The sequence below is a fragment of the Chiloscyllium punctatum genome, chromosome 3 (genome assembly GCF_047496795.1).
Source record: "Chiloscyllium punctatum isolate Juve2018m chromosome 3, sChiPun1.3, whole genome shotgun sequence".
NCBI lineage: Eukaryota > Metazoa > Chordata > Chondrichthyes > Orectolobiformes > Hemiscylliidae > Chiloscyllium > Chiloscyllium punctatum.
Window position 1 is genome coordinate 79,771,425 of NC_092741.1, and position 72,089 is coordinate 79,843,513.

A 72,089-nucleotide genomic window follows, 5' to 3' on the forward strand; every position below is an offset into this window, starting at 1 on the left:
CTCAAGTTGTTCCAAAAAAATTATTTTGGTTGATGGATATACAACTTGGAGTCAAGGGTGAAGGAAAGGTGGCAACTTCCAAAAAAAAACTGCACAGAATCAGAGACTGATAGTGGCTGAACTTTCCTGCTGTTGCATCCATTGGGAATTTAGTTTCCTTTAATGGATCTCCTGAAAAAACAAGCAAAATGATGAAGAATATTTCTATTTTCGGGAGAGTCAGCAATAACAATCTTATGTAAGTGTCTTTGAGGCATCTATACTGTACCACCTGGTACATAGTTGTGCTGTTGTTTTGGCCAGGCAGAGGGTGAGGTGATCAGGCCTCTGCCCTCACGTCATCTGAGTGGAAATCATTCTGATGGTTCTGACCTAAAACATATTTCAGTGATAACGCTCTTAATGAGAGAGTATGATTTCTGGCAGAAATAAATCTCCTTTAGAGAAAGGGGAAAAACTCTACAGAACCCGCAGATGCCAGGTGTAGTCACTAAAGCAGATCTGTTCTGTACAGTAACATAAGATGAAACAAATATTAGAGTTTGACTCTATCCAGCAAATAAACCCAAGGAATTTGTTACTTGCACAAAACTATATTTACATACATTTCAGGCTCTGGAAGGACTCAATAACTTAACTGACTGCCATTTAATTTTGGCAGAAAGATCTTACATGTTGGTCTTTCCCCACTGCACCTTGGCGGCAGCTGTCCCAGGCTTTAATACGCCCATCACTCATGGTCCTGGACCTTGGAATGTGCCAGTCTACAGCACTCGGTCAAGATCAGCTCCTTGCTCTGGAAGGCTAATCTTATCTACTTAGCCATGGCAGAACAAGACTTTACCGTCACCTTCTACCATATGATCTGACAGAACTCGCGATGCACATGTTCAGTAACTACAGGTAAAATATTGATGTAGTTAACCTTTCACTCCACATTAACCAAAATGTTTTCAAATGGAATGCTCCACAGGAAACCATAAGACCATCAGACCATAAGACATAGGAGCAAAAGTAAGGCCATTTGGCCCATCGAGTCCACTCCGCCATTCATGGCTGATGGGCATATCAACTCCACTTACCCGCATTCTCCCGTAGCCCTTAAGTCCTTGTGACATCAAGAATTTATCAATCTCTGCCTTGAAGACATTTAGCGTCCCAGTCTCCACTGCACTCTGAGGCAATAAATTCCACAGGCCCACCTTTCATCACCAACTATGTACAGTTTCATGCAAGGGTGAGTAAAACAAGAGATGCAAATTTCTTGCCAACTTTTCAGAGTTTCAGAGCTTGTTGTTTAAAATTAACATTTTAATGCAGTCAGTTTTGCATATTTCATATGGGTTCTCTGATGTTGTGAGTTGATCATAGCAGCCATTTTAGATCAATGTTGTCCTTTTAAAATTACCTCATTCGATGTAAGTCTCAGGTATTTGTCAAATGATGACATTTAAATATTGGTAGTCTACCTTTACTTTGATCATAACAGTAGGTAATGATGGGAGGTACAATGGCTCAGTGGTTAGCACTGCTGCCTCACAGTGCCTGGGAGCAAGGTTCAATTCCAGCCTTGGGCGACTGTCTGTGTGGAATTTGCATGTTCTCCCCGTGTCTGCATGGGACTCCTCCAGGTGCTCTGGTTTCCTCCCACAGTCCAAAGATGTGCAGGTTAGGTAGATTGACTATGCTAAATTGCCCATAGCATCCATGGATGTGTAGGCTAGTTAGATTAGCCATGGGAAATACAAGATTATAGGGATAGAGTAGGGAGGTGTGTCTGGTGAGATGCTCTTCAGAGGGTCGGTGTGAACTCAATAGGCCAAATGGTTTGTTTCCCACTGTCGGGATTCTAAGATTTTACTAGATTGTCATGAATACCCATCTGGATTATCAACATTCTTAAGGAAAGAAAATTTATGTTGTCCTTTTTGGGTTGATCACACCATGAATCTAGACTCACAGAAATTACCTCTGGCAAACTATTCAGTTGTATCAAACTACTGCAGAAACGTTAAAGAAAAATAAGTGTACAATATAACTATTTTGCTAATTCCCCATTATTGTTGGATCCAAAAATCCTGAACTTCCTTTTCCTAATAGCATGGTGAGCATACCTCCACTACATGAACATCAGTGGCTCAAGAAGATGACTTCAGATCATAGATTCACTACAATGCGGAAGAAGGCCATTCAGCCCATCCCATCCTCAAATGACCTTCCGAAGAGCATCCCACCCACACCTACCCCATCCCCATAACTCCATATTTCCCATTGCCGATCCACCTAGCCTGCACATCTTTGGACTGTGGGAGGAAACCAGAGCACCTGGAGATAACTTGCGCAGACACGGGGAGAATGAGCAAACTCCACACAGTCAGTCATCCGAGACTGGAATCGAACCTGGATCCATGGCACTGTGAGGCAGCAGTACTGAGCCACCATGCTGCCCTTTTGTTGCTACCTTCAACAGATTGACTATAAAAAAAACATGCTTGCGAATGATACATATGGGGTATCCCCCACCCCCATATCTGTGGGTGATATGTTCCAAGATCTATTGCTGATAGTAGCGAACCGTATCATTTAAGTGGGAAATTTACCTACCTAGCAGCCTCCTGGAATTATTTCTGGAATATTCCATGTAACATTTTCAGGTCATGGTAAGCTGCAGATAACTGAAACTGTGGAAACCGAGTCCGCGAATCCGAGGGTAATATAGGAAAAGAAACAGGAAACATGTAAAACATGTAATGAATGGCAGTGAAAGTGGAGAAGAAAATGTAAGAAAGTAAAAGCTGTAAATGAAAAATGTAAAATTGCCACCAACGGCTGACTTCGAAAACATATCAAAAACAAGAAGTAGAAGTTGTGATCTTAAATTGTGGAACGGAATGTTGAGACAGGAGGCTGCAGAACACGAGTTAAAAAGATGCCTAGCTGTTCCTAAAGATCATTAAAACACCTTCGTTAGAGGTGGAGAAAGAGAGCCCAGGGCAGAATAAGGTCACAAATTAAAGTGAAAGCTGTTGCGAACTGAACAGAAGTGCTCCATATAGCTGCCATCCATCCTACCTTTAATCTCCTTTAAGTAAAGGAGCATGTATTGGACAGCAGCAAAATCATTCAACTAATTTGGAAGAAATATAAGTCAGTTTCACTTGAAAGGAAAGGAGTATTTGTGGTCTTGAATCATGAAAATGAGAGGAAAAGGGACATGTGATGGTGCATCTGCCCCAGTTCTCCATTGTCACAAGTTTAACATTTCCATCCTCTTATTTGAACATTTTTATGCCCTCGCTGCTTCCTGTACTCCTCTGAAACTGGCCTTCTATTAATTGCTGCCTTCGCTCTCTTCACCATACTTGTTCAAAGTCCTTCCTAAAAGCCATTTGTCTGACAAAACTGCATGTTCATATCAGCTTGGTGGCTTCTTCTCAGACCAAACTTTGATTACCTCACTGTGAAGCACTTTAGAATGCATTTCAAAAAAAAAGGAGCACATTGTTGCAAGTTCTTGACGCTCAATCCCAAACTTCTTTTGTAAGTTTTGACAAGTACGTTTTTGTCATAGAGTCATAGAGATGTATAGCATGGAACCAAACCCTTCAATCCAATCTGCCATGCTGACCAGATATCCCAACACAATCAAATCCTACCTGCCAGTGCCCGGCCCATATTCCTCCAAACCCTTCCTATTAATATACCCATCCAAATGCCTCTTAAATGTTGCAATTGTACCAGTCTCCACCACTTCCTCTGGCAACTCATTCCATACACATATCACTCTCTGTGAAAAAGTTGTCCCTTAGGTCTCTTTTATATCTTTCTCCTCTCACCCTAAACCTATGCCCTCTAGTTCTGGACTCCCCAACCCCAGGGAAAACACTTTGCCTATTTATGCAATCCATGCACCTCATGATTTTATAAACCTCTAGAAGGTCATCCCTTAGCCTCCCACACTCCAGGGAAAACAGCCCCAGCCTGTTCAGCCTCTCCCTATAGCTCAGATCCTCCAACCCTGGCAACATCCTTGTAAATCTTTTCTGAACCCTTTCAAGTTTCACAACATCTTTCCGATAGGAAGGAGACCAGAATTGCATGAAATATTCCAACAGTGGCTCAACCAATGTCCTGTACACCACAACATGACCTCCCAACTCCTGTACTCAATACTCTGACCAATTAAGGAAAGCATACCAAACGCCTTCTTCACTATCCTATCTACCTGCAACTCCACTTTCAAGGAGCTATGAACCTGCACTCCAAGGTCTCTTTGTTCAGCAACACTCCCTAGGATCTTACCATTAAGTGTATAAGTCCTGCTAAGATTTGCTTTCCCAAAATGCAGCACCTCACATTTATCTGAATTAAACTCCATCTGCTACTTCTCAGTCCATTGGCCCATCTGGTCAAGATCCTGTTATTATCTGAGGTAACCATCATTCCTGTCCACCATACCTCCAATTTTGTTGTCATCTGCAAACTTACTAACTGTACCTCTTATGCTCGCATCCAAAACATTTATGTAAATGACAAAAAGTAGAGGACCCAGCACCGATCCTTGTGGCACTCCACTGGTCACAGGTCTCCAGTCTGAAAAACAACCCTCCACCACCACCCTCTGTCTTCTTCCTTTGAGCCAGTTCTGTAACCAAATGGTTAGTTCTCCCTGTATTTCGTGAGATCTAACCTTGTTAATCAGTCTCCCATGGGGAACCTTATTGAACGCCTTACTGAAATCCATATAAATCACATCTACCGCTCTGCCCTCATCAATCCTCTTTGTTATTTCCTCAAAAAACGCAACCAAGTTTGTGAGACATGATTTCCCACGCACAAAGCCTTGGTGACTATCCCTAATCAGTCCTTGCTTTTCCAAATACATGTGCATCCTGCCCCTCAGGATTCCCTCCAACAACTTACCCACCACCAACGTTTGGCTCACTGGCCTATAGTTCCTTGGCTTATCATTACCACCTTTCTTAAACAGTGGCACCACGTTTGCCAACCTCCAGTCTTCTAGCGCCTCATCTGTGACTATCGATGATACAAATATCTCAGCAAGAGGCCCAGCAATCACTTCTCTAACTTCGCACAGAGTTCGAGGGTACACCTGATCAGGTCCTGGGAATTTATCTACCTTTACCCATTTCAAGACATCCTCCTCTGTAATATGGACATTTTGCAAGGTGTCACCATCGATTTCCCTATAGTCTATATCTTCCATATCCTTTTCCACAGTAAATACTGATGCAAAATACTCATTTAGTATCTCCCCCATTTTCTGTGGCTCCACACAAAGGCCGCCTTGCTGATCTTTGAGAGGCCCTATTCTCTCCCTAGTTACCCTTTTGTCCTATATGGATTTGTAAAAACTCTTTGGTTCCTCCTTCATTCTATTTGTCAAAGCTATCTCATGTCCCCGTTTTGCCCTCCTCATTTCCCTCTTAAGTATACTCCTATTTCCTTTACACTCTTCTAAGGGTTCTCTCGATCTATCCTGTCTATACCTTACATATGTTTCCTTCTTTTTCTGAACCAAACCCTCAATTTCTTTACTCATCCAGCATTCTCTATACCTACCAGCCTTTCCTTTCACCTGAACAGGAATCTACTTTCTCTGGATTCTCGTTATCTCATTTCTGAAGGCTTCCTATTTTCCAACCGTCCTTTTACCTGTGAACATCTGTCCCCAATCAGCTTTCGAAAGTTCTTGCCTAATACCGTCAAAATTGGCCTTTTTCTAATTTAGAATTTCAACTTTTAGATCTGGTCTATCCTTTTCCATCATTATTTTAAAACAAATAGAATTATTGTCGCTGGCCCCGAAGTGCTCCCCCTCTGACACCTCAGTCACCTGCCCTGCCTTATTTCCCAAGAGTAGGTCAAGTTTTGCACCTTCTCTACTAGGTACATCCACATACTGAATCAGAAAATTGTCTTGTACACACTTAAGAAATTCCTCTCCATCTAAACCCTTAACACTATTGCAGTCCCAGTCTATGTTTGGAAAGTTAAAATCCCTGACCATAACTACCCTATTATTCTTACAGATAGCTGAGATCTCCTTACAAGTTTGTTTCTCAATTTCCCTCTGACTATTAGGGGGTCTATAATACAATCCCAGTGAGCTGATCATCCTTTTCTTTTTTCTCAGCTCCACCCAAATAACTTCCCTGGATGTATTTCCGGGAATATCCTCCCTCAGCACAGCTGTAATGCTATCCCTTAACAAAAATGCACCTCCGTCTCCTCTCTTGCCTCCTTTTCTATCATTCCTGTAGCATTTGTAACCTGGAACATTAAGCTGCCAGTCCTGCCCATCCCTGAGCCATGTTTCTATGATTTCCCAGTCCCATGCTCCTAACTATGTCCTGAGTTCATCTATCTTCCCTGTTCGGCCCCTTGCATTGAAATAAATGCAGTTTAATTTATTAGTCCTACCTTGTCCCTGCCTGCCCTGACTGTTTGACTAACTTCTGTTCTCAGCTGTACCAGTCTCAGATTGATCTCTTTCCTCACTATCTCCCTGGGTCCCACCCCCCCATCTTGAATCCTCCCCAGCATCTCTCGCAAATTTTCCTGCCAGTATATTATTCCCCTTCCAATTTAGGTGCAATCCATTCCTCTTGTGCAGGTCACTTCTACCCCAAAAGAGATTCTAATTATCCAAAAATGAGGATACTTCTCCCATACACCAGCTCCTCAGCCATGCATTCATCTGCTCTATCCTCCTATTCCTGCCTTCACTAGCTCGTAGCACTGGGAGTAATCCAGATATTACTACTCTCAAGGACCTCCTTTTTAAATTTCTGCCTAACTCTCTGTAAACTCCCTTCAGAATCTCAACCTTTTCCCTTCCTATGTCATTGGTTCCAATGTGGACAATGACCTCTTGCTGGCCCGTCTCCCCCGTGAGAACATTCTGCACCCTCTCTGAGACAACAAATGAATGACTCAGTCTGAAGTCTTGAAAAGAACAATTCAAATTAAGTCGTTTCTGAAGATGGTGATGGAAAGAAATTCCCAAATCTTCTATCATAGTTCATCACAGTAGTTGGAAACTATTTATTCTTTTCTGCTACTCAAAAATATTTACGACAACTGCAAGAATATATGCCAGATCAATGCTACTTTTGTTTTGCAAAGCAGTTCTTGTTGGAAATTAAATATTCAATGCAATGTTATGTTGCTCCACTTTCATAGCCCAAAAGAAAATGCTCAAATAGACAAAGGCTTTTCCAGCCTGTCCATGCCGACCAGATATCCCAACCCCATCTAGTCCCACTTGCCAGCACCTAGCCCATATCCCTCCAAACCCTTCCTATCCATATACCCATCCAGATGCCTTTTAAATGTTGCAATTGTACCAGCCTCCACCACATCCTCTGACAGCTCATTCCATACACATACCACCCTCTGCATGAAAAAGGTGCCCCTCAGGTCTCTTTTGTATCTTTCCCCTTTCACCCTAAACGTATGCCCTCTCGTTCTGGACTCCCCCACCCCAGGAAAAATACTTTTTCTATTTACTCTATCCATGCCCCTCATGATTTTATAAACCACTAGAAGGTCACCCTTCAGCCTCCAATGCTCCAGGGAAAACAACCCCAGCCTGTTCAGCCTCTCCCTGTAGCTCAAATCCTCCAATCCTGGCAGCATCCTTGTAAATCTTTTCTGAATCCTTTCAAGTTTCACAGCATCTTTCCGATAGGAAGGAGACCAGAACTGGACGCAATATTCCAACAGTAGTCTAACCAATGTCCTGTACAGCCACAACATGACCTACTCAATCTTCTGACCAATAAAGGAAACCATACCAAACGCCTTCTTTACTATCCTATCTACCTGTGACTCCAATTTCAAGAAGCTATGAACCTGCACTCCAAGGTCTTTTTGTTCAGCAACACTCCCTCGGATCTTACCATTAAGTGTATAAGTCCTGCTAAGATTTGGTTTCCTAAAATGCAGCACCTGGCATTTATCTGAATTAAACTCCATCTGCCACTTCTTAGCCCATTGGCCCATCTGATCAAGATCCTGTTGTAATCTGAGGTAACCTTCTTCGCTGTCCACCACACCTCCTATTTTGGTGTCATCTGCAAATTTACTAACTTACCTCTTATTTGTGGCTGAGGCAGAAGCTAAAGAGTTTTATACTAGATAGATTTGAGTCACATTGAAAATCCATTACAATTACTTCAGGACAATGACCGTGGCCCTTTTCTTCAATAAACTTCAGGTCTATAAACATTTCCATTTCAGTACGATAGTTCTCAACATGTAAAAGATTCCCATTAGAGACTGCTGCATGGGTTGGGATATTAATGGCCTCAGTTCGGAATTAGCTAACAGCCTGTAGTTCATTACATAAGCTTTATTTCTGCCAGAAAATGTTTCTTTACAGTCAACTTTGTTGAATAAGGAAATAACTGTAGCTGAATATGCTAATTAGACACAGGATATTTCATCACAGGATGTGATGGAATGTCACATGATCTTTACCTATTGCAGCCTCATGTCCAGATGAAACCACAGCAAGATATTTCTTAAATAAAATTAATATCATCCTTACCTCAGTAAGTAAATACTTTGTAGCAGCACAGGTGAAGCCTGTTATAATTATTATTGTACAAATAGTACAGCATTCAATGCCCTGACAGTAATGCACACTTGACACAGCTGTCCTTTGCCAACAAATATGTGTACCTCTGAGTATTTTTTTGTTTATGTGTGTGCTATTCTGCATTTCATTTACTGGAAAGGATACAAGGATGCAAAATAAGTGGAGCTGCAGCCCACTGTAATCTTGGTGCAGAAATAATGGGGAATAGCTATTCCATTCATGGTTCACTGTCAGAGATAGTCTGAAACATTAAAATTACAAAAGACAAGAAGCAGATGAAGGCTGTAATTGTTTCAGTCACAGATGTTTCCTTTTGAACATCATCAACAAATCACAGTAAATAAATCAGTTCATTGATACACAGGGCTTACCAGCTAGAATGCAAAGTAAGTGTCTCCTCTGATGATATAAAATTAATGAGAAACATAACTCTGAAATTCACAGGGCTTATTTATTTTTGGAAAGTAATGAAAAAAAGTGAACATGTTATTTTATCAAAAGATCAAAGATTATGGCTCTGAAAAACATGCATTGTGATGCCAGCCAGCAAGCAAATCTTGAACATAGTTATCCAAGTTTGGTTTTTCCAATATATTTGTAGCAGCAATAACATTCATTTCATCCAACAGTAACTTAATAGCATATTTTCATGAACATGCTGATTTGCTGTTAATCAAAATAATGCATATATTTTAATTTCTTTTTTCACTTAATACAGAGCAATAATACAAGGATGTCTTTATAGTCCAATGCAGTGCATGTGAGATGAGCCAAACTGGGTTAATCTGAAACTCTGGGTATGATAATGTTCTTAGCCATTCTGCCAGCAGAATCGGAAGTCCATTAGAAGGATGCCATGAATAACCAAAGTTTTGGACTGACAACTGCAGATTTGCAGAACTCATGCATTATTATTATCTGACAATGTCAACAAATTGAAGTGGAGTTAGGACATGCTTGAGTGTGACCTCATGGACAAATCTGCAGAGATGAATTGTCTTGCCCACTTCGTGAAAGTGATTGCAACAAGAGACATTTTTACTGTGATGTAACTGGACTGTTTTATCATCTTCTACCAGAACACTCTTTAATGTTTACATATGAAACATATAATGGTGGAAAGCATAGCAAAGAAAATATTACTTCTTTGGCCACCAAGAGGTCTAGCAAGATTTCTCATCATAACTTACTAAACCCATCTCAACAAACAGCAACTCTGCCCTTATGATATCTGTTACCTGGTTCAAGCTCTATTCGCCATGCTTCATTTCTGGAGCAACACACCACTCAGTGGATATGCTGGAATTCACCAGTGTCTTTAAAAGGCGGTTATGCATGTGAACATACTGTCAGTCCGATGCTGTCCTGCATGGTTTTTGACATTTGCCTCAGACATGGCAGACAAATTAAATTTGGTGCCCCATTTTCCAGCAAGAACCTGGAAACCCTGTTGGAATGATTCCTCTTCCCCTAGGAGCAGCAATGGTGGGCAGGATACCAAAAGATGCCAGTCTGGTCTGATTGTCACCCAGATCAGTGTAGTCTCAGCCATCTGGAGGAATGCACAATAATGTAAGCAGAAGTCATTGACATTCTCCACTCTGCCAGTGTAAGAGTTATTCTCTTCTCTCGGATACCACACTCTCACTCTATCTCTGCGACCTCACATATCGCATATCAAGGCTTGTGCTCTACAGCTCTCATTATTGCCTGCATCATCTTCTCTCATTTACTGTCACCCATCACAATCCCTAACAGCACTAGCCAGGCATGCCCTCTACGCTGCCAACTCATTCATTCAGAATACCTTCCCACCTGCACCAAAAGTAACAACCGTGCCACTTTAGTTTCACTTAATACCTTTCTCTCTCTTATTCCAGGAGGAAAACAGCTCACAAAAGCATAGCAGAACTCAAGATGGGTGGAGAGTGTGGTTGCCCAACGTTTGGGACCTCAATCCCAAAGTGTCTTGATTCCGAGCTGCACAAGCGGCTGATTGACTATGTTGAAGCTGCAGGTAGGCTTAGAGTGAGTGAGCACTATGACAGTGAGCAAACAGGCCAGAGAAGCAGCCAGGAGCAGTCCATGAGCTGTATGTGTGTGCAGCATTAAAATGATAGCTGAGCCTGAGGTGCAGCTTTGATGTGCATCAGCATCCTACAATTGGATCAGAGATGTGTCACAAGAGCTTTTTAAAGATAGATCCCTTAAAATGGCCACCCAAGTGGACAGGGTTGTTAAGAAAGCATTTGGTGTTTTGGCTTTCATTAACAGGGGGATTGAGTTTAAGAGTCGTGAGATCTTGTTGCAGCTCTATAAAACTTTGGTTAGACCGCACTTGGAATACTGCGTCCAGTTCTGGTCGCCCTATTACAGGAAAGATATGGATGCTTTGGAGAGGGTTCAGAGGAGGTTTACCAGGATGCTGCCTGGACTGGAGGGCTTATCTTATGAAGAGAGGTTGACTGAGCTCGGACTTTTTTCATTGGAGAAAAGGAGGAGGAGAAGGGACTTAATTGAGGTATATAAGATAATGAGAGGCATAGATAGAGTCGATAGCCAGAGACTATTTCCCAGGGCAGAAATGGCTAACACGAGGGGTCATAGTTTTAAGCTGGTTGGAGGAATGTAGAGAGGGGATGTCAGAGGCGGGTTCTTTACACAGAGAGTTGTGAGAGCATGGAATGCGTTGCTAGCAGCAGTTGTGGAAGCGAGGTCATTGGGGACATTTAAGAGACTGCTGGACATGCATATGGTCACAGAAATTTGAGGGTGCATACATGAGGATCAATGGTCGGCACAACATCGTGGGCTGAAGGGCCTGTTCTGTGCTGTACTGTTTTATGTTCTATGTTCTATGTTCTAAAGGTGGCAAATGATTGATGCCAATGTCTGTGGATGTGGCAAGTGTGTTGCCAGTGCCCATGGAGCATGTCCTGAGAGGTTAATACCTGACATTCAGCTTCAATGCCTTTTGGAGCGATTGGTGAGCTGAATTTGCCAGGTATCTGATGAGAGTTCCATATTGAGAGTTCTCAGCATCTAGATCGTTTGACACATTTGGTGGGATAGGAGCTGAATATTAATGAAGTGCTTTGTGCCATCAACAAGACATTTAACAAGCAACAGTCGCCAGTGCCTAGTGAGAAACTTTCCTCACTGATCTGTAAATACATAAAAACCACAGTAAGTTAGTCCTGATGTCCAGATAGACTTTGCTGAACTTCTTGTGTGATTCTGCCACTTTTGCCTACATCTCTCAGCCCCCTATAAGTTTTAATCCAAAGAGTTTTTTTTTTGCTTATTTACTGCATAATTGTGTTTCCATTTATATTTTACATAAAACATGTTTGTAGATAAACCAAATTGTTTCGGGGCTGTCTTAGTTCTCTTGAAGCTCCACTTAACAAAGTATTATAGGTGGGACCATGCAATTTAACCAATCATAATTTCAGTGTAATTCTATCTTCAACATTCCATTCTTGTCAACTGCATTTACTGTAAGTCTAAGCAATTTATCAGGCTTTTATCAGGGGGAATCACATCCTCATTTTCTCATTTCTCCCTGGCAGAAGCATATGTGACATTTCCCGGACTAATCATCTTCTCTATTAATAGTTAAATTGGAAACCTTTTAGCATGTTCTGAGTCAGCAAAATATCACTGCAGCCCGTCAGAAAGAAGGGAGTTTTGGTTGCCCTTAAGCAGCAACAACTTGCTTCCTGCCAGGATGCCTCAGCTCATAAAATATGCCAGTTTGGAGGCAAGATATCTTATTACAATTCCCTTTCCCTCCCCCTCAAGTCTCTTCATTTTTATTTCACTTTTTTGTCTATCTCCTGGTTAATGTCCATCTTTGGCTTCCCTCCCGCATCGATCTATCCATTCTGTTTCCCTACTCTCTCAGACCGTAAGACCATAAGACAAAGGAGCAGAAATTAGGCCATTTGGCCCATCAAGTCTACTCCGCCATTCAATCATGGCTGATAAGTTTCTCAACCCCATTCTCCTGCATTCTCGTCATAATCCTTAATCCTCTTGACAATCAAGAACCTATCAAATTCTCTCTTAAATGTACTCAACAACCTGGCCTCCACACCCCTGTGTGGCAATGAATTCCATAGATTCACCACTCTCTGGCTGAAGAACCTTCTCCTCATCGCTGTTCTAAAGGGCCTTCCCTTTACGTTAAGGCTGTGCTTAGCCAGAATGCCCTCAGTTCCTCCATCTTGATCATTAATGTATAAAGCGAAAAATTTGTGGTCCCATCAGTGACCCTAGTGGAATCACTAGTCACCAGCTGCCCCAAGGACCCTTTTATCTCCATTCTCTGCTTTCTGCCAGACAGCCAATCTTCTATCCATGTTAGTACCTTGCCTGTAACACCATGGTCCCTTATCTTGCTCAGCAGCCTCCTGTGCGGCACCTTGTCAAAGGCCTTCTGGAGGTCCAGGTAGATAACATCCATTGTCTCTTCTTGGTCTAACCTGCTCATTACCTCATCAAAGAATTCTAGCAGATTTGCCAGGTGACCTCCCCTTGATGAAACCATGCTGACTTCACCCTATTTTACTATGCACTTCCAAGTATTCAAAAATCTCATCCTTCACAATGGACTCCAAAATCTTACAAACAACTGGGGTCAGGCAAATCAGCCTGTAATTTCCTGTCTTTTGTCTTACTCCCTTCTTAAACGGGGGAGTTACTTTAGCAATTTTCCAGGCCTCTGGGATCCTCCCTGACTCCAGTGATTCCTATAAGATCACCACTAACATCTCCACTATCTCATTCGCTCTTCTTCTCCTACTTTACCCTCAGACTTTCTTTATCTTCAAGTCCAGTGTTAGAGGACATTGATTAAAAATACATTAAACATTTTCCTATCTTTATTTGAAGTTTATACATCCATACTTACAATGAACATTAGCTATGCAAACTTGTGATTTGACCATTGCTTGGCATATTAGTGTTGAAGTTGCAGTGTCATCACTGCTGGGGTGTGTGTGATCACAGAGTGATAAGCTTAACTTGTCATTTTCCATTATAAACGTGAATGTAATGGAGTATAAAAAGAAAAACAGAATAATATTTTTGAAATGGAAAGTCAATTACACCCTTGCCATACTTCAGCTAACCCTGGCCACTGACCCATCATTATCTGAACTCTACCTTTGCCAGAAATTTCCTTGGAGTTGCTCTTGGTGCACCAATGTAATTTTGCAAGAAGCATGCCAGAAGTCAGATTTGCAGATAAATAGACCTCCTGCAGCAATTTGGTGAAATTCCAGTGGCAGATGTTTCAGGTCATTTGTCTTGTCTTCCAAAGAGTGGCATTTTGGGAGATTCACAACTAAAATCTAAAAATGACTGAAGCACCAAAGATTCATGAAGGTCTTTGTAATAAGCTTGACTTTCAACAATAGTGTGAAATGTATAATATCAGTTCAGACAATTGTGAGACTTTGTCTTGACTTTCATTTCTGTAGACACCAACATTCTGAGTGGAACCTTACACAGGTGTCTGAGCGACATGGTAGGATTTGCAGCAGAATCAGCTAAAAACTCTGACAAAGCCTACCTTGACATCAGGAGCATCTTGCTCCATCTTTTATGCATTTCACAAGCAGTATGGCAGGTTTCTTGATAAGCAGTGATGAATGGCCAATTAAGGGGGGTTGTTGGTTGTTAAAAAGCTTGTTGATGGCCCAATTTACAGAATTACAGAACTATTATTGTGCAGAAGAAGGCCATTTGGACTTGTCCTGCCTGCACTGGTTCCATGACTTAGTGCCCATATCACAATATTTCAAACTAATCATCCAATGCTCTCTTGAATACCTCAATTAAATCTGCCTATACCACATTTCCAGGCAGTGCTTTGTATACCCTAATTACACGTTGTGTGAGAAAAGATTTTTTTCTCCTATGATCCTTGCCTCTTGTGCACCTCACTTTAAATCCATGTCTTTGTGTACATTTTTTTTTAAGAACAGGAACAGCTTCTCCTAATCTACTCTCTCCAGGCCTCTCATGATTTTGTAAACTTCTGTCAAATCAAAAGTGCACCTCATTAATATTTGGCTTTCTATCTTACTAAATCTGCCAAAACAAGTTAAATATTGAGAAAACTCAGCTTGGAAATCAGACTTGGGACCTAGTAAATTCAGCTCACAGCTGGATCTGAATGACTCCTATGTTGGAAACTGGAAAACGGCATCCCAGGGTACACCCACATACACCCCATATCCATGGAAATTAACATTAGTTATGTGCCAGCCTCTGAGCCCACATTGCACATTTCTGACTCTTTCATAGGATGCTTTTGCACTTCAATGCTACACCTCAGGCTGCACCAGTAGCTGTCATTATGATGCTGCACTCGGGGACACACACACACACAGCTCTAGGACGAGACGAGGCGACTTCTCTGAATTGTACATTCACTGTCATTGTACTCAGCCACTCTGAGCCCACTTTACCTGCCTCATATTATTCCTGCTTTGCGATGTTATTTAGAGCAGACAGAAAGCCAGGAAGCTTGTCATGGTTATCAATAGGTCTCAGTCAGCTCAAAGGGATAGCCTTCGCTCAAGGGCCACCTGCAACACCAGTCCAGGGCTGGACAGTCGGTCAGCCTCTCAGGACAGTCAGAGTCAGGATGCTCTCCATAAAAGGTGTGAGGAGCCAATGTTCAGGCAGCATCCCTCTTTGCAGACTTTCATTCTTTCTACCCTATTGTGTATTGTTTTCCTCTTGGAATGAGGGAGAGGCAGGAGGTATTAAAGGGAGATAAAGTGTATGGTAGAGCTGTTACTTTTGCTGCAGTTGTGAAGGTGTCCTGAATGAGTGAGTAGGCAGCGCAGACTGCATTCAGGGTCAGTGATGTTGGGATTGGGGTAAGATGACAGGTGACAGAAGGAAAATGTTTCAGGCAATGAGAGTGGTATTGGTGAGAGGTGAGCACAGTTCACAGAGGTCGAGTAAGTGTGAGGTAGCAGAGACTGTTGGAGTGGAGAAGGACATTGACCTTCTTCCTGCAGTGATGTGCATTCCTCCAGAGAGCTGAGAGTGTTTTAAGGTTTGAACCAGGTTTGTGTGGTCTATTGTACTGGCATCCACTGCTGGTCGAGGAACCTCTGCCCATTCACGACCCCATCTAGCAGCATGTCCAGGTTCCTGCCCACTGAGTAGGACACTGGTCACCCCTGTCTGCCATACCCTGGGCAAATAACAGCATCTATGCAAGGTAGCATCAGACTGAGAGTGCTTGTCTGGATGCGTGACGAGCTTTTAAACATGGCTTGGACTCAAGGGCTACCAATAAATTCTGGGCTATCTGTTGAGTGGCAATTTGTTCTGGGTCCAGTACATGTTAAGATTGGTCTGGACTTCAATTTGAATGCCATCATAGGTGCAGGATGGGTAATTAATGAAGCATGTTTACTAAATTATGGCATGAAAATGTGTTAGGTCTTCTGGAAGAAGTTCCTCCAAAAAACTCAATGCAACTTGATTTTGATCCTTATGTTTTAGAGCATAACCAAGTTAAAATTACACCCTTGCTTTTTTTTACGCAATAAACAGGGAAAGAGAGATGAGTCTTCATTCCTTTCTTTAGTGGGCCTCCTGTCCATAAAAGCGGCAATGTTATCAGGATATAGAGAGATCCTATAAAGTGGCCAAGAGCAGTGGGGAATCAGAAGATTGGGAAGGCTACAAAAACAAACAGAGGATAACAAAGAGAGTAATAAGAAAGGAGAGGATCAAATATGAAGGTAGGCTAGCCAGTAATATTAGAAATGATAGTAAAAGTTTCTTTCAATACATAAGAAACAAACGACAGGCAAAAGTAGACATTGGGCCACTTCAAACTGATGCTGGAAGCCTAGTGATGGGAGATAAGGAAATAGCAGGAGAACTTAACAAGTACTTTGCGTCAGTTTTCACAGTGGAAGACAAGAGTAATATCCCAACAATTAAAGGGAGTCAGGGGGCTGAGTTGAGTATGGTTGCCATCACAAAAGAATTAGTGCTAGAAAAGCTAAAAAGTCTTAAAATTGATAAATCTCCTGGCCCCGATGGGATACATCCTAGAGTTCTGAGAGAGGTGGCTGTGGAAATAGCGGATGCATTGGTTGAGATCTTTCAAGAGTCACTGGAGTCAGGGAAAGTCCTGGATGATTGGAAGATCACTGTTGTAACCCCCTTGTTCAAGAAAGGATCAAGACAAAAGATGGAAAATTATAGGCCAATTAGCCTAACCTCAGTTGTTGGTAAAATTCTAGAATCCATCATTAAGGATGAGGTTTCTAAATTCTTAGAAGAGCAGAGTCTGATTAGAACAAGTCAACATGGATTTAGTAAGGGGAGGTCATGCCTGACAAACCTGTTGGAATTCTTTGAAGAGGTGACAAGTAGGTTAGACCAGGGAAACCCAGTGGATGTGGTCTATCTAGACTTCCAAAAGGCCTTTGATAAGGTGCCACACGGGAGGCTGCTGAGCAAGGTGAGGGCCCATGGTGTTCGAGGTGAGCTACTGGGATGGATTGAGGATTGGCTGTCTGACAGAAGGCAGAGAGTTGGGATAAAAGGTTCTTTTTCGGAATGGCAGCTGGTGACGAGCGGTGTCCCGCAGGGTTCAGTGTTGGGGCCACAGCTGTTCGCATTATATATTAATGATCTGGATGAATGGACTGGGGGCATTCTAGCGAAGTTTGCCGATGATACAAAGTTAGGTGGACAGGCAGGTAGTATTGAGGAAGTGGGGAGGCTGCAGAAGGATCTAGACAGTTTGGGAGAGTGGTCCAGGAAATGGCTGATGGAATTCAACGTGAACAAATGCGAGGTCTTGCACTTTGGTAAAAAGAATAACAGCACTGACTACTTTCTAAACGGTGAGAAAATCCGTAAAGCCAAAGTACAAAGGGATCTGGGAGTGCTAGTCGAGGATTCTCTAAAGGTCAACATGCAGGTTGAGTCTGTGATTAAGGAAGCGAATGCAATGTTGTCCCTTATCTCAAGAGGGTTGGAATATAAAAGCACCGTTGTGCTACTGAGACTTTATAAAGCTCTGGTTAGGCCCCATTTGGAGTACTGTGTCCAGTTTTAGTCCCCACACCTCAGGAAGGACATACTGGCACTGGAACGTGTCCAGCGGAGATTCACATGGATGATCCCTGGAATGGTTGGTCTAACATATGAGGAACAGCTGAGGATCCTGGGATTGTATTCATTGAAGTTTAGAAGATTAAGGGGAGACTTAATAGAGACGTACAAGGTCATACATGGCTTGGAAAGGGTGGACGCTAGGAAATTGTTTCCGTTAGGTGAGAAGACTAGGACCCGTGGACACAGCCTTAGAATTAGAGGGGGTAAATTCAGAACAGAAATGCGGAGACATTTTTTCAGCCAGAGAGCGGTGGGCCTGTGGAATTCATTGCCGCAGAGTGCAGTGGAGGCCGGGACGCTAAATTGATAGATTCTTGTTGTCTCGAGGAATTAAGGGCTACGGGGAGAATGCGGGTAAGTGGAGTTGAAATGCCCATCAGCCAAGATCGAATGGCGGAGTGGACTCGATGGGCCGAATGGCCTTACTTCCACTCCTATGTCTTATGGTCTTATGGTCTTATGATTGTCTTTTCAGAGGTTTGTCCATGAGGGAGGGAGCAATTAATTTCTGGCTACAGCACAACTCAGTCCAGTTTTCCCATTGAGGCAGTTTAACAATATTGATTTTGCTTATGCATCTCATCTGTATGCTGATTTGGAGTTGCTGTAGCCTCTGTGCTTCAATGGAACAATAGAGATGTAATCCAAACAGCATTTGACCAATGATATCTGAATTGACTATACTCTGACTCATACATTAGAGGTGCTACATTCTTCCTGATCTTATTGGAAATCTTTTTGTTTTCTTTTTTTCAGGTTTTCTTTGGCTTTCTTTCTTTATATTTCGCATCTTACAGTTTATAACTACACAGGACTATTGCTTGTGGTACGTAATGTGCACAATGTCTGACAGCACTCACTCAAGGACATTCATATGTCAGCCAAGATCATGAATAGCAATGAGAAGACAACAATGGGGTCTTCAAAGCTGAGCCAAATCATATCATGATCCGATATCCATGCAAAGATATGTGGACAAAGGTCCATCTGCACAAATGACCTGGCAAATTAGCTCATAATGCCTTTTGCATTATACTGATTGTGAGGAAATGAAAGTTTGCTTATTTGCAGGCATTTTGTAGTCCATGCCATAATTTTTGTATAATTATTGGATAACTGATGTGTTTTTGACAACAACTCCCCTAAACCATCAACATAGTTTCATTTTTTTAACTTACATACTGAGAACAGAATTCACCTTGGGTGGCACAATGGTTAGCACTACTGCCTCACAGTGCCAGCAACCAGGGTTTGATTCCAGCTCTGGGTGACTGTCTATGCGGGGTTTGCGCATTCTTCCTGTGTCTGTGTGGGTTTCATCCAGGTGTTCTGTTTTCCTCCCAATAATAAGCAGGCTACATGGGAAATTGTCCATGGATGTGCATACTAGGTGGGTTAGCCTTAGGAAATGAAGGGACAGGTTAGGTTGGTGGGTCTGGGTGGGATGGACTTCAGAGGGTTGGTGTGGATTTGATGTGTCAAATCTGCTTCCATACTGTAGGGATTCTATGATCCATCATATTTAACTTTCTGGAAGTTGACAGTAAGGTGATTTTCAGTTAAACAATCCTAAGTCTTGTCCAATTTGTTTTTACAGTTGTTTGAATTGGCTACGCAGTTGTCTCAAACTAATAAATTCAGCTGTCCAGAAACCTACTGCAAGTTAGCATTCAGTAATTTTCTTTTTATGAGGCTTTTGATAGATATGAATAAAAAAAACTAGCCACTTAGTCTGAATTGCATTCAATAATGCCAAAAGATTATTTGAAAGTTAGAGCAACTATACGAGAGCCAGCCTAGAATCCAGAATAATAGCATCCAGAACAAATTGCAAGTCAAGTTCAAAAGTTTATAATGGGCTGGATTTAGCAGTCAGCAGCAAAGTAACAGCACATCATTAATCAGTAAGAACGCTGTCCACAAGATCTAAAGTTCCCTGAGGTATATATTTCCCCAAAGTTAGTTTGAGTCTAACACCCGGATAAGCAGATCTCTGTGCATCCAGCAACAGTACTATCAGCAGCACAATCACAGCCAATCAGATTGAATAAAATTTTGATTGGCAACAAGCTAAGAACAAAGAGGAGGTGATGGCTTAGTGGTATTATCGCTGGATTGTTAATTTAGAGAGACCCAAATAACACCCTTTGGACTTCAGGGTGCTCCGGTTTCCTTCTACAATCCAAAGATAAGCAGGTTAGGTGAATTGGCCATGCTAAATTGCTCAAAGCATTCAGGGATGTGTAGCTTAGGTGCATTAGCCTGGAGTAAATGTAGAGTAATAGGATAGGGGAATGGGTTTGGGTGGGCTACTCTTTGGAGGGTCGGTGCGGACTTGTTGGGCCAAAGGGCCTGTTTCCACACTGTTGGGATTCTATGAAATTCTATGACCTGGATTCAATCCTGCCACAGGAGATGGTGGAATTTAAAATAAACTGGAATTAAGAATCTGTTATCAACTGTTAGAAAAACCCATCTGGTCCACTAATGTCATTTAGGGAAATAAACTGTCACCCCCACTGCTCTGGCCCACATGTGACCCACAGCAATGTGGTTGACTTTTAACTGCTCTCTTGGCAATTAAGGTTGGACAATAAATGCTGGCCTAGCTAGTGTTGCCTTCATCTTGTGAATGAATGAAATGTGTAGGATTCTCCAATACATTTAATGAAATTTTACAGAAAACAAACTAAATGACTGGGACATAATTATGGGCGTAAGGTAGAAGTTGAAATATCATAAACAAACTCTATAGAAAATGGATCTTTTTAACATATTAGAGCAATTTACCATTCCACAAATATAAAATGAATTTTTCAAGGTAGTTATGGATTTCATTATAAAATCAATTACACCTCATTCAAAAATAATCCAATGAGGTGTCACCTTTCAAAATATTTTTTCACCAAGGCTATAGCATGAAGGGCCAGATTGTTAGCAGTTGAGTGAATTCCATTTGCAGTCCGTGGAAAGTATGACTCTAGGGCAGATTGAAAGTCAACAACTTCTGGATTTCTAGTTTTGCTATGGTGATGTCGACACCAGGGGCAGCATTTCCAATCAGTGGTCAAGAAATGCAAATGGCAGGAAATTTCAAGTGCTAAATGCTGCATGGGTAATTTAGGTACGTACTCTGAATTTTCAAAGCTGTCGCCAATTAAAGGCCAGAGATGTACAATCATGGACAGAAGGCAATGTCATGGTGTGGAGGGCCAATGGAAGTCAGGGAAGTACTCAGTGATCAGCTGGCCCACCAATTCAAGTAGCACCCGTGGATCTGAGGCTGGCTCTGTGGTCGTAATAATATGAACAGAAGGTGTGCTACTATCATATGACCCATCAGCATCATCACCTTTCCTCCCATGCTTCATTTCCCTGTTCTGAACCCATTATGTCAGTTTGATGTGGTTTAAGCCATGGGCTAACCACCCTTGCTAACAAGAAACTTGGCACAGAACAGTGCCTTAACAAGCTTCATAGTTAACAATAATTGACTTGGTTGGCGGCCTGTTGAGAAATGGTAGTGACTGGCTCAGAAGCCGGCAATGTCAAATGCGTGGCTTCCCAAATCAAACTTGAACTCTGCACTAAGTTAAAAATCCAGCTCCAGAGGCTGCTAAGTGTTTTACCATTGATTTGAGGCTGAATTTGATTGTACTAGCATTATTATGCAAAACAACAAGGGCATTAGTGAGCACTGCGTGAGAAAGCTTTCTTGTGTTGATCTCTCGTAATATTTGCATTTTTGAAAGATGCAATTTAAAACTATGACATTTATTGTGTACCTACTGCTGTGAGCAATTGCAAAATTACTGAGGAAAACCATTCATTATGGTAATACAACAACATTGCAGTGGTCTACTTCTTGCAGATTCCTAATGCATTACACTAATGTCTAAGACTTCCATAATATGCTTATGAGTCTTGTGTGCATCTGTTTTGTACTCATTATAAATCTGGTCTTCAATGATTCCCCATGAGATAATGAAAGTATATTTCTATGCAGTGTCTTCTTCTGAACTGCAAGGCATTGCCTAAAACCTTAGTGGAGGCAGTTTCAATTGTAACTTTTAAAACAGGGTTTGAAATATAGCTACAAAAAAAAAGCTAAGCTTTCAGGAGCTGTTGGGAAAGAGCGAGAGAGTGAAATTAATTGGATAGTTCTTTCAAAACGTCAGCACACCTATGATGGACTGACTGGCATCCTTCTGTGTTGTATGAATCATGCTTAATATTTATCAAACATGATTATCTACTCTAGTGTAGTGTATCTATCCATGTACGGAACAAAACATCTTTACATGTGAGTGCATAAATTTAAATGCAGAAATATTCTAGTTCATTGAAAGGTTAATTTCTATCTATATTATGAGAAAGTATTGCACTGCTGCAGCAAAAACCTATGGGCAGCAATTGTAAAGCAGGACAACTGAGGAATAGATTCGACCAAATCTCATCATCTTAAATGAATAAACAGACCCTTGCAGCAATTCTGCAAATCAATTCGGTCTTGTAATTTTCTGCTAACAAAAATCCTTTGAAACTCACTAGCCTTACAGTCATTCATTGTCAATAATTAGGTTGACGTGCTTGGTGCTTGTCACAGTGCACATACTAAACAAGGTGATTTTCCAACCCTTAGGAATCATCTGCTGTTATATAATCTAGTGTGCAGCAACCATTTTTCTCAAGAAGGAGCTGTCAGTCAGCTGAGTTTTGTTGCTGCGACAACTGAAGCAGACTGCATGTCGGATGTGACTGCAAGAGACACTGGTCTTGATCATAATAAATTCTCAAAGCCTGAAAGCAAAAGGTAAAATCAACAAAATATAGTTCTTTTTGAGAATGGCTAATAATTAGTAATTAATTCTGAAACAAATGATTAATTTTCACAATGAGGAATGAGCCAGGTATTTGGTAGTGGACCTGTCCTGATTGCCTTTCATCATGTTATACTGTACTAGCGCTCATTATGCTGCTAAGGGTAGGATTTGTTGCAGTAATGGAAGTATTAATTTTAATTTTCTTCAAAAAATCACACTTTAGCTTCATCTTGTCGCTAGGATATAAGAGAGAGCAAAGTCATGTAACATTGCATCACTTCCTGTGATGATGTATGTTGAACCTTATTAACATATCATATAGTCAGATGTAACCCTGAACACTACACATATTACCATGGTAATCACATATATACACCATAAAATCCATTCATGCCAATCCACAGAGCAGTGCTGTTACTAAAACATAATGAAGTATTGGTTAAACATCACATGGCTTGATGTGGATCTGTTATGACGACATTGTTTGCCTCAATATTTCACACATTGTCAAAATTCCAAATTTAATTTAAACCATGATCCAACCTGATATGGTTATGTGAAAGTTCAGTAAAATTGTTAACCTCAAAATGAGAACGATGTTGAACACATTCCAGGATCTACGCTTTCGCCAACCAGTCACACAGAAAATTCTTCTCCATCCCCTGAGCATTATCAATAGGCAGACAGACTGAAATTCTCCTGTGTTCTGTCATATGCACAGCAAAATCTGCACTGGTGGTTAATCATTTTGACTAGGAATGAGCGGGTTGTTCATTACTTAATAACATAAATTAATTTATCGCAAAATGTTTAAAATCCAGTATTAACACAGGGCACTTTGATGAGGAACAATGCTGGTAAGGCTTCATATTGCTTCTGAATTATTTAAATTATATATTTCTGACTTTCTATCCCAGCAACGTCACTCTATCCGTTCTTCCTTGTACATCAATCTTTATTAAGTAATTGCCGCAACACAGAACAGATAAGTTGTGACAAGTCTTTCTTTCGGTAAATATTCTGTATGTTGAAAGCCATCCCTTTTTACTGTGAAAAAAGCCAGCATTGTAACATTCAGAGTGCACACAGTTCCAAGAGTATCTGGTGGCAACATTTAATTCTGTCCTACAATAGGTGCGGAGCTTATTTTGGGGGTTTGTTTAGTTCACTCAGGATAGATTGGGGGGGTCACTGAAAAGCAATTCCAGGGTCTAAGTTGAAACTGGAGGAAGAGATAGAGCTGGGGCCGACTCCATGCCAATGGTAGCTGTCCTGCAATGAAGAAATCGATCATATGAACCGCTCTGAGCTGCACGAACAAACTTACACGAAGTTCTAGAAATTAGTAGGCAGCTTGGAATTGGAGTCACAGCTCAGATAATAGACCTGGAAAGCTTTGAAAGTGGGAAGGCTTTGTGTTGGGGAATGTCTCAAGTGGCTCAGAATAAGCCTGTGTGCCTTTAAAAAAACTTCAGTATGGCTGTGGCGGTGGCAGTTGAAAAGCCACAAGCAGTATTTGTTTCATACAATAGAGCAAGATGAGAGATCAGTGAAAGCCCAGGGGCAGTTTACAACTTTGTGAAGCTAGACATTGTCAAACTGCTGGAATATTGCCAGCGAATCAGAATTGGAGGCAGTTTTGGAGTCAAGGGGAGTATAAATACAAGACAAACGGGTCATCAACTGGAACATAGCTCCTCTTGAGAGGGGTTTTCAAAACCAGATCAACAAAATTGAAAAATCATAATCTCCCCTGGTGAAGTTAGATGACCTGTTCCTCATTAATATCTATGGGAGCTGCTGAGACATTTATGGGAACTGTGCTAAGTACATTTGCTGTGGGGTGCTCAATCCTTGCATATTGCCCATTAGCAGAGGGGAGTTGATGGCCATGTTATATTATTGCTCGACTGTTAATCCAGGAACACGACTAATATTCTGGGGACCCAGGTTTGAATCCTGCCACAGAATTTGAATTCAAATAAAAATATCCAGAATTAAGAATTATGACCATGAAACCATTGATGACTGTCAGAAAAACCCATCCTCTCCCTGAAGGACATTACCTCACCTGGTCTGGCCTACATGTGACTCCAAACCCGCAGCAATGTGGTTGACTCTCAACTGTCCTCTGAAATGGCCTAGCAAGCCATTCAGTTGTGTCAATCGCTACAAAGTCTTAAGAAAGAGAAATGAAACCAGATTGACCCCCATCTGATACAACGGTGTCAACCCTACAAAGTCAACCTTACTAGCACTCTTGGAACTAGCTTCCAGACACCATCATCACCGTTCCTGGATCTATCCTGTCCCACTGGTAAGACATACCCGGCAGAAGTGGCTGCATGATGGTATACAGCCAGGAGGGAATTTCCCAGGGAGTCCTCAACATTGACTCTGGACTCCAGGAACTCTTGTGGCTTCAGGTGAAACATGGACAAGGAAACCTCCTGCTGATTATCATTAACCATCCTTGGCTGATGAATCAGCACTCTACCATGTTGAAAAAGATTTGGAGGAAAAGCTGAGGGTGGCAAGGATGCAAAATTTTCTCTAGGTAGAGGATTTCAATGCCCACCACCAAAAGTGGCATGGCAGCAACACTGATTGAGCTGGCCAGTTCCTGAAGGATGTAGCTGCTAGACTGGGTCTGAGGCAGGTGGTAAGGGAACCAACAAGAGGGAAAAGCATTCTTGGCATCATCCTTACCAATCTGCCAGCTGCAGATGTGTCAGTCCACGACAGTGTTAAAAAAAGTGACCACCACACAGTCCTTGTGAAGACTATGTCCCACTGTCACATTGAGAATACCCTCCTTTCTGTTGTGTGGCACTATCACCATGCTAAATGAGACACACTTCAAACAGACTGGGCATCCATGAGGCACTATGGGCCAGCAGCAGCAGCATAATTGTATTCCAAGACAATCTGCAACCTCATGACTCAGCATATCCCACATTCAATCATTACCATCAAGGTTGGCGATCAAACTTGGTTCAATAGAGAGTAGGGAGGGCATGACGGGAGTAGCACCCGGCATGCCTAACAATGAGGCATTATCCTGGCGAACAGGACTACTTGTATGCCAAACAGCATCAGTAGCAAGTGATAGACAGAGCTAAGCAATCCCACAACCAAAAAATCAGATTTAAGCTTCACAATCCTGCCATATACAGTCTTGAAAGGTGACAGACACTTATTGTGAGGAAGCTCCATAAATATCCCTATCATCAATGATGGAAGAGCCCCATGCATCAGTGCAAAAGATAAGGATGGAGCATTCGCAGCAATCTTCAGCCAGAAGTACTGAGTGGATGATCCAGCTTGGCCTCCTCCAGTGGTCCACAGTATCGCAGACACCACTTCATGTGATAGCAAGAAACGGGTGGAGGCACTGGACACTGCAAAGACTATGGGCTCTAACAACATTCTGGCAATAGTACCGAAAACCTGTGCTCCACAACTTGCCACTCCCTGAGCCAAGCTGTTCTAGTACAGTTACATCACTATCATCTATCCAACAATGTAGAAAGTTCCTAGGTATGTCACGTACACAAAATGCGGGACAAATCCAATCAACTAATTACTGCCCCATCAGTCTACTCTCGATCATCAGTAAAGTGCTTGAAGGTGTCAGCAATAGTGCTTTCAAGCAGCATGTGCTAAGGAATACCCTGCTCTCTGATGCCCAGTTCAGGTTCCACCAGGGCTATTCCACTCCTGACATCATTGCAGCTTGGTTTCAAACTAAATAGCTCCACAGAGCCAATATCCCGTCATTAGGTCACCCTTTATTCACGCATGAACAGACCTTGACTTTAGCACTACTTCATTCAGACTCAGCTACCAGAAGTGTCAGCATCTCTGACACTACCCTTTGTTTTTGTACAGAGGCTGGTATCCCAACTCCAACTCACTCTTTATTTACATATGGAGAATCCCTGACACTATAGTTTCCTCGGAGCCTGCTGTCAGGGTGAACAAAACCTCTTAGACTCCTGTTCTTTTTTTTCCTTATAAGTCCACACAGGCCAGTATCCCATCACCAAGTCACCCTCTCTTTACATGTATAAAGTATTTGACACTGATCAGCTCCCTCAGAGCCAGCTCTCAGAATGAACAGAACCTCTGAAGACTCCTGTTCTTTTTGTGTTTTTTTTTTTTTCCTTTATTATTTTTTCCCCAGCACCCATGTTGTGTGTGTGCAGGTGTGAGACACAGTGAGAGACACAAGATGTACGAGTCTTTATTCAATTTCCACCACCAGGAAGAAAGGAAACACTCGAGTGGCCAGTGACAAGCAGTGCCCTTCACAAAGGGCAATGCTGTGTGATCAAACAGTGAAGGAGAGGGCAGGGACTAAATCAAAATAGAGTTGGAGGGGGAAATAATGTACTCCACTCACTGTGGCACCCAGGTCTCCCTGAACATCTCCAAGATGTTGGTGGAAACCGCGTGCTCCTTCTCCAAGGGCACCCGAGCTGTAACGTAACTACCCGTTTTATATGTCAGCCAGGGCCTCCTAATTGGACTGGGTTAACAGCACCAGGGAACGCATGTTCTGGCTGACCTCATTATGATCACTACATAAACATGGACAAAAGAGCTGAATTCCAGAGGTGAGGTGAGAGTGATAGCCCTTAATATAAAATCTGCATTCGACCGAGTGTGGTATCAGGGAGCCCTAGCAAAACTGGAATCAATGGCTGTCGCAGGCAAACTCTGTACTGGTTGGAGGCATACCTGGCACACAGGAAAATGGTTGTGATTGTTGGACATCTGTGAACTCAGCACTAGGGCAACTCTGCTGGAGTTCTTCAAGATCGTGTCTTAGGCCCAACCATCTACAGCTATTTTAGTGTTGACCTTCTTATCGCTGAAGTGGGAATATTCGCCAATTATTTTCCAATGTTCATCACCATTTGCGACTCCTTAGCTACTAAAGCAGTCCATGTTCAAATGCAACAAGACCTGGAAAATATCCAGGCTTGGGCTAACAAATAGCATTCGCACACGCTGCTGTCAGGCTATGACCATCTCCAAACAGAGAGAATCCAATTCAATTGCCAAAATTCAATGGCATTGTTATCACTGGACCCCCACAGTTAGCTACCTGGTTGTTTCAATTGACAAGAAATTGAACTGGATTTGGCATATAAACACCAGTGGCTGCAAGAACAGGTCAGAGGCTAGGAATGCTGCAGCAAGTCACCTCACCTTCTGCCACCAAATGCTTGTCTATCATCTACAAGCCATAAGTCTGGAATGTGATGGAATATGTCTCACCTCAATGCATGCAACTCCAGCAACAATCAAAAACTTATGCCTTCTTGGCCAAAGCAGCCTGGTTGATTAGCATTCGGTCCACAAACACCACTCCCTTCACCACTGACGTTCAGTAGCAGCAATGTATACTACCTACAAGACAAACTGCAGCAATTCACCATGTCTCCTTAGACAGCATCTTTCAAACCCACAAGCACTACCATGGAAAGGGATGATTCCAGGTGATACACACAACACCTCCATCTGCAAGTTCCCCGACAAGCCTCTCACTATCCTGACTTGGAGATGTATCTCCATTCCTTCACTGTCACTGGGTTAGTATCCTTGAATTCTCTCCCTAATGGCTTTGTGGGTCTACATACATCAGATGGACAGCTCACTGCCACCTTCTCAAGGGCAATTGGTCGAGTAATGCCCACATCCTCTGACCAACTTAAAAAACCAAGAGGAAGTGAGGACTGCAGACGCTGGAGATCAGAGTTGAGAGTGGTGTGCTGGAAAAGCACAGCTGGTCAGAGCAGGAGAAGAGCAGGAGAATCAAGGTCATTCCTTTATGCCCAATAAGTCGTTTCTCCTGCTCCTCAGACGCTGCCTGACCTGCTGTGGTTTTCCAGCACCACACTCTCAACATCAAATAAAACAAAAGTACACCACATGTTGGGCTGAACCTGAAGATTTTTTTTGGCAAATTCTGATTCATATCATGTTTCTTGGAGGTATTTTTCCATGAGACAAAGTCAGGTCTCTATCTTTTTTTCCACAACTCCCATCATTAATCACTAGCCACCACCCTATGGCATGTTCATGTCTGATCTTTACGCCATCAACCAAACATGTTCCCACAACAACTTGTTACACAGTGGATTTGTGCAGAAACACCAGCATCCCTTGCATTCATGTCTTACTTAAAAGGCCACTGTGTCCCCAGGCTAGCACTTTCCCCTGCTCACTCAAGGATAGAGTGTCAGGGAAGAGGAATCAAAATGCAATGTTATCAGGTTCTGGTTGTCTTGGGTGGTCAGGGGAGAGGTGTCCTCTTCGCAGTGGACTGGCAGAGAAGGCTGCACCACCAGACCCTCCCAGCCTGGGCCAGGACACAGAAGTACAGCCACTAATGCAGAAAATAGATCAATGACCTTCTCCACTCTGCCAGGGCACGTACTACACTCTTCTCCCTGCCATTTTACACACACTCCCTTTCATCTGCTGCACCCATCTTCCACCAAGTTTCAGGCTTTGCCATTCTGTCACTCTCACTATTGCACGCAACATCTTCCCTCACTCGTTCTTATTTCCCCCAAACCTCCCACACCACTATGCCTGCATTGTACCTTTACTGCGCCCACAGACCTTCAATACATTTTTCTACCTTTCCCCCACACAGACCAGCAATAACTGTTGTGTTACATCCGGTTCTCTCACTCATTCCAAAAGAAGATAGTCAGGAACAGAGCAGAGAAAGCCTGGATGTGTGGATGAGTGCCTCACCCCTTATGATGGAAGCCAACAATGAGAGCTCTCCTGCCAGTGGCTCTCAGCCACACCCTGAATGTACCATCATGCCCCCAAACATCCACATCCCATTCCAAGAATCCCATCCCATTAACCCCACAGACTTTACACTTCCCCAAGTCCTTCATAAAATGACAGAATTCCTACAATATGGAAGCAGGCCCTTTGGCTCATCGATCCACAGCAACTCTCTGAAGAGCATCCCATATCCATACCCTATCCCTGTAACCTGGCATTTCCCATGGCTAATCCACCTAGCCTGCACATCCCTGGACACTGGGCAATTTAGCATGATCAATCCACCTAACCTGCACACCTTCAGACTGAGGGAGGAAACTGGAACACCGACGGAAATCCATGCAGACATGGGGAAAATGTGCAAGCTCCACACACTCAGACTCCCAAGACTGGAATGGAACCTGGGTCCCTAATGCTGTAAGGCAGCAGTACTAACCACTGAGCCACCATGCTGCTCCTTACTGAACCTATTAACATGTTCTGATACTTTTCCCACCCAGTCTCTGACATATGTGGTGACAATGCCAGCTATGGTCAGTCACTGTTCTCCTCCCTTGAAACCAGGTGGCTACTAACCACTTCCTTCTCACATTCCACACTGCTTAGCCATACTTAACCAGAAGCTCCTCCGTCCCTGCAAATTCTACTGCTCCTTCAAAGGTGCACTACACCTTCATCCAGAATACATTTCGCCTCTCTCTACCTGCGTCACTCATAGTCACTCCCATGTCCCTGACAACTGATCAAATTTGAGGCAGGTCATCGAAGGGGTGTGAGAGCATCCCAGTAACTCTCCCCCTCCCTGATGTGTCACAGTGTTTGAAGCTCAGATTCCAGCTTATCAGCTCTGAGCTGGAGTTCCTCAAACAACTAACACATGCTCACTATGAACCACAGTGGGGTGCAACAGCTCCCACATCTCACAGGTGCAACACGTTGCCTGGCCCTGCTTTTTTCTTTGATTTACTTAGCTCTTAATTTGATTTTTATTAGCTTCATGCTGGTCTTTTAGTTTGTAACTTGTAAATGTTCCCTCTATTTGCCTTCAAACTGAAAGTAACCCACAATAGATAGTCAAATTAGCCATCACCACCAAGCAATGAACTTATGGTTTACTTGTGATGTCACTCCTTTGTGCTGAGCCCCAGTCCTGGATTTTATTTTGTCCTTTTACAACAACCTTACAAACTATGAGCCAATAAAAGCAAGCAAGAAGTACCTCTTCCCCATTGCATCAATTTCCCATGTTGCTTCTAAATTCCTCACTTGGACTGTGCCTCACTCCAGATGGGATCTCTCTTTCCTGCCTGTGCAAAGTTTGCTATTCAGCAATCTGCTACTATATTTTCCACTTCCATCTCCTGATGGTTGTTTGGGTAGTCAGTAATATCGATATTTTCCGAATTGGCCTGTTTAAAGATGATATTATTTGTCTTTGGGGTAGGTGGGATTTGAACCGAGGCCTCTTGGTGTAGGAGTAAGGACACTCCCACTGCATCTCAAGAACCCATTCTATTGCATATTCACAACTGTGTGATTGCCCTTCTTTGTTTCTCAGTTCAATCTATTTGATGATCCTTCCTGCATATCATCCCTATTCACTGCTGCAATTATTTATTCAAATAATATGACAAGCCCCTGTTAAGGGGCCTTCATAGCATAGTGGTCATATTCCTACCTTTGGGTCTGGAGGCCTGGGTTCAAGTCTCACCTGTTCCAGAGGTGTATCATGAACAGGCTTGTTAAAAATACCTGCTCCTTTTCTCATCCTCCACTCGCCCTGACTGCAAACACTGAAGTGAGGACTGATGAGTAGCAGTCCCTGTTCTTCTCTAAGTCATATATCAATAATAGTTATTATATCATGCTCCCAGTGCCTATCTGCATCCTCTAATCATTAGGTTTATTTTGCATGTGTCATTGTCTGCTCTCGCTGGTGGTGAGCTTGAAGGCTTTGAGGGCATTCAATTAGGTGGAATGGCACCATACCGAAACCCCTCTGCTATCCCAATTCCACCAGAGTTATGTCTGAGCAGGAAGGCCCAAGTTTTACCCATCCACCATGAAGCATCTAAGCAGCTATCTCATTACCAGTTAAGAGCCTTATCCACTGGTATTAATTATATGACAGCCATTCATCTTTGGCAGCAGCACAACTGGTATGGCCAACTGGTCACCTTGTGGCCTTTGTTCAAGGAACCGGACATTGGGAAGGAAAAGGGCCTGCAGTGAAACACCGCCAGCTCTTGCTTCCTATTACCCTTTCCCTGTGCTGCCCAACCTCAAAGCTTTGCCCATTGCATACCATATTTCTTCCCAATGGCTCAGGTAACTCCTGCACCTTGCGATTTTTGACGGGTGTTTTGAAGTAGCTTTAGCGCTGGTGAGCACAAGAGCTGCTGGCTGATAGGTCTCAGTAGGTGAGGCGTCCATCCCCAGGGTTGTTACAGGGATAGGCCAATTAGTGGCTTCATTGTTTGATGGTTTAGCGTTTTGTCAGGTCTTCCTAAAAAGGGACAGCATCTGTTACTCAGCTGCCCATCAGCACAATCACAGCTGCCCTGACAAGGTACATTTATAATTCCTTTGTTGTTTATTATTTAGACCTTATTTTCTTCACCTTCCACACTCACTTACTAATAATCAAACAAACATGTTTGTTTGCCAAATCGGTGCTGTGGTTTCCTTTCTGTTGCCAAACACATTCAAACTTTTATCCATGGCATTCGTAAACCTGACCACCGCAATATCTGTGATGGATGAATCTCTAAATAATAGGATTTGTTCGCGGAGTCTTATAATGCACAAAAGGTTATCTGCTGGAATTTCTGCACAGGCTCTCCAATCTTCTTTAATCTTAGATGTGCAGCAATAATTCCAGAGAAATTGTGAGGATGTCCTTTTATTGCCATTTCTCTGGTGTTTTTTCTGATCTTCCATCAGAGTTATGGCAGGCAATCTAAAAAAGAAACTGTTGAAATTGCAGACATACTCCTTCAGTGTCAGATAATAATAAGCAAAAATACCTGCTTTAATACATTGCACGATCAATCAAAAAAATTAATCATCAAGGCCATGAAGGCTACTGACTATAAGGGAAAATTGTTGCCGAGAAAGAATATAAAACATGCAATGGCAAAAGTGGAAGAGGAAAGTTCATTCATGACAGACCCTTCATTTTGTTAAGATGCAAGCATAACTGGGAGTCAAACATGTAATGTATTTCATATTATCTCTTAAACAATGTTGCAGTCTAGTAAAACATTTTAAAGCATGACCTAAATGTGAAAGAAATACATTGAAAGCTTAAAGCCATCCAAGAGAAATGCAGAAATAATTATACTATCCAAGAGCAACTGCAGGTCAAGTCTTAGCTAAAACAGAGATTTCATTGCACTCAAAAGAATAGTTGCTTTGTATCCAGTCTTAAACAACTGAAGTAGAACAATGGTTCTGTGTTCATTGCAGAATGACTAAAATTAGAAATAAACTGAAATGGAGGTATAAATTCACTTGCACCACGGTTTCTTGGTTAGCTTATGAATTTACAAGCAAATATCACTGTTAAAAAACATTAACTGTTCAGAAGCATGGATGACCTTGTGAACTGCACAGAAGCATGATCAGATAAGAAGACATATGAAAGCATCCAGCTGGGGATCTTTCTCTGTACACTGAGAGTCCTCAGGGGAGAAATTCTGTTCATTGGAAACAGTCTTATCAGCGGTAACTAAAAATCAGAAGTTCCTGAGCTCTCCACTCACAATTTATATTGTTGATGAACACTAAATAAGGAACACCTTCACAAACTGTTGACTATGTTAGCTGCCGGTTTGCACAATTTTTCAGTTATTCATTTTACATTATTTGCTCATTAGTCTTAAAATGTGGCCATTGTGAAAGTTTAAAGCTTAAAATTATTGTGTAAAGGACAGCAAGAAAAGTTTGCAGTGTCTTTCATAGTCTCAGATGTACCATATGCTCTACTATGAATGAAGTACTTTTAAAATTTAATCAAAATTATAATGTAATGTGTATGGTAAGCAGTGCAATTTAAAACAGGTAATGTATTTTTAATTATGTTATTTGAACATAAACATTGGAAAGGACTTTGGGGAGATATTCCCCTTCTGTTGCTTGACATAGTGCCTTGGGATTGTAAGCTGAAAGGACAAACGAAGCCTTAGTGTAATGTCCAATCCAAAAGATGGCATTTCCAACCTTGCATCTCCTCAGTACTGTAGATGTCATGCTCAACTCGCTGGAGTAAAACTTGAAATCACAACTTTCTGATTCTGAGGTAAGAGTATGGCAGTGCTAACCAACCAGCTTCAGCATAGAGCTGTCAGGAAGATAACTATTATAGCTGAAGTTACATTTATCTCAGAGTAATGAAGAGATGGCATTGTTTCGAAATGGTTTATTTTAGATTAGACTCCCTACAGTATGGAAACAGGCCCTTTGGCCCAACAAGTCCACACCAACCCTCCAAAGAGTAACCCCTGGTTCATTTGCAAGCTTCTTAAGATATTGAACAAAAGGTTTTCACTCATGTACATAGCTCAGCTTCTAAGACTTTTGTGGTGTCTGATCACTTTGCTTTGAATCCACAGCCAGACTTAACCAATAAAGAGCTTGGAGAATGAACCCAATTATCAAAAACAGAACAATTGTACATAGCAACTGACTCTTGTAGTGCAGTGATAGTTGCCAATCTTTGAGTTTAGTGGCCTGTGTTCAAGTCCCACCTATCTCTGAGAGGTATCAAGAATATCTTCAGACAAATTGATTTTTTTTTGCTGCGGTAAGTACACTGGCATTTTCTTTTTTTTAACTATCCCTTTTATTTTGCATATTTACTTTGTGGTGCTTGCTTTTAAATCTTCTGGCTGTGAAAGCCGTTGCAAGAGTGCATTATCTGACAATGTGCTGTGCATAGATGTAAGAAATTCCTCATCTAATTTTGACACGCAATAGATTGAACCAGTTTGGCCATTGCTGAATTTCACCAAGGTCAGGCAATTATTAATGAAACCATTCTATGATAGGCCCGCTCTTTGATAGTGTTCTCTCAACAACAACCTTGTCTCAAACATTCTATATTGCTGCTTCCAAATTGTGTTGCCTTCCATGCATCGGTGTCAAGCTGCAGTCGTTCTAATACATTTTAAATAAAACTGTGGAAGAGGTTCTGCTTGAGTGCCATAGAATTCTGCGATTTTCTTAATTGGGTCCAAAGTTATTTTCTCAGGTACAGCCCTTTTTCCTTTCGATTCACTGTCAAAATGTTTGGAAATTCCAATCATATATGCATTAGCTCCAAGAGGCAGTCATCCACCTGAACAAAAAATAAGTAGCTCTTCTTGCCTACGTTATTGATGACCTGCCAAAGCAAAAGTTTATTCAGGAACAATTACTTTCAAGAAATCAGCGAGTGTGCCCTGCTCCACACCATGCCCACCTCAAGGTAACATGAATTGGACATATTGCCTGTTTACCTTTCAAATCACTTTAATGCATATGTACACTGGGTTTATTTAGAGAGATCGTCACTCGCAATTTCAAACTGGCTATTGCATTTTCTTTATGAAAAGTTTTACATGATGAAGTGATTTGTAAGGAAATACAATGTTTTTGTTTTATTCACTCATAATTAGTTGGTGTGGACTTTAGAAGGAATAATAGCTAATTATGTTTTCATTTTCTCCCTTCCAAAAATTAGGTTAAGTAAAACATGTGCAGGTTTGTGGAAAAGATTTTAATTTCACCCTATAACCTGACTATGAATTATCTTTAATTGTAGTGTAACAAATAGTTACTGTTTTCTTCAGTATATTGATAAAATTACTATATACATAATGCACATTAGTTTAACATGTACTTGCAGTCAACAAACACTGATATTCAATATATTTTTCCTCAATGTCACTTTTTAATCAGCACTACTGCTCTAGCTTTTTTATTCTCAAAGCATGAAAATTGATTGACATTTTCAATGTGAACCACTGATGTTAGATATTGCTATAGGGCAGCCTGCGAACAGTTAACTAAGAACGAATATGGGAAGATCATTTTAACTTAGCGCAAGAGCAAGCCATTCAGAAACTTGAGGCAATGCATCCTACAGTTAGATTATGGTTAACATACATGTCAACTCCATTTGGTGTATATTCTTCACACTCTTAGCTAACAAAAAACAATCAATTTTTGAACATTACAGATTCAGACCCAGAATCCCCAGCCTTTTGTGGAGATGTTTTCAGGTTTCCAACATTATCTATGTGAATAACATGCTCTTGACTATTTAATTCTAATAATATCTGTGACCCCTTCACCACTAAGAAAATATGTTGATTTGTTTTGTTTGCATCAAAAGTGAAAGATCTCACATTTCCGCTTATTGAACTTCATGTGCTACAATTGTACATACTCACTTCATGGACAGAATTTAATATAAGTGCATCACGTCCCTGTGGCAGACTGAGAAGAGGAAGGCATTGCCATTTGGGGAAGAGAAGGATAATCACAAGTACCAAGCTGGAGATGTGACATGTAGTCCGAGGTACAGACAGATATTTCTGTGGCCAGCAGAGAAAAAGCAGAATGGTGTGTTGTTTCCCTGCTGCCAGGATCAAGGATGTCTCAGAGAGGGTGCAGTATGTTCTCACAGGGGAGAGGGGCCAGCAGGAGGTCATTGTCCACATTGGAACCAACGACATTGGAAGGGAAAAGGTTGAGATTTTGAAGGGAGATTACAGAGAGTTAGGCAGAAATTTAAAAAGGAGGTCCTCAAGTGTAGTAATATCTGGATTACTCCCAGTGCTACGAGCTAGTGAGGGCAGGAATAAGAGGATAGATCAAATGAATGCATGGCTGAGGAGTTGGTGTGTGGGAGAAGGATTCACATTTTTGGATCATTGGATCTACCCACTTTTGGGGTAGAAGTGACCTGTACAAGAAGGACGGATTGCACCTAAATTGGAAGGGGACTAATATACTGGCAGGGAAATTTGCTAGAACTGCTTGGGAGGATTGAAACTAGTAAGGTGGGGGGGTGGGACCCAGGGAGATAGTGAGGAAAGAGATTGATCTGAGACGGGTACAGCTGAGAACAGAAGTGAGTCAAACAGTCAGGGCAGGCAGGGACAAGGTAGGACTAATAAATTAAACTGCATTTATTTCAATGCAAGGGGCCGAACAGGGAAGGCAGATGAAATCAGGGCATGGTTAGGAACATGGGACTGGGATATCAGAGCAGTTACGGAAACATGGCTCAGGGATGGGCAGCACTGGCAACTTAATGTTCCAGGATACAAATGCTATAGGAAGGATAGAAAGGGAGGCAAGAGAGAAGGGGGAGTGGCATTTTTGAAAAGGGATAGCATTACAGCTGTGCTGAGGGGGGATATTCCCGGAAATACATCCAGAGAAGTTATTTGGGTGGAACTGAGAAATAAGAAAGGGATGATCACCTTATTGGGATTGTATTATAGACCCCCTAATAGTCAGAGGGAAATTGAGAAACAAACTTGTAAGGAGATCTCAGCTATCTGTAAGAATAATAGGGTAGTTATGGTAGGGGATTTTAACTTTCCAAACATCGACTGGGAATGTCATAGTGTTAAAGATTTAGATGAAGAGGAATTTCTTAAGTGTGTACAAGACAATTTTCTGATTCAGAATGTGGATGTACCTACTAGAGAAGGTGCAAAACTTGACCTACTCTTGGGAAATAAGGCAGGGCAGGTGACTGAGATGTCAGTGGGGGAGCACTTTGGGGCCAGCGACCATAATTCTATTAGATTTAAAATAATGATGGAAAAGGATAGACCAGGCAAGAACTTTCGAAAGTTGATTGGAGGCAGATGTTCGCAGGTAACGGGACGGCTGGAAAATGGGAAGCCTTCAGAAATGAGATAACAAGAATCCAGAGAAAGTATATTCCTGTCAGGGTGAAAGGGAAGGCTGGTAGGTATAGGGAATGCTGGATGTCTAAAGAAATTGAGGGTTTGGTTAAGAAAAAGAAGGAAGCATATGTCAGGTATAGACAGGATAGATTGAGTGAATCCTTAGAAGAGTATAAAGGAATTAGGAGTATACTTAATAGGGAAATCAGGAGGGCAAAACGGGAACATGAGATAGCTTTGGCAAATAGAATTAAGGAGAATCCAAAGGGTTTTTAGAAATATATTAAGGACAAAAGAGTAACCAGGAAGAGAATAGGGCCTCTCAAAGATCAGCAAGGCGGCCTTTGTGTGGAGCCACAGAAAAGGGGGAGATACTAAATGAATATTTTGCATCAGTATTTACTGTGGAAAAGGATATGGATGGGTTAGACCGAAGGATCTGTTTCCATGCTGTACATCTCTATGACTATGACTCTAATCTGGAAATGAAGAGTCAGGGTAGGCAGTAAGGCACTGATCATGGCATTGGGGTGACATCAGACCAGGTGCTAGTACTATTTATGAATGTTGGTCAGACCTCACTGCAGAGTGACTGAGAGTCCAGCTCATTATCCAAATATGGGCAGCACAGTGGCACAATGGGCAGCACAGTGGCACAGTGGTTAGCACTGCTGCCTCACAGCACCAGAGACCCGGGTTTAATTCCTGCCTCAGATGACTGACTGTGTGGAGTTTGCACATTCTCCCCGTGTCTGCATGGGATTCCTCCAGGTGCTCCAGTTTCCTCCCACAGTCCAAAAATGTGCAGGTTAGGTGAATTGGCCATGCTAAATTGCCCGTAGTGTTAGGTGAAGGGGTAAATGTAGGCAAATGGGTCTGGGTGGGTCGCACTTTTGTGGGTCGGTGTGGACTTGTTGGGCCGAAGGGCCTGTTTCCACACTGTAAGTAACCTAAACTAATCTAATCTAATAACTGCATCTAACTTAATCTACCTATAACTTGAAACATATCCAGTTAGCAATTAAAAGACTAGAAACTATAAATGTAGCAAATGAGGCCCACGATAAAGTATGGATCTGAGTGCATGCTGCAACAAGCATTTGATAAATCCAAAGACAAAAAGGAAACAAGCAGTGGCACATAAGGTGCAGTTAGTAACAGGTTAGTGAGAGTTGGCATATTTTTCTCTTTAAAGTCGTGTGCTGAATTAAACTGAGGTAAGTTAGTGCCGAATTAATAGAGGCATGAATAAAATCATTGAATCATACAACACAGAAGAGGCCCTTCGGCCCTTTGAGTCTGTGCTGACTATTTTCACAAATCTCATCTTCCAGCATTTGGCCCATAGCCTTAAATATTATGACATTCCAAGTGCTCAATCATGTACTCTTCAAAGGTTGCGAGCTTTTCCGTATCTACTACCTTACCAGACAGTGTATTCCAGATTCCCACCATCCTCAGGGTAGAATGTTTTCTCCTCAAATCCCCTCTGAACCTCTTGCCCTTTATCTTTTTGATTATGCCCCTCTTGTTATTGGCCTTTCAATTAAGGGGTATAGCTATTTTGTACCCACCCTCTTGATGCCTCTTATACACCTCAATCAGGTCACCCCTCAGCCTTGTCTGCTGTAAACAAAACAACCTGACTTTATCCAGCCTGTCTTCAGAGCTAAAATGCTCAATCCCAGGTAACTTCCTGGTCAATCTCCACTGCACCCCCTCCACTACAGTCACGTCCTTCCTATTGTGGGGACCAGAACTGCATATTGTATTCCAGTCACAGCCTCACCAAAGTTTCATACTGATCCAAAATAACATTCCCAACCCAGTGACAAAGATGAATCCCATATGGCTCTTTATTACATTACTAACTTTTTCTACAACCTTAAGCACTCCAAGATCCCTCTGTTCATTTGAGCTTCTTAGTGTCCTGTTATTCTTTGAGTATTCACTTCTCTTGTTCCTTCTTCAAAAATGCATCAACTCTGGAATTCTCATCAGTTAATTCCACCTGCCACTGATTTGTCCATCTGAACAACCCATCTATATCTTCCTGTAAGCTAAAACCGATAACTTTTTTCTCACTATTGGCCAATCTTTGTGTCATTTGCAAACTTACTTATCATCCTCCACCAAGATTTTCACCAATATCATTGATTTATATCATGAATAATAAGAGACACAGCATTGATTCCTCCAGTTACAGTTACACAAACAGCCTCCAGTTACACAAACAGTATTTTTCCACTATCCTCTGTTTCCTGTTACTGAACCAACTTTGGATCCATCTTGCCAGTTACCCTGAACCCACTTGCTTTTATTTTCTTCATCAATCTCCAAAGTGGGACTTTGTTAAAGGCTTTGCTGAAATCCATATGATCTATATCAACTGTACTACCCTCATCTATACACCTCCTTGATAAATTCTATCAAATTTGTTAAACATAACCTTGCTCTGATAAAAACCATGCTGATAATCCCACTAAAAGATTGTCTTTCCAAATGGCGATTAATTTTCATCTTCAGAATTATTTCTAAAAGTTTCTACTGATGTGAGAGTCACTTGTCTATATTTCCTTGGTTTATGTCTACCACCATTCTTGAAGAGTAGAACCACATTAGCTATCCTCCAATCCTTTGGCACTTCCCTGTGGCCAGAGAAGAAAAACGCTTGGGTCAGAACCCTTGTAATTTCCACCCTTACTTGTACAGCAACCTGGTATAAAACCTGGGTCATCCAGACCTGGGGATTTGTCCATTTTTAAGCCAAAATCTCTAATACCTCCTCACCCCCCACGTCAATCTGCTCAAGAACCTCATAGACCCCTCTCCAAATTCTGTACCTATATCCTTGATAGACATTTTGCTCCCTATTCATTCCCTGGTTATCCTCTTCCCTTAATATACTTATGGAATATCTTAGTATTCCTCCTGATTTTACCCACTAGTGTTTTCTCATGCTCCCTCTTTGCTGTCCTAATTGCTTTCTTAAGACCTTCCTTGCACTTTCTATATTCTATGAAAGCTCCGTTGATTTGCTCCTTTGCCCCTGCTGAAAGCTTCTTTTTTCCTTTTTATCTAGCCCTGAATATTCTTGACATCCAGAATTCTCTGGGTTTGTTGATTTTACATTTCACCCTAAAGCAACATGTTGGACCTGCATTCTCCCCAGTTCCTTTTCAAACGCTCACTGTTCTGATGTAGATTTTCCCACAAGTAGTTCTTCCAGTCATCTTTGGCTAGATACCACCTTATTTTAATAAAACCTGTCTTCCCCAATCCAAAGTTCTTTCTCACAGACTACGTTTTTCTTTTCCATGACAAACTTAAATTGCATGATGTTGTGGTCGCTCTCATTAAAATGCTCTCCCATTTCCACCTCAAACATCTGTCTAGCTTTATTCCCCAGAATTAGATCCACTCAACATTGTCCTTTCCTGGGCCTTCTATGTGTTGACATGAAAAACTTTCCTGAAAACATTTCAAGAAATCTACTCCCTCTCTAAATTGCTTACATTCTGACCATCCCAATAAATTATCAGTAAAGCTCTGAGATATAGCCTAGTCCAAACCCTCAACTAGCTGCCTGTCCATGCTGCAGTACAGGTCCGTGCTTCCAAAGTGGATTGGAGATGTGCCATGGTGTCTGTGAGAGGTTGGCAAATGTTGGATGCCAATATGTGGATGAAGGGTGTGGGTGGCTGATACTCTAACATTCTGCCCTGAGATGTTGCTTGGTATTGAGTACATGGAGGGTGTTTACAGGCAGCAGTGAGCTGAAGTCACCAGGTACCCATTTTGGTTCATGTTGAGATGCCTTGATGCCTAGCTTGTTTGGCACATTTGGTAAGAGAGAATGCTGAATATTAATAAGGCAAGTAGAGTCTTTAACAAAGAGTTTAATAGCCACTGCCTAACAAAAACTTGCTTGGCAAAAGTATAAAAGATGGAACAAGGTGTTCTGCACATTGAGATGAGTCTTACCAGACACCTTGTCTGATTCTGGCACAAATCTCACTATAACTCATGTCACTGAGAACCCAGTGAGAGTCTGCCAAGGCTTTTAGGTCAGTATGTCTGATGCAGAAAAGCAACCCAAAAACATTTGTTCAGCAATTTGGCATGATGGTCTCTGCAGACTTAACACATGAGGATTAACAGCCAGTGAGCTAAAAGATCCCTAATAGAAATAAACCATATTCAAAGATCAATTCAGAGTCAGATTAAACTTCAATATTCACCAACTTGAATTCATGTCTTTTAGTCAGAAGCCGATAGTATCCACAGACCACTTTGTGAGCAGATGTAGTGTAAAGGCCTCACAATGTGATTTCTCAGATAGGGAACCAACAAATTGAACTGTTGAGTTAATGGTCACATACATCCCCATGGGAGCTTTCCAGAAAGATTTACTAAACAAAGCAAAGACTTACAATGTCAAAGATTTACATAATTACAAAGTGATAAACATAATTACAAAGTGATCCTCATAGATCAATGAAGGCTTTACAGATCCTGAGTACAAACTTGGCAGTTGACACAATCACTAGAACATCCAAAACATGTAGAAGGTTTAGCCTTTTGTATGCATAAAGGCCAGCTTTCAACCACATTTTGCAAGGCATGTGGCAGGAAAGGCTACATTTCTAACATTTATTATGAAAGGAATTGAACATAAATGTTCTAATTTAGTTATAAAGAGCAATAGTGAGACCACACCTTGAATACTGTGAGCACTTTTGGTGTCTTTCTTTAAGGAAGCGTATGAGTTCGTTGGAGGCAATTCAGAAAAACCTCGATAGAGTTGAAATCTGGAATAAGCAGCTTGTCTAATGCGGAAGGATTGGACAGGCTGGGCTCATTTTCTATACTGTTTTTGAATATGTGAGGTTTAAGGGTGACTTGATTGAATTTTACAAGTTTGTGAACAGCCTTAACAAAGTAGAGATGATTGTATGTTCCCTCTTGAAGGTGCAACCAGAGCAAGAGGCACAGCTTTAAAATTAGTGGTCACTCTTTTAGAGCTTAGTTGACAGGAATTATTTTCTCTTCAGTGGTTGTGTGACTTTAGAATTATCTGCATCAGAAGTCAGTGAAAGTAAAGTAAATGCCATGGTCCTGCTCTCTCATTAGAGAGAGCTGACAGGTGGTGATTTAACCTGAGGGTCACCACACGTTAAGCAAGGTTAGAGGTTGAGAAGATGGGACTTTCTGGTAACTTCAGCCAGTGCAGAAATTGAACCCGTACTGTTAACATCTCTCAGCAGTGCAAATGAGTTCTCCAGTCATCTAAGCTTACAGAAGGCAATCAAGGCAGAATGATTGAATATTTTTAAAGTGGAAACAAATTAAGGTTTCTTAATGGTTATAAGGGAGAGGTAGGAACGTGAATTTCAGGACACAAACAGATCAGCCATATTGGCAAGAATGTGGACATGATTTGTGTCAAATCCTACTGAACAGTAGAGCAGGAATGAGGGGCTGAATGACTTACTCCTATTTCCATTTCATATGTTTTTTGATTTTCTATTCTTATTGAATATCAGAGCAGGGTTGTAGGGCCAAACGGCCAATGTCTACTCTTAATTCATATGTTAATAATAGCAGAGACCTTGCAGTCGAGCAAAGGCTAGTACAGTTCAAGAGTGTGGAGCACTGACCCAAATAGACAATGCAGAAGGAGCATCTTTAAGCTACAATAAAGCCCATCTAGTGTTTCCCAGTTTATGTAAATAAACTAATTGATCACTCCAGGAAATGTAACTTCACTGGTGGGCTAACTTCTAGAAAGAATTACTTGACTTAGAATTAGTAGTCACATGGGAAAAAGCCAGCATGTTTAGAAACATCAGCATGTTTGACTAACTTATTGAAGTTTTTCTGAAGAGGAAACAAATAGGATTGATGAGGGTAATGTTGGACATTCAAAAGGCATTGCAAACAGTGCCACACAACAGGCTTACAGAAAAGTAATACCTTATGGAACTAAAAAGTGCAATAACAACTTGGATACAAAATAAAATCTGAAAGAACTACTGATGCTGTAAATCAGAAACAAAAACAGAAATTGCTGACCTGGCAGCATCTTTGAAGAGAAATCAGAGTTAACATTTCGGGTCAAGCGATGCTTCCTCAGAACTGCGAAGCAGCTCAAAGTGGATACAAAATTGGTTGAGTAATGGGAAACAGAAAGGTAGTGGTCAATGGATATTTTTCAAGTTGGAGCTAAGTTGAGAATGGAGTTCCCCAGGGGGTCTGTATTGGGATCCTTGCTTTTACTGACATCTATTAGTGCTTTAGATATTGGTATATAGGGTTCAATTTCAATTTTTGATTATGATAGAAAAATTTAAATCATTTTAAACTGTGAGGAGGATTGCGTAGAACTCAAGGGATATCATTACGATCCCAGTTGAAATTATTACTGGATAAACAGATCCCAGACTGAAATCTGGCTTAATAGTTAATTTCTGTTTTCTTTTTGATTTCAAGACATGGTCTTTCACTGAAACACACAATACTGCAAATTTGGTTTTAAAACAATGCAGTTTATTATGCAGAATAAATGAAGATAAAATAGAATAACTCAACTTATTTATGTATAACACAAGCTTAAAGACTTAGAAACTTCCATTAAAATGGAATATCATTAATCACAGCAACATTTCTTTGCATTCCTCTCACCAGAGAGAATTCTAAAATGCAATCACCATGGCTACACAAAACGTACAAATTAATAATTGAAACCTTTCAGACACACAAACCAAAGCTCACTCACCACTAGCTCAAATCTAATCTCTAAAACTATACTAAATTATATACATAAATCATAGACCTTACATCACATCTCACCCTAAAAGAATAAGTATGTATCCTTAGCAGGTATTTTCATTACTCATCAAAAACTGTGTAACCACTACAATGTCACTGTAACAGTAACAACGTGCTGACATAAAATATTCAATAAGTTATGCAGTAGCCATATTTTGCGTAAACCATGGGCATCACATTATTAAGTGTCCTTCATATGTGCTCTCAATAGAATGCCCTCTATAATATATTCTTTTCCAGGCACACAAATGATTTTCAAGTGATACAGTTGAAGAAGTAAGCTCCACTGAAACAATAATAAATTCTTGTTCCAAAATGTTTCTAAGAAAAATCAAAGGGTTGTGAGCCAGATAAGTAACAGTTCCTTCCACTTTTCTGCTGATGCATATTTCAAAATGTTGCAAAGCCATCATAAGAATCAATGTCTCCTTTTTCACTGCAGAATATATCTCCTGACGTTCGGTCAGTTTCTCTGAAAAATAATTGACAGATTGTATAATCCCCATGATCAAAGGCCAACTTGAATGACTTCTCATAATCCAGTGTGACTAAATCTGGTGAAGTTGTCAGCACAGCTTTCAAGTTTTCAAAGGCACCTTGATGCTTTTGTGGCTTTTATAATTTTAGGCCTTTTTTCAACAGATTTGTTAAGGGTGCATTGACAGCTCAGATTAAATTTGGGATAGAATCTATTAAAGCCACAAAGTTTCATGTTTTGTCCTGGTTCTGGGAAAATCCAAAATGGCTCATACTTTCACGTTTTTACGTGCTATATGGCCTTGACCCACAATTTTGCATCAATTCACTATTAACTAGTTATATAAGCAAAGTGGCTCTTTATTGCCAATCAAGTCGTTAAAGTGATATGGTATAAATATCCTTCACAAGTTGAATGAAAAATAACAAAATTGTCAATATAGACAACAAGCTACATGATCCTTCAATGATTTTATTGGTTAGTCGTTAAAACATTAGGGGTGTATTTTTTATTTCACTGACATGACTTTGCATTGATAAGGCCCATCTAATGTTAAAAAAAACTTTTTTTTAGGCTTTATCAAACAAGAAAACTTGCCAATATCATTTTAACAGGTCTAGTTTTTGTGACAAATTCATATCCAATTCATCCAATATGGTTCTCCAAGTTTGGAATACAATATAAATCTGATTTTGATACCGAACTGATTTTGCAATTATCAATACAGAGCCTTTAAGACCCACTCTGAACATTTCACTAATGTAATTTTCCATCATTAACTAAATCTATTCTTTCATTTAAGGTAATGACTCTGCATTGAGTCTGTAAGGATGTTGTTTTATTAGTAATGCCCACCTGAAATTAACATAATGAGCAACCAAAGCCATTCTACCTGGCCTATTCCCTCAAATTGGTCATTATGATACTGAAACAAGTCGAAAGTCACCTTGATAGTTTTATAGAAAATAAAACATGATTTGAGTTAACTTTTTAAGTGTGCCTGTGAATTCCAATGTGAATTCAACTTTGAATTTTTAATTTATGATTCATTTACAGATATCTCTGATATTTCTGTTTATGTTGAATACCATATTGCCTCCACATGTTCAGGAACGGTGCACTAGTGTGCTGGGGACTATTGTCCGATGCAATATTTTGAGGGACACCAAGCAAACTGAATATGGCTCTAAGTGTGAGAACAGCTAGTAGTACCTTTAATTAATTCATTTCAAAAAAGGAATTTAGTGAAATAGTCAGTCAATGTAATCATGTTTTTGGACTTGAAAAATAGCAGCCACAATCATGCATCATGACTTGAGTGCATCATGACTTATTTAAAAATTAGGGCTCTCTTAATTGTTGAGGTTAATGAAATTGATGTGCTTCATACAATTAGTTAGTTGATTGATGTCCTAATTAATACTGGGCCAATTACTTGTTTTCTTTCCTGTGATTTACATTTAGATGATCTATCATTTGTCGATGTAGTCTTCTGAATTGGAAATGAATCCGGAAATATGGAAGGGTATCTGTGGGAGAACATTTTTTGTGGAAAAGGACAAAGATAATCCAAGAGGAAAAAGTGGGGGAAAGACCAATTTTATTCAACTGGGATTTGATTTGGCAAAATGGACTAGAAGTAGCTAATTAAAGGTAAATCTGTTTCAGAGAGAAAAAAAGGTATTTATTGGGGAACCAGAAAGCATTCACAGTGAAATAGGAGGAAATCTTTAAGTTTCGATGTCTTCAATGTCAAAGAACACACATGGTAAGATAAGGTAAAATGGGAAACGTGACTCAGACAGTGAGATTTCAAAATTTCAAGGAGTTGAGATGAATATAAAAAGCGCAGGCTCACCACTCTTTGGCTGAAGAAATGTACTTCAAGCTGCTAAGAGGAACAAAAGAAGGACTAATAATTGTCTAGTCATCATTTTCTGTTCCACTCTATATTCATGCATGCCCCAGATGAGTGGAGGACTGCTAACATTAATATGTTGTTTAAAAAGGGAAGAAAGAATCTACCAAAAGATTATAGGCTAGTCAGCTTAGCCTAAGTATTGCAACAATTATTGGAAAAATTTCTAATAGTTTTAATCATCATTTAGCAAGACAGAAATTAAAAATAGTCAATATGGATTTGTTAAGGGACAGTTGTGCCTGATTAACTAGAAAGGATTTTTTGAGGGTGTAGAAGCGATTGTATCAGAGTGTCAGCGTCTGAAAAGTTAAAGCGGAAAAGTACATTACACACACCCAGTATGATGATGTCACGTGGGCCTGGAAGGGGAACAGCTTTGGACCTTGGAGGAAAAAAACCCAACATCAAGGTCTCCAAGCACTGTCTTATTAACAATGTCTCTGGCACCAATGTTGAGTTGTGATGAGGATTCATCAGACAAAAAGTTCCAGCAGTGGCCAATTGCTCTATCTTACAGCTAGGCAAAAACTGGTGGGTAGGCTAAAGAATCCTCAGACACAGCTGCAGAAAAGCTGCGTATGCAACAAACAACAGCTGATAGAACTGAACTTTCAAGACCAATGTAATAAAGAGAGTTATAGCAAGAGTCAACAAGATAGAATCGGTCAATCTTGGTCAATTGTAAAGTGCATTTCTGGTATAGGCAAGTGTGAGCTAGATACTCCATACAGCTGGAACCCAAATCACATTTAGATAGTTAAAGATTACACTAGATGCCAGTCATCTGATCATCCCAAGTATCGTCCCAAGTTGTGGTTCAGCTGAATATGAATAGACTTTGGAGGAGCTGCAAATAAAGTTAAAATCCTTAGTAAGTACGGAAATCTTTTTTAAAAAATGGTTCAATTACAGGCTGGATGAGGCAGAAATACTTATAGTTCAGATCAAGTATCACCATTAAAGAAACCATGCCGCAAATAGAAATGGAAAACAAGGGCTACAGAAGTAAATTTAAAACAAGGTCCCAACCTCAGGATTATTGAAGATTAAAAATTAAAGTGGTAAAGGGATCATTTAGGAACATGAGCAGACAAATGATAATGGAAGGGAAGAGCTCAAAGATTAATGAAGCTACAGAAGAGGCAGGAGAATTATTACTTAAAAACATGGTAAAGGCAGAATGAATTGATTAAACCATACACACATACATGAAAAGACTGTAAAGCAATGAAATTGTTGTCAGCTTTGTAGATGGCACAAAACATCTTTGAAAATCTGTTAAAGGCAAGGGATTCCAAGAAGGACTAATTTGGTATGGCAAATAAAAGAACAGGGATTAGTTATTGAAGCTGCGATTAGTGGCATTTTAGTTACTGATTAAAGGTCATAGCTTACAGCAGCTGGTGACAAAAAATAAATTAGCTGTTTTCAGGCTTTAGGTATTTTACTGTAGAGAAAGACCCAACATCTGTCTCTTGCATTAGTCCGAAGACTTCTGTCACTATTGGACACAAGCTGTTTGGTACCTAGGTTGCCAATCAGATAGCTGCTATGAAACTGGGTTGCCTTTGTGATCAAGTATTGGTCACAACTTCAAAAAATTAATCAACAATGTGCTGCTAGCCAAATATCATTTGCAGCACTGCAGCCTGCAGCCCGCGCTGCGCCCCCCCCGCCACCCCCCGGGCCCCCAAACCCCCTGCAGTGCTTGCCTCTGCACACAAATTCACCTTTGCCTGAACATAGCAATAGTATGAGCATGGCTTAGAACAATTGTCAGTAACTTTCTGGATTAAAGCGCTGTAATTATTTTTTTTCCAAATTCCATCTGCATACAAAGATACCAAAAAATAAGAAGATACCATCTTTACCTTGACGGCTATGATGGGCTGGGAAAAGTTACTGAAACAAATGACAGTGGAGAGGCAATGGCACATGTGTGAGGAGAGACTGAGGAGATGACAAAGAAAAATTTATTCCTGTCTTGCAACTAAGTGCAAAAGGAACAATGGCCAAACCATAGCTTACAAGGAAATCAAAAGGTAGTATTAGATGCAAAAAAAGAGGCTCACAAATTGGCCAGAAAAAGCAATAGACCTGAGGTTTTGGGAAAGTTTTGAAGTCAGTTAAGGAGGACCAAGGGATTAATTAAGAAGGGGAAAATAAAATATCAGAAACATAAGAGGTTTGTAAAGAAAAAAAAATTAGGGAAAATTAATGTTGGTCCCTTACAGTCAGAAATGGTGGAACTTATAATGGGAAACAAAAAAATAGCTGACAAGCTAAATTCAAACTTTGCTTCTGTTTTCACAAAGGAGGACATGACTAATGTGTACAGGGTTGATAAGGAGCACAATGAGGGAGGAACTGAAACAAATTTGTATTAGTAGAAAAATATGTTGGGGAAATTGATGGCACTGAAGCTGATAAATCCCCAGGGTCTAATAATCTCCATCCCAGAATACTTAAGGAGTGGCCCTAGAAATTGTGGATGCATTGCCGGTCGTCTTCCAATATGCTTTAGACTCTGGAACATTAGAGGATAGCTAATGTAACCCCACTATTTAAAAAAAGCAGTTAGAGAAGAAACAGGGAAGTACAGACCAGTGTCAGTAGTGAGCAAGATGCTGGAGACTATTATCAAGTATTTTATATTAGACCACTTAGAGATAAGTGGTAGAATCAGATACAATCAGCATGGATTTGCAAAGGAGAAAACATGCTTGACAAATCTAGTGGAATTCATTGAGGGTGTAAATAGTAGAGTTGATTGGGGGAGCCAAAGGATGTGTTTTATTTGGACTTAGAGTCATAAAGTCACAGAGTCATATAGCTGCACAGCATGGAAACAGACCTTTCGGTCCAACTTGTCCATGCTGACGAGATATCCTAAATTAATCTAGTCGCATTTGCTAGCATTTGGCCGATATCCCTCCAAACCATTCCTATTCATATACCCACCCAGATGCCTTTGAAATATTGTTATTGTACCAGCCTCCACCACTTCCTCTGGCAGCTCATTCCTTACAGGCACCACCGTCTACATGAAAAAGTTGCCCGTTAGGTCCCTTTTAAATCTTTCCCCTCTCACCTTAAACTGATGCCCTCTAGGTTTGGACTCTCCCACACTGGGGAAAAGGCCCTGTCTATCCACTTTATCCATGCCCCTCAAGATTTTGTAGACCTCTATAAGGTCAGCCCTCCAACACTCCATGGAAAATAAGCCCAGCATGTTTAGCCTCTCTCCATAGCACAAACCCTCCAATTTTGGCAGCATCCTTGTAAATGTTTTCTGAACCCTTTCAAGTTTCACAACATTTCTCCTATAGCAGGGAGACCAGAATTGCATGCAGTATTCAAAAAGTGGCCTAACCAATGTCCTGTACAGTTGCAACATGACCTCCCAACTCCTATACTCAATACACTGACCAATAAAGGAAAGCATACCAAACACCTTCTTCACTATCCTATCTATCTGTTGACTCCTCTTTCAAGGAACTATGAAGCTGCACTCCAAGGTATCTTTGTTCAGCAACATTGCCCAGGATCTTACAATTAACTGCAAAAGTCCTGCCCTGATTTGCCTTTCAAAAATGCAGCACCTCACATTTATCTGAATTAATTCCATCTGCCACTCCTCAACCCATTGGTCCATCTGATTTGAATTCCATTGTACTCTGAGGTAACCTTGTTCACTGTCGACTATACCTCCAATTTTGGTGTCACCTGGAAACTTACCAACCATACCACTAATGTTCACATCCAAATCACTTGTATAAATTTATATAAACTTTCAAAAGGCTTTCAACAAACTCCCAGTAAGAGATTAATGTGTAAAATTAAAATACATCAGATTGGGAGAAATGTATTGAGATGTATAGAAAATTGGTTGGCAGACAGGAAACAAAGAGTGGGAATAACTGGGTCTCTTCCTGAATGGCAGGTAGTGACTAGTGGGGTATCCCATGAATCAGCAATCAGGCCTCAGCTGTTCACGATATGTGTTAATGATTGAGACAAGGGAACTAAATGTTATATCCCAAAATTTGCAGAAGACAGTATAATGTGGACAAATCTATTTCGAAAGCAAAAATAAGAAGGCAGATTATTATTTGAATGGCTATAAATTGAGAGAGGAGAATGTTCAACAAGACCTGTGTGTCCTGTGCACTAATTGCTGAAAGTAAATGCTCAGGAATAGCAGGCATTAAAGATGGCAAACTGTATGTTGACCTAAAGAGCAAGTTGATTCAAGTACCGAAGTAAGGAAGTCTTGCTGCAATTATATAGGGTATTGGTAAGGTTACATCTAGAATATTGTGTGCAGTTTTGGTCTCCTTATGTGCGAAAGGTTTGTTTTTCCTATAGAGAGGGTGCAGCGAAGGTTTACTAGATTGATTCCTGGGATGGCAGGGCTGGCGTATGAGGAAAGATTCATCGGAGTTTAGAAGAATGAAGGGGAATCTCATAGAAATCTATAAAATTCTAACGAGATTAGACAGGTTCGATGTTCCCAATGACCTCATAGTCCCAAACCAGGGGCTATAGTTGAAGGATAAGGGGTAAACCTTTTAGGACTGAGCTGAAGAAAGATTTCTACACCCAGAGAGTGGTGATCCTGTGGAATTCACTAGCACAAAATGTGACAATACTGTTGCTTTAAGGGATGTAATTTGTCCTTTTTTTTATGAAGAAAGGTTGAGGCAGAGGTAATGAGTGGCCTACTCAAAGTTAATCAAGTAAACAGCTTGTGAGGCTTTCAGAATCTTTGTAAAAACATTGGGCTAATAGAAGCAGCCTGAATGGGTGGGGAAAAGCTCCCACAGAACCAGGAGTTTTAGTTTTAGCTTTCAGCAGTTGCTGGAATCATGAAGCTGGATGTGGAAGCTCTTAAGCCTCTGTCTGTTGCAACTAAAAACTGAAGTTCTCTTCCTGCTGCTAGAATTGCATTTGAGACAATCTATTTTACTGAATTTTCCTCTGCCAAGGGTATACCTACAAGATGTTGCTACATTGGAGCAGTTGCTGTTTTGTAGTAAAATAATTTATCATTCTGTTAAGTTTTCCAATACATTACAGTTAGATTAGATTACTTACAGTGTGGAAACAGGCCCTTCGGCCCAACAAGTCCACACCGACCCTCCGAAGAGCAACCGACCCAGACCCACTCCCCCACACTTATCCCTCCACCTAACACTACAGGCAATTTAGCATGGCCAATTCACCTAACCTGTACATTTTTGACTGTGAGAGGAAACCGGAGCAAACTCCACACAGACAGTTGCCTGAGGCAGGAATTCAACCTGGGTCACTGGTGCTGTGAGGGCAGCAGTGCTAACCACTGTGCCACCATGCAGTTAAGCCAATTCTTTTTATTTTTATTTTGTCTGTAGTTTAATTATAGTCGATAAATGAAATGTGTTTTGCTTCAAGCCTGATAGTTTGACCAATCGAATGCATCTAAAAAAAAATGCCTGGCACTTGCCTTTAAAATAAGAAAAAGTTAGAGTCTCAGCTAGGTCCTTGACAAGTTCTGAGTGGGGTTGGTCTAATCCATAACATCAAGGCAGTAGATATAGCTCTTCTGGTTCAAGGCATATGGAGGGAGCGTGGGATTGGTATATTGAGCTTGATAATCAGCCTTGATCATAACGAATGACAGAACAGGGTTGAGGGCTCAAATGACTTACTACTGTTCTATGTTTATGTGGTGACAGCAAATCTACCAACAGATAGTTATGTTGAGCTATGATGAGGATCTATCAAACACTAGATGGTTATTGAGTTTAGAGTCATACATTTGTAGTGGTCATCTTGCATTTTAATGAGGCTTTTGACAAAGTTCCACAGGTAGTTGAGGTAATGGTGTGGTGATCATGTCACTGAGCTAGCAATCCAGAAAACCAGGCTAAATATCTAGGATAATCATCTCAAATCTCACCACAGCTAATGGACTTTAAAGTTAATTAATGTAATTTGTATGCAATGTGCATCTCAGTAAATTTGGCACCAAATCCTTCTTTCTCTGTCCAGTTTGTTCTGTCATGAATTTGTCTGAGATTTTTGAGATTTGTAGTTCAGATTGTAAGTTTGCTTGCTGAGCTGCTAGTTTTGTTCTCAAACATTTCGTCACCATGAAAGGTAACATCATCAGTGGGGAGAAACTGAGGACTGCAGATGCTGGAGATCAGAGTCAAGAGTGTGGTGCTGGAAAAGCACAGCAGGTCAGGCAGCATCCGAGGAGCAGAAGAATCGACATTTCTGGCCTAAGCCCTTCATCAGAAAGGGCTTATGGCCCATTCCTGATGAAGGGCTTATGCCCGAAATGTCGATTCTCCTGCTCCTCGGATTCTGCCTGACCTGCTGTGCTTTTCTAGCACCACACTCCCAACACTTAACATCATCAGTGAGCCTCTGTTGAAGCGCTGGTGTTCTGTCCCACTTTCTATTTATGTATCTTGGTTTGTTGTGGTGGTTAATATCACTTCCAGTCATTTTTCTGAGAGGTTGGTAAATTGGGTGCAAACTATCACTAGTATCCTTACACACAGATGAAGAGGGAAATCGGTTTGACTGGGACAATACATCCATTCTGGGACAGGCTAAACAAAAAAACACACACAGGAATTCCTAGAGGCTTGGCATTCAAACCAGAACTCCATCAACAAACACATTGATTTGGACCCCATTTACCAACCTCTCAGAAAAAGAACCAGAAGTGAAATCACCCACCTTAACAAACCAAGACCCATAAATAGAAAGTGGGACAGAACAGCAACGCTTTACCGCAGGCTCACTGATGACGTTCGCTCGCATGCTGACGCAATGTCTGAGAAAAAATCTACCAGCTTAGCGAGCAAACTTACAAAGTGAATTTGTATTTCCAATTGTCAGGACATATCAGGATTCCATTGACTCTTGCTAGCTCTCTTTCACTGCCTCAACTGTAGTTCACATTTCAATCTTCCCTGCTGATTTGGAATTGAAATCTCTACAGCCGATGATCAGTTTTTCAGGGAGCTGTCACTGTGTACATTCTTATATTTTCTCTAGTTACACTATAAAAGTACTTTTATTTGCATATTCAGCAGATCAGCAGTGGCTGGAAAGGGAAGAAGTGTGGGTTTTACCCAAACAAGATTCGGTTTCATGTCAGTGTTAACCTAAGTTACAAAACCAGACATTGTTTCAACCTTATATAAATGTGTGTTGCCTGCTGATTTCAACTGGAAATGATAATTCAGATCAGTCATTTGATAAATGCTGTCATAAATCCTAGTCGGTGTATTATCTGGTTCAGCAATCCTTCTGTATAAACCATGGGTGATTTGAGTCATCCTGAACGAAATTAAGAGAATTTGTATGTAAACTGGATAATATAAGCAATGTTTTATGTTATTAACTCTACTTTATATGTCTGCCAATATCAATCTTGAAGGCTGAGGTGAATCCATTTGCAGGCCTTAGGTGTTAACGGAAGTTAAGGTAAAAACAATGACTGCAGATGCTGAAAACCAAATACTGGATTAGTGGTGCTGGAAGAGCGCAGCAGTTCAGGCAGCATCCAACGAGTAGCGAAATCTGGATGCTGCCTGAACTGCTGTGCTCTTCCAGCACCACTAATCCAGTGTTAACGGAAGTTTCCAATTTTCAATCAAGAAAATCTCTAAAGTTTTATTAGAGTCAGAGAGTCATAGAGATGTACAGCATGGAAACAGACCCTTCAGTCCACTTCATCCATGCTGACCAGATATCCCAACCTAGTCTAGTCCCAGTTGCCAGCACCTGGCCCATATCCCTCCAAACCCTTCCTATCCAGATGTCTTTTAAATGTTGCAATTGTTCTAGCCTCCACCACTTCCTCTGGCAGCTCATTCTATACACACACCACCCTCTGCTTGAAAAAGCTGCCCCTTAGGTCTCTTTTATATATTTCCCCTCTCACCCTAAACCTATGCCATCTAGTTCTGGATGCCACCGCCCCAGCGAAAAGACTATGTCTATTTATCCTATCTGTGCCCCTCATGATTTTATAAACCTCTGAAAGGTCACCCTTCAGCCTCTCACACTCCAGAGAAAACAGCCCCAGCCTGTTCAGCCTCTCCCTATAGCTCAGATCCTCCAACCCTGGCAACATCCTTGTCAACCTTTTCTGAACCCTTTCAAGTTTCACAACATCTTTCCAATAGGAAGGAGACCAGAATTGCACACAATATTCCAAAAGTTGCTTAACCAACATCCTGTACGACTGCAAAATGACCTCCCAACTCCTATACTCAATACTCTGACCAATAAAGGGAAGCATACCAAACGCCTTCTTCATTATCCTATCAACATGTGACTCTATTTTCAAGGAGCTATGAACCTGCACTCCAAGGTCTCTTTGTTCAGCAACACTCTGTACGACCTTACCATTAAGTGACCTGAATATTCTTGATTATCTTTCTGTTGTTTCAAACTTAATTTTCTTACTCATTTGGATTTAATGGATATATCATCATAAATAAGGGGCAGCATGTTGGCTCAGTGGTTAGTACTGCTGCCTCACAGCATTAGGGACCCAGGTTCAATTCCTGCCTCAGGTGACTGTCTGTGTGGGATTTGCACATTCTCCCCATGTCTGCATGGGTTTCCTCTGGATGGTCTGGTTTCCTTCCACAATCCAAAGATGTGCAGGTCAGATGAATTGCTCATTGTGTTAGGTGCATTAGTCAGAGATAAATAACGGGTAGGGGAATTGGTCTAGGTGGGTTCCTCTTCAGAGAGTCTGTGTGGACTAGTTGGGCCAAATGGCCTGTTTCAATACTGTAGGGAATCTAATTTGATTCTAATAAACGTTTACAGATTAATATCTAACATAAGGAGTCAGGTGGCCGTTAGTTCATTCCCTCATACTTTAAAAGGAATAGGGCAACAATAGTACAGTTATGAGGATTAAGTCCCAAATTATTAACATCCAATAAATATTTTGTTCACCAGTTCCTTTTCCAACAATCATGGCTGACTCTTTACATTCTGTTCAACAATTTTAGAGAAACCTCATTAGGATAATGTAGACCAAAGGGAATCCTTAACTGAATGTTTTTTTTGTCCCATTAATGCTGAAGGAAAAATTTTTGGCAACCTACTTGGAGACTATTTTTCTGGATCTTCTTTGATGAATGTGATGAAATATTCATCAGATGCTGAAAATCTCTGTAAGATGTTCTGTAGCCAATCTATTAACATCTGATACTGTCCACAATATCTATTTTAAAGATAATTAACGTTTGCTTCTCTACCATTGACCTGGACTGGTGATAAATTCTGTTAAAAATAATGATAAAATTCAGCGAAGATTGGGATATGATTGCTGACATTTTGTAGCAGCTTGAAACATCTAAGAAAGTGTAAGTATAAGAATTCTTTATTAAAGTTGGCATTTGAGTTTGATTGTCTTAATTTTAACTTTAACCCTGTCTGCTATACAACTTCCCACTCGTATAAATTTGACTGTTGTCCAGGCCATGATCTTGATTATTGCTATCCATAGGCAGTCAGTCATCATCAAGATACAAAAGATATTAAGGGTACAAAAGGGTATGTTAAGGGAGGACAGTTAGGCAGAAAAGCACAGACATTTAGAAAGAATTCTCAAGAAGCTGGAGTCGACACATATATCATTGGTGAAGTGAACAAAATCAGTCATGAACAAGAGGCCAATGTTACAGGATTACAGTTATCCCAGAGTGTTTTGGGAGAGATTACAAAGATAGAGAGGGCGAATGAATGCAAACAAAAATGTTTCATGTAATTTCTATTACTGCAACCTTCAGATGTTATATGAAGAAGAAATATGAATTTTCAATATACATACCACCATCTTGCAGTCATGAGCTGAGATCACCTACAACCACAAGGCAAGTTGCATCTTTGTCTTCTAACGTGATACCTTTTACTGAGTTTCCATTTGCACTTATTTAAGTAATGCTAGCTTTGGCTTGTTTTAGATTTGCAAAAGCCCATTTAATTGAATGATGAAAGCTAACATATCTATAACTAAATAATTGCAAAAACATGCTTGTAGTTCAATTACAACATTCAGCTATTATGTATATATCCCTTTAATAAAGTTTTCCTCTTTTTGTAAGTTGAAATAAAGACGACAGGAAGGCATGCCAGGAGCAGCACCAGGCATACTTAAAAATGAAGTGCGAACTTTGTGAAAATGTTAAACAAGATATTTTGTGTGCCACAGACAGCAAAAGGATCAAGTAATACACAAGGCTAAACAATTCCACAAACAACAGATTAAATCTAAAGTCTGCAGCCCTGTCATATCCATTTGTGAATGTTGAAGTCTCTGGAGGAGGAGACTCCTCAGCTATCTGCATCTTCAATGATGGGAATATCCAACACATCAGTGAAAAAGACTGAAGTATTTGCAATGATCTTCAACCAAAGGGCCAAATGGATGATCCATCTCATCCTCTTCCCCAGAAACATTCACTCTAACAGTGAACTGCACAGCTACTCAGAAGATCCACACATGCAGATTGGCCAGCTGCGGCATTGACTTCTGGTCCCAAATATTGCTGCTCTGCAAGGACCTTGGAGGTCCACATAGCGGCAGGAAAAATGACAGGAAACATAGGAACCCGGCTTCACAGATGCCTGTCTTCAACTGATTCACTCTGCATGATGGCAAGAAAAGGCTGAAGGTATAGAATACTGCAAAGGTTATGTGCCCCATCCAACTTTCCAGCAATAGTGCAGGAATTCTGCTCTAGAACTTGTTGTGGCCATAGCCAAACAGCTACAGCATGGACATTTACCTGACAATTGCCACTTCATCATTCCACTCTTGATCATCAGGAAAGTGATGGAAGATGTCATCAATAGTGCTATCAAATCATACTTATTAAGTTATAAGCTACTCACTAATGCCCAGTTTAGGTTTTGTCAGGTTCACTCAGCTCCTGACCTCATTTACAGCCTTGTTTCACTCATGGCCAAAAGAGCTGAATTTCAGACATGAGAGCAAGGTTGCTGCCCTTGATTTCAAGGCCACTGTGTGGCATCAAAGAACCCAGATATGAATAATAAAAAGTTAGTTTGCAAGTGCAGCAAGTAATTAAGAAGGCCAATGAAATATTGCCCTTTATTGCTAGAGAGATGGCATGATGATGATGCTCCTTTAACAAGATTATGTTGTCCTTGGTTTTTTTCAAAGAGGTTGTAAAAGACACAGACTCCGAAAAGTCTAAGTTAAAGGGTTTTAGGACTAGTTTGATTATAGCTAACAGATACTGCCTCAGGAAAAAAGGCTTCTAAGTTTAAAAAAACAATTGTACAATGAAAGGGGAGTGGCCAGTTCTCCCATCTCAGCTTTTCTCTGGTTTGGTTTGGTTTGGTTTTAGCGCAGTGGCGTTCTGAAGCTGCTGGACCCAAAGACGCAGGTCCATGCTGATCCTCTCTCTCAGACATTTCTCCTGTAAGACCCTGTGTTTGATTTTACCCTTTGTGCCAGGACGTATTTGTGGGGAATGTTGCCTGTATTGGGAACAGCATCATTAAGTTGGTATAATTTGTTGGGTTTTAGGATTGGTTAAGTTATTCTGTATTCTGTTCTCTTTTGTTTGTGTTTCATTCAGTAATCTTGTAAATAAATTCTGTTCTGTTTAAAACTAAGTGGTTTGACCAGCTGCATCCCCCTTGGAATATTTGCATTACACCTGTTTAAAACAACTCGCAAAGTTAGGGTCTGGGCTACTTTTTTGAAAGGTTTTGAGAGGGTCTGGCCTGGCCCATGACAGGTTGAGTTTAAAGACAGGGAGGTTATGCTACAACTGTGTAGGGTGCTGGTGAGGCCTGGAGTACTATGCGCAGTTTTGGTCTCCTTACTTAAGAAAGTATGTACTGGCACTGGAGGGGATGCAGAGGAGGTTCACCAGGTTGATTCCGAAGTTGACAAAATTGGATTATGAGGATAGATTGAGTAGACTGGGACTATACTCATTAGAATTTAGAAGAATGAGGGAGGATCTTATAGAAACATGTAAACTTATGAAGGAAGCAGTTAAGATAGAAGCAGGGAGGTTGTTTCCACTGGCTGGTGAAAGTAGAACGATGGAGCATAGCCTCAAAATAAGGGGGAGCAGATTTAGGACTGAGTTGAGGAGGACTCTCTTCTCCTAAAGGGTTGTGTATCTGCAATTCCCTGCCCAGTGAAGCAGTTGAGGCTACCTTATTGAATATTTTTAAGACAAAGATAGATAGATTTTTGAACAGTAAAGGAACTAAGGGTTATGATGAGCAGACAGGGAAGTGGAGCTGAGTCCATGAAAGATCAACCATGATCTTATTGAATGGCCGAGCAGCCTCAAGCGTCCAGATGGCCTACTCCTGTTCTTAGCTCTTACGTTCTTATGTTCTTTTGTAAGCAATAATACAGATAATGAGATTAGGGAGAAAACTCTCAGTTGATTAAAATTGTACCTTACACAACAGAAGACGGTTATGGTTGTTGAAGTTCAGTCATCATAGCTTCAGAACCTTTCTGCAAGAGCTCCTCTGTGTAGTGTCCTAGGCTCAACTGCTTCATCAATCATAAGGTCAGATGATGTTTGCTGATGATTACACAATATTCAGCACCATTGTCTCCTCAAATACTGAAAATGTCTTTGTACAAACGCAGAAGACCTGGACAATATCCAGGCGAGGGCTCACAAGTTGCCCCACATAAGTGCTATTACCAGTAAGACAGAATCAAACAATCAACCTTTGATTTTTAATGGCACTACCTTCACTGAATCCCCCTTTATTCACATCCCATGATTCACCATTAACAATATTATGGGTCTGTGTACAGCACATGGACTGCAGCAGTTCAAGAAGTTGGCCCAGCCAGTGATGCCCACACCTCCTGAACGAATTTGGAAATATATTGTCATGTGAAATGATAATCTTTAATGTAGATTTTGCTTCAGTTTCACAAGCAAGCCTTTTTTTGTCTTTTTGCATGCTTCTGATAGCTGATCTGCATTTTCCTAAGTAATGTGAAGGCGTTGAGACCCTGAATATACAGACTAAAAAAGATCACAAAGTAGCATAAAAGAGACTGTAAATTTCAGTATAATATGTGGAATTGATATCTCATAAAGGGTCCTGATTTGAATGTTACAACAATCATATTTTGAATGTATAGATGGCCTTGATACTCTTTCTGAACAATTCAGATAAACATAACAATATGCTAAAGTGAAAAGAACTCTAAGAGAACAAGATTTGTTGTGAAATGCTGGAAGCTCTTTGTTTTCAATAAGTTATTACATTTATTGTAAAATGTAGTGCATTTTTGTATTTTTGTTGGCTTGAAAGCCACTGTCTCAGTGGATTTAATTTCTGCTTACACTCAAGGGTCCTGTTGGAGTTCACAGACATAGCAAACAGGCAGACATTTACTCTTCAGGAAGTCAGGGGCGGTTTCGATATTTGAATTATGCAGCATGGGTCTAGGAGCATATGTGGTCAAGCCATTCTGTTTAATTCAAATTTGCGATGGAACAAGTAAGGTAGCCTGAGTGTTTTAAACGATTAGTTAATTAAGTAGTCCCTCTGGCCCTTTAACTGTTTGCTTATATATATAACTTACTGAAAGGCCATTGAAGTGTGGAGCCAACAAAAGCAAAAAGAAAGAGCTTGAAGTTCGAGAAATAAAAAGAGTTATGCTAGGTTTTAGTATGAGATTTAAAACAGTTCTAACAGGGTGTACTTAAGAACATAACTTGGTGTCAGAGCAAAACCTCTGACAGTGGTAGGACCACTGTGATTTGTACACAAGAAGTATTGCTTGCTCAGCTGACCACATATCATTTTTTCTCATTTTGAAAGAAACATCCTGCACGCATTGGCTAGTGCAGAAAGAGTCACTTGAGCTCCGATTGCAGGGAGTTTAGCTTACAATTAACTGTGAATGACATACTGCAACTGAAAGTTTTGCTGTTTCAATTACAAAGACAGAAAGGGGAAGAGGAGTAAAAGTCTTTATTATAGAATCCAGATACACCATGGCAGTAGGTTCTGCAAAAGGGGGTTCAGAGTTGGGATGTGAGGCTGTAGTTAGGTGGCAGTGGCTTTTTATAACATTTGTAACTTCCTTAGGGTGAGAGAAGACTGAATCAGGGATGTGGAGAATTTCTTGAGTCCCAAGGAGCATTCTATTCAGGTTTACTGCCACTTCAAATAATGATGGCACTATCTAGGTTTCCACAAAATACGGAATCATGAGTGTTTTCAGGTTGGGGGTATTTACTTGCATTATTTGATCATAAGATAAGATGCACATCAATGAAATACAATCTATTCTGCACATTAAAGGATTCGTGCTTGCCTTGAATGTCCTGAAGTGTTTCACAACGAATAAATTGCTTTTCAAGTGCAGTTAGTGCTGTTAAATAAGCAGAGTGGCAGCTGATCTGAGGGGAAGCACAATAGAGATAAGAAGTTGCAAAGGACACCATGGTTGTAAATAAAATGATGGTAGCACTGTGTGTTACAGACAACATTTTGACAACATTCAATTGGATTGGAATGAATTGGAACAGAGTGAGTTACAGCATGCAGAGACATTTTGTAGATGATAGCATACTTATGATGGGAAAGACAGAACATGCAGAAGGGACTGTTTTAGCAGCAAGCATCTGTCTCTTGTATTAAATTGTGGTTTCTGGCAGGCAATGACTTGTGATTTTTTTTTACTCTTTATACTGCTGATTGTATCTCTTTAAACATCTTATTTCTCTGGGCCCTCAATGAGAATTTTCCATCTGAGGTCAAGTTATGCAACGTTTAGTACCCCATCAGTACTCTGTACAACTTGCCAGTATTACGTTGCAGAGCATCCCAAACTGATCCAGATACCTAAAGTATGTCTTCACAATTTCAGTACTTGAATATTTCTGAAATGTGAGAGATCATAGTAAAGCTTATCATGTTTCATTCATTAAGCCAAAGACGAAATATAATCAAATCACTTAATAAAGGGGGGTGGGGGGGTGGGGGGGGGGGGAGGGGAGGAAGGGTGCTGATTGGTTAGTATATGGACTCTGATTTACAATGAAGGAATTAACAGAGAACTATTGACTCTCCAAACTTTCACGGAATTCAAAAATGGTGTAAGAATTCAAAATATTTAGTTTATTTCCACAAATCCAATATTTGTATGTGTGTGAATGTGTACAGCACTTCTAACAAATATAAATGAACATTACAAGCTTGAAAGATTATTTTAAATGAGTTGTTAGTGTACATATTGACACACTCAGAATTTGTCATTACGTGCTGTCAGATTGAAGAATCATATCTAACAGTCGATATTTTGTTCTGAGTTTTTCAAGTGCCAGATAGTTAATTATGGTTTATACTCTTGCCTATTACCTATTTGATATGATCAACTATGTGCTGGATTATACATTCTGAATACCTGACATTGCAACAGCTCATAATTTCATACATAACATTGCTCCATTGTGTGGTAGGCGCAACATCCTTTTGGCCTGTTGGCAGCATCCATTTGTGGAAGATATCACTTCTACAAACATTGCACAATAGCAATGTGAAACAGCCATCATAACCAATTGGTCAGCCTTTTTTAGGTACTTTGCCTCTTCATGATAATTGTGTTGTCTGTGAAATATTCTATACAGATACCTTGACCAGTTTATTACTCATCAAATGTGTTTACCTCGATGCTGTTACTGTATGGGACAAAGTATTGCAGTTCAAACTTTGTTTTTAAAAATGGCCACAAGTTAAAGAACTTTTGTACAAATTAAGATAATCTTTCCCAAGCTAGATTGACTGTCTAAAAAACACATACAGTACCCAGTCTGGTGAACTTGATTTGGCCACTGATCTCCATCAACAGAGCACTCAGGGTCTTCTTAAGTCTCACATGGTGTCTTCACTCAGGAATTGCCAACATTTGCCCCTTCTTGATTGCCCCTTCCTCAACCCTTCTGGAATGTTGCCTGACTTCAGCCAATGAAATCACACAGCAGAGGTTACAGTAACCAATAAGGATAGGCCAGCCATCCTAGGTGTACCCATTCCCTTTCCATAATATGATTACTCCATGGTGCGAAGGGATCAGGCCAAAACTGGAAAATACACAAACATCATGTCTCTCCCTATTGTTCTGGGTGAGTACTTCTTAATGAGTTGCAGGTTATAATGACTCTCCCATTGTTCAACGTGCAAAATAGTTTCCTTTGTCTGCTTTTGACCTGTGGTAACCACGGCCCTTTTGCATTCCATCAGGCCTTGTTTGCAGAAACTGTTTAGCCAATTTTATGCTGGATCTAGTTGCTTAGATAATTGGTCACTTTGTCACAATTTGGAATAGATTAAACTGTTTGCTAATTATGATGTGGAGGTGCTGGTGTTGGTCTGGAGTGGACAAAATCAGAAGTCACATAATATCAGGTTATAATCCAACAGGTTAATTTAAAAACACAAGCTTTCAGCGCACTGCTCCTTCGTCAGGTGAAGTGACTTCTGACTTTGTTGCTAGTTAGCACAATACGCAGCAATTAGTTGCTTACTGAATCAAACAGCTTGTTCTATTTGGTATAAACTGCCAATCATTTGACATACAGCCTACATTCCTGGTATCACACAATTTAATGAAAGATTGGCCTTATCTACAAGCTTGTTAACTTGGCCCATGTCTCTTGCTCAACCTGTAAATGCAATGCTGAAATAAGGTGCATCAAAGCAATCCTGTTGGATAATGACTACTGTGATCATATAATTTCTCATTGCATATCATGCAAACACATAAAAATCCTAAAGCATTCACCCGAGATCCTGAAAAGTGTCCAGTCTTCCTAAGATTAGCCTGGAAGTTGTTTCAAGTTGGTACAACGCAGTATACACATGTACAGTTTATACCACTAACAAGATGTTAATGTCAAGGGAGAAAAGATTTCTTCCTATCACACAATTGAGTAATACGGTAGATGAATCTCAGTGCCAGTGTGATGCCAGGCAGATGTAGTGATATGGTGCAAAGGGTCAAATATTTCTCATTTTTGGACAATTAACTAAATTAGAAGTTAGATACTATTATATAGCTGAAATACCAATCAAATGGTACACATCTTTAACTGTGCAAGACAATATTGCTTTTCAATTTATTTTTGAGCCAGAGTGATACTTTGAGTTAAGGGTATTTTACTTGATGATAGACTTGCTTTTGATGGATTTGTTTGTTACAAGGTTGCAGGAAAGCCCGAAACATCCAGATGTTAGAAGCTGAAAACATCCCCCTCTTTACATTCTCTCTCCCTCTTTGAGTGAAAAACAGAGAAACCACGAAAGTTAAAACAACAAATTCCACCTGATCAGCGACCAGCATGAGAAAGGACCATTGTTTTAGAGATACCAGTGCATCATCATTACTGAAATCAAAAAGAATTGTTAGGAACCCCTCCTTGAGATCAGGACTTCTGATTGGACTTGCTTTCCTCATCTATATTGTTTTCCACTTAAAATATCAATCTGTCTTAATCATGAATGAGTGTGAATGTATTTGGGATTTGTAACGTGGTATCACTTAAAATCACACAATAATTTCTTCTGTTGTTTGTTAACGTTGTATGCTCCAATAAAGAGAGTTATTTTTGGTTAATGATGAAGGGATGATGGAAGGGGTCTTTGACAGTGCCATAAGGTGGCTCTTGTAAATAACTAGCCTACTCACTGACGCTCATTTTGCCACCCAGAGCCACTCAGCTCCTAACCTCATTACAGCCTCAGTTCAAACATGCACAAGCAAGGTGAATTCAACAGGTGAGGTCAGAGTGACTGCCCTTAACACCAAGGAAGTATTTGACCAAGTATAGCATCAAAGAGCCTGGGCAAAGTTGGAATCAATGGGACTCAGGGGGCCTATAGTTAGTACAAAGAAATATGGTTGTGGTTCTTGAAGTTCAATCATTATCTCAGCTCCACGATATCTTTGCACCATCTTCAATACCATTTGTGACTCCTCAATACTGAAACAGTCCACATTTATGTCCAGTGTGACATAGCAACATTTATGCTTGGGATGATGACTGGAAAGTAAGATTCACAGGGCACAGATGCCAGGTAATGACCATTTCCAATAAAGCAGAATCTATCGTTATTGATGTTCAATGGCACTACCATCACTTAATCACAAAAATAAACATCCTAGAGGCTACCACTGACCAGAAACTGAACTGGATCAGAAACTGTGGCTATAACAGCAGGATAGAGAATAGGAATTCTGTGGTGAATAACTCCTGTTTCCCCAGTAACTGTCCACCATAAATAAACCATAAGTCAGGAGTGTGTTGGAATCATCTCAATTTGTCTGAATGATGCAGCTCCAAAAACATTCCAGAAGCTTGATACTATGCAGGACAAAGAAGCCTGTTTAATTGGCATCCATCCATCCATTACCCTCAACTTTCATTCAATGGTGGCAGTGTCCATCATTTCAGGAAGCAATGTGATAATTCACCCAGACTTCTTCAACCCATAATGGCAACAGATGAATGGGAAGACAAAGAACTGTATGTTCCCATCCAAGTGATACTTCTGGGGCAGCACAGTAGCTCAGTGGCATGCACAGCTGCCTGACAGAGCTCGGGATCCAAGTTTAATTCCACCTTTGGGTGATTGTCTGTGTGAACTTTGCACATTCTCCCTATGCCTGCATAGGTTTCCTTCGGATATTCCAGTTTCCTCCAGGTTAGGTGAATTGGCCGGGGTGTGCAGCCTAGGTGGATTAGCCATGGGAAATGCAGGGTTACAGGTAAGTCTGAGTGGGATGCTCTTCAGAGGGTTGGTGTAAACTCAATAGGCTGAATGGCCTGCTTCAGCACTGTAGGGATTCTATATTATCTTGACTTTTGGCTTTATTGCTCTTCTTTCAATGTCATGAGGTCAAAATTCTGAAATCCCCTTTCTGATTGTACCCTTGGACTGCAGTAGTTTGTGAAAGCAGCTTATTATGGTTGAGATCAGAATGGTGCTGGAAAAGCACAGCAGGTCAGGCAGCATCAGAGGAGCAGGAAAATTGACATTTCGGGCAAAATCCCTTCATCAGGAATAGAGCTCGGATGCTGCCTGACCTGCTGTGCCTTTATCTACACTCTGGTTTCCAGCATCTGCAGTCCTCACTTTTGCCGAGCTTACTATTCTGTTCTGCCAGGCAATTAGGAAGGGGCAATAAATGTTGGCCTCTCAACTAATGCCCACAACTCATGAACGAATAGAAAGAAGGCCAAATAAACCAGGAGACGAGGTGGTACAATGTCTCCGATTTTGGGTGTGTTTTTGTACGTCCTTTAAGATATTTTTCCCACTAATTAAAAAAAGACTTTTTCTTGTTCATGTCCTGACACACTGGCATGTTGCCAAATGTGCTTTGATGTGTAGAAAAGAAAAATAAATGAATTTTTGAAAATGCAAAATGAAAATATGCATAAATTGATGAAAAAACTATCAGACAGATGACACAAGAATGAAAGAAAAAAATTAGAAAAATAAATTGCAGGAGGTGTAGATTGAATAACTGAGGATCAGCTTCTTGATATGTGTGCATTAGAGAGTGCAGTAAGAACAAATAGATTGGATATTACATGAGATAATGAGAGTGTATAAGTGGTGGAAGTATCCAATGTATTTTGTTTATCCTTGAATATTTTTGTTGCAAAAGATTGTGATATTTTTATCTTGATGGTTGAAAGAACAGGAGAAGCAGAAATGTTTTTTAATGATCCTTAATGAAATAATCATAAAAATGTGCAAAGCTATGCACTGACCAATAGGATCAGCTGGACTACATCCAAAAAAATTTCAGGAAAGGAAGGTAGACGTCAAACCCATATCTGAGCATTTTCAAGGACATTGAAAACCAAGCAGTCACAGATACCTAAAAATAGCGAGCATTCCCAGTTAAATATAGCAAAATAATTATGACAAATAGAGGTTGCTGGTAATTAAGGAAACAAAAACATTTTGAAGAATATGATCCCTAACCCATTCCACCTAATGAAGGAGCAGTGCTCTGAAAGCTAGTGCTTCCAAATAAACATGCTGGACTATAACGTGGTGTTGTGTGATTTTTAACATTTTCCATATAACGTAAGTAGCATACATTCTACCTCCATCCTAATTCTCTCCAAGCACTGTTCATTTTCTACCCTAAATTCAATGGCCTAAATCAGCTCCTGGTCAGGTAGCATTTCAACTTTAAAATTCTTATCCTTGGTTCAAATCTGTCCATGGCGTTGGCACCCTCTAGCTGTTTGCTCCCCTGAAACTCTCTGGAATCCCTGTACTTTTCCAATTCTTGCTTCTTGCTCCTTGCTCATCCCAAGTTTTAATTCAGAGAAGTGATGACCTGATGGTATTTTAGCTGGATTATTAATCCAGAGACCCAGGTAATATTCTGGAATTATGAGTTCAAATCCTACCATAGCAGATGGTGCTTTTCAATTTTTACAAATCTGACCATGAATCCATGGTCAATTGTCAGAAAAACCTATCTGGTTCATTAATGTCCTTGAGGGAGGGAAACGGCCTTCCTTACCTCATATGACACACATGTGACTCAAGACCCTATGCGATTTGGGTGACTCTTAACTGCTGTCTGGACAATTAGGAATGGCCAACAAATGCTGCCCTAGCCTATGATGCCCACAACCTATGAATGAATGAAAATAAAATCACTTTATTGCTGACAGTTGTGCTTTCAGCTGCCAAGGCCCTAACCTCTGAAAATTCTTGGCTAAACATTGGTACCTCCTCTTCTCTTTACAACCTCATATCAAAGTTTGGGTAATTTGCCCTAATATGGCTTGACATGAATTTGTATGTGATAATGTAGCTGTAAGGCATATTGGGATATGTTATTTCCTTGAATGTACACCTTGTTGAGGTAAAACAGATCAAGCTCTGCAAACACATCTAAGTAGCGTGAGGATCTCGCAGAATTGTTGAAAGCTGATATCGTAGCGGATGTTAGATATGCATATATTTTTAGCAACCATTTGAAATGATCTCTTACAGACTATTTTGGTTAAAGGAAAAGCAGGAATTGTAAAGCTGATAATAAAATGGGTTAAATCATCGGATATAAACAATAGTGATTAATGATCAAGATTATATTTGGACATTTGTGATCTAAGCGGTGATGTGAGGTCAGTCCTTGGACCTTCACTGCTGATGGAATTATGACAGACTTATTAAAAGATGAACATTTAGATTTAGAAGTGGTATGAAATTGTGTCAGAAAGTAGCAAAATAAGAACAAAATTCTGCTAGATTTATGCAATTATTCTGGCAAAGAAAGTAAGCATGAATCCAAAGCAATTTTTTCCACTGAATTTTCGGTTTAACATACTGTTAAAATTAACAGAGAAAAGAAATCCTGTGATATTTGAAGCAATTAGGAAGCAAGTTGCTAATTTCAAAACACAGCATTGGGGAAAATGCTCCACAATGTGATTTCTTTTTTATTTACTCTTTGGACATGGGTCCACTACTTTTCATCATTTATATAAATGATTTGGATGTCAGCATAAGAGGTATAGTTATTAAGTTTGCAGATGACACCAAAATTGGAGGTGTAGCGGACATTGAAGAAGGTTACCTCAGATTACAATGGGATCTTGATTGGATGGGCCAATGGGCTGAGAAGTGGCATATGGAGTTTAATTCAGATAAATGCGTGGTGCTACATTTTGGGAAAGTAAATCTTAGCAGGACTTACACATTTAATGGTAAGGCCCTAAGAAATGTTGTTCAATAAAGAGACCTTGGAGTGCAGGTTCATAGCTCCTTGAAAGTGGAATCATAGGTAGATAGGATAGTGAAGAAGGTGTTTGGTATGCTTTCCTTTATTGGTCAGAGTATTGCGTACAGGGGTTGGGAGGTCATGTTGCAACTGTACAGGACATTGGCTAGGCCACTTTTTGAATACTGCATGCAATTCTGGTCTCCCTGCTATAGGAGAGATGTTGTGAAACATGAAAGGGTTCAGGAAACATTTACAAGGATGTTGCCAGGGTTAGAGGATTTGAGATAGAGGGTGAAGTTGAATAGACTAGGACTGTTTTCCCTGGAGCGTCGGAGGCTGAGGGGTGACCTTATAGAGGTTTACAAAATTATGAGGGGCATGGATAGGATAAATAGGCAAAGCCTTTTCCCTGGGGTTGGGGAGTCCAGAGGGCATAGGTTTAAGGTGAGGGGGGAAAGATATAAAAGAGTCCTAAGGGGCAACCTTTTCACGTAGAGGGTGTTATGTGCATGGACTAAGCTACCAGCGGAAGTGGTGGAGCATAGTACAATTGCAACATTTAAAAGACATCTGGATGGGTACATGAATAGGAAGAGTTTTGAGGGATATGGCCAGGTGCTCATAGGTGGGACTAGATTGGGTTGGGATATCTGGTCAGCATGGACAAGTTGGACCGTAGGGTCTGTTACCATGCTGTACATCTCTATGACTCTATGACATGGGCATCACTGGATGGCCAGCATTTATTGACCATCACTAGTTGTCCTTGAGAAGGTAGTCGTGAGGTGCCTTCTTGAAGAGATATTAGGACAAGGGCAGAAAGGCCCTGGATGTACTGACATTTAAAACAATCAGAGGGTGAACACATTTGTTGATCCACATCATATAACACACAAGTACTCCTTTAAACAGGTGAATTACCATCAACCAAAGTTCCTGTTATGGATGTTGCATGCAGAAAAAAATGCCACAAAATATAGGCGAGTGAGTTACCTTGCTTCTCATAGAAAATTATGTAAATAGTGCAGCACAAATTATTCAGCAAAATAATTCAATATTTAACATATCAAAATTGAATTTCACTTAAATGAATTACATAACATCTATGGTTACACATAATAAAATGAGTACACATATAGAGTCATTGTCATAGAGATGTACAGCACAGAAACAGACCCTTCAATCCAACTCGTCGATGCCAGCCAAATATCCTACACTAATTGAGTCCCATTTGCCAACACTTAACCCATATCTCTCTAAACCCTTCTTATACATATCCCTGTCCAGATGCCTTTTAAATTTTGTAACTGTTCCAGCCTCCACCACTTCCTCTGACAGCTCATTCCATACACACACCACCCTCTGCATGAAAAAGTTGCCCCTTAGTTCCCTTTTATATCTTTTGCCTCTCACACTAAACTTATGCCCTCTACTTCTAGACACTCCCACTGCAGGGAAATGGCCTTGTCTATTTACCCTATCCATGCCCCTCATGATTTTATAAACCTCTCCAAGATCACCCCTCAGCCTCTGACACTCCAGGGAAAACAGCCCTGGTCTATTCAACCTCTCCTTATAGCTCAAATGCCCCAACCCTGGCAATATCCTTGTAAGTCTTTTCTGAACCCTATCAAGTTTCACATTATCTTTCTGATAGGAAGGAGACCAGAATTGCATGCAATATTCCAACAGTGGCCTAACCAATGTCCTGTACACCTGCAACATGACCTCCCAACTCCTGTATGCTATACTGTGACCAATAAAGAAAAGTATACCAAATGTCTTCTTCACTTTCCTATTTACCTGCGACTCCAAGTAGCTATGAACCTGCACTCCAAGGTCTCTTTGTTCAGCAACATTCCCCAGGACCTTACCATTAAGTGTATAATTCTTGCCCTGATTTGCCTTTCCAAAACACAGCACCTAGCATTTATCTGAAGTAAACTCCATCCGCCACTCCTCGGCCAATTGGCCCATCTGATCAAGATCCTGTTGTACTCTAAGGTAACCTTTTTCACTGTCCACTACACTTCCATTGTTAGTTTCATCTGCAAACTTTCAACAGCCCTCCAAGTTCAATACCCAGGGAGCGCTACACAACCTGAGCGTCAGTTCCAAGGTAGTATCAACCACAAGAGGGGTAGCATCTCATTGTCAGAAGTGCAGAATGCAAAGTTCATTAGAAACTAAAGAGGCATCTATCAGGTAAAAAATTAACTCAAGACTCTGTCAGATAAACATTGAAAATTATCCCAACACTATTTCGAAGAAATTTCCTGGTGACCTGGCTAATGCTTATCTCTTATTATTACATGGCATAGCAAGTTTCCACAAAGCAAATTGGCTACTGTGTTTTCTACAAAACGTAAGTGACTATGTTATTGGCTGTAATATGCCTCTGAGATGAAGAAAGGTGCTCCAACAGTCTTGTTGATAATCAGACTGGCATAGGGTGAGTTACCAGCTGTTTCTCAGGCTGCAGAACAACGGGTTGCTGCAATAGTGAGAAGAAGAAGAGAAACAAAAAGTTGTGATTATCCCCTTTACTTACTGCAGAGGTCTCAAAGAATTCCAAGCCCTGGCCTGCTGCCCATTCCTGGGCCTGGCTGTGCTCTACGTAAGCCTACCTGCTAAATCCATCATATTGCGCGCAAGGACTCCTGCCAGCTAACCACTGAGTGCCTGGGCTCGGGTCATTTCCAACCACTTTGTGTGACTGTTCAAGGACGCCTCACTGGTAATATCGTACACAAGACAAATGGCAGCCTATCGAAGGAATGTTCTGTCGATGTTAGTGTGCAATCCTTTAAATTATACTAGTGAGTAAAAAACAGAACAAACACAAAGTTAAGAAAGTCTAATCTAATCTTTGCAACTATTTTTCTTTTCTCCACAGTCAGGCATTGAAGCGCTTAGGAGTTACCGATTGGAACATGAAGCATTGCCACTCACCTTGTCAAAGTGAGCAGGGATTGGGGCTGTCTTTAATGAATATTATTTACTCCATGTGGTATCAAGATGCAACAATTGGGTTTGGTCCCTCAGAATATTCCAAGATTGCGGTGAAGACATCTGCTCTTGAACTAACCGTACCATTCCACAAGGTGTTTCAGACCAACTGCAATACTGTCAACTGGTTGAGTTGTCTTTACTGATAGAACCCTCAATTCATCAAGCTCCATCTCCAAGATAGTGCCAGCTACAGTAGGTTGTGTTCAGGCTCATTGGAGCCTGTCCACTCCAGGCAAGCGCATTGCTTTTTCAATGTATGTTTCATCTATTTTCTTTTCTTCTTCAACTTCGAGGCCGGGGTGGTGTAGGCAGGGCAATGGCCACAGCATTGGCAATGTAGACCTGAACTGTGAGTGACAACAATGGTGGTGGCGGTCCCCTGTTCCTGGACTCAGTGATGGTTGGCCCAGAGCCTGGACTCCTGGTGCCAGTATGCCTGAGCCTGGACTCCTGGCAGTGGTAGACCAAGAGCCTGGAGTCCCAGTGATGGTAGGCCCGGAGTCTGGACTCTTGGCAGCAACAGTGCCCAGAGTGAGGACTCCTGGCTGCAGTAGTTCCGGAGCCTGGATTCTTGCTGGTGGCAGTGACTGGAGTGGGGACTCCTGGTGGTGTTAGTGAGGCAGCAATGGCAGCAGAACTGGAGTCTAGTGGCATCGACGTCACCAATGCTGTGCCCAGCATGGCACTCCTTGA